Source organism: Apteryx mantelli, chromosome 1 (assembly GCF_036417845.1).
Source record: "Apteryx mantelli isolate bAptMan1 chromosome 1, bAptMan1.hap1, whole genome shotgun sequence".
NCBI classification, from domain to species: Eukaryota; Metazoa; Chordata; class Aves; order Apterygiformes; family Apterygidae; genus Apteryx; species Apteryx mantelli.
The window spans coordinates 210,617,661-210,689,749 of NC_089978.1; the positions used below are offsets into that span (position 1 = coordinate 210,617,661).

Genomic DNA, 72,089 nt, shown 5'->3' on the forward strand with positions numbered 1-72,089 from the left:
GCAGTGAGTTTAGTCCTGATTAATTTCCCTGTGCTCTCAAAGGAAGAAGTTAGGTTCATCTGCAGATGTCCAGAAGGATATGTGGTTCACCTAAATTATGCACCCATTTTTCTTCATTGATGGTGTAGTGAGTCAATACGAAATGTTAGGTGCAATATCCAGTCAGCATTCTTCTGAAAGTAGGCACATAATGAGGGAGAGTTTGCTCTGAAAAATATAGTGCCTGTGTCCTGCTACCATTTGTTTAATTGCCTTTGAGACTTTGCTTTTTGAGGTGGTTTGGACCTACACTTACCCTGTTCAGAGCATTGCCCTAGCAAAGAGTCTGGCATGGAAAAAGTATTCACAGCAGTCACCATCAGTCTCAAGAAGCTGACGGTGGTCAAAACTACAAACAATTACTCAATTTGAGAAATGTAGCTGGAGTCCGAATAGATACCTGGTATTCAACTGTTGTGTATTCAACTTGGATCTACAACTAGGTTCTCTAGGTAACAGGCATCCTCTTAAAACAAGCGATTCTGGTGCAATCTAGGGTAAGTAAGGGAGCATCTAGTAAGATTAACTGCCTACAGACTTAGCTGTTTTGTCAGCCTTCTTTCCAATATCCCTTTTGTAACATATCCAACAAGCCTTGTTTTAAGCTTTCTTATAAACTTTATTATATTTTTGTCTAATTTTTCTCTCTAAGCCAAGTCAAATTTAGTGATTCTAATGACATTTCTCTTTTTTGTTGTTGTTGTTTTTTGGACCCTGAATTTCAAAATGGATGGAAGGGTAAACATTGCTGACCTCTATGAAATGATGCACAAGATATATGAAAAAGATAGTCATGCAACCTTGCAGCTGAGATCTATCCACATTGTATTTCTTTGGAATTTATGAATACCACACTTCTGCTATGAAAGTCCTACTAATATCCTCTATTTTTTACTGTAATAGTAACATTCCAGCTGTGACCAAGTAATCCTCATTCTTCTTGTTCAAATATCCATTAAAATGGAATATTCAACTCTAAGGGAATTGAACTGATTCCCCCAAATACCTTTAGCTTTGAAAATATTTTCCAGACTGCAACAGAGTACTAAAATCTAAATGAACAGTTCCTATGGCAACCACTGTTTACATGTGGAAATCATCTGTCATAAATAATGCATTCAGTGATGCCTGAGTCAAATACTAGTAAGAATTACAGCATTTTCTATTAAATTAATTTAAAATCCTAATTGTTTCTCACTAAAGCTAAGATCACACTAGATGGACTATTACCAGACTGTTGTCTTGCTGAGGTGCATTTAAAAGACCATATCTGTTCGTAGCCAGGGTGCTGACGATTCACTCTAATTGGGTTTGGCAATTTATAATTGCTGTGTTCTGTTTGAAGACCTTCTGTCACATTCATATTATTTCTACCAGAGATTTCCAAACAAAATGAATCATAAAGAGCCATAATTATTTGGAAAGAAGCCAGCAATTTAAAACAAACACTACCATTAGCATCTCCGGCAAGCCCAAAATAGCCTCTACAGATGCCACTGTCACAATGAAAAAGCTTTCAAAATAGTATGAAGATGTATTCTACATGTTAATGGAACGATCCTGTACAGTCCAAGCCCTTGAGAGTTATATTTAGAATACCATTTTGTGAAACTAAGGTGACTACATCATTCCTGCTAGCTGTGTAACAACTGTCTCTAATTTAAGGACCAGGTTTGGATCACATTTTGTTTGTCTAAAGTGCAAAGGGATCCCGAAATGCCACCTTAACTCAGGTGAAAGCTCCAGCTTAGGAGAACAACATGAAAGGAGATTTCACTAGATCACCATTTGTCATCATCTCTATATATGTGGGAAGGTGTGAAGAGTGTGGAAATTCAATTCCCAAGATAGTAGCTAATTTGGGTGTCCAAGCATAGCGTACACTGTACAATCTATAATCAACCTTACTACATTTTCCTTTTTCTATCTGAATTATGGGAGAGGGCATGTACCTCAGATAAACACATGAGTGTGTTATGGGTATTAATTCAGAATGGGTATTAATGACAGAATATGTCATGGAAAAAAGAAACACCAGAAAACAGTACAGATAAACCAGCTGGAGGGTGCTATTAAAGATTTCTTTAATTGAATTAAACATGTTTCATCAGTAACATTTCCAATCAGTCATGATACTGAAAATATACATGATTCATTTCTTAGTATACTGGGCCAAATTTTTACTTTATCAGCAAGATCTGTAGAAAGCAAGTTATGGCTTCCTGGTTCTTTGCCCAACATTGGCTTGTGAGCTGGTTAGGACACTGTAGACACTGCTCTAAAGCACGTCTGCTGACCAGAGTCCCCAGCGAAAAATTTAGAGCTGTGGGTTAGCTAAGTGCATAGTTTTCTAACCACATTTCCTCTCTGCCCCAGCTTGTGCTTGAAATGACCCTTCCATTCAAAGAGATAGAAGGAAAGGATAGAAAATAGCTTATCTAGTTATACGCAAAAGTGAGATGGTCTACTTATATTATCTGCTTACATGTAAGCTTCTTTGGGTAAGAGATTCTTGGTCTTTTTTTGCAGTGTATTTTATTGATTCAGATACATTAATGAATTTGTAATCTAAATAATGAGGAACCTGATTTTGTGGGTCACAAGGAGAGAAAGCTTTATGTGCCTTCCCCTCTTGCAAAGTGGATGCCAACCATACTGTTTAATATCAGCAATCAGCGAACTAGAGCATTCATTTTTATCATCTCCTTAATTTTAAAGGCTAGAAATGCATCTGAGTGACAGCATTCTCACTTACTTTTCCACTTTCTGTTAAATCAAACAGCCCTTCAACTCTGAGCTTTGAAAGGCTGAAGGGCTTCTGTGAGCATGTGCTCTGCTCAAGGTCACATTAGAATCTATGGCTTTTATCAACAACATACTACAAGTGAGTCCTGTAAAGAGGTGCCTTCATGCTATATTTTTTTCCCATTCTGAAAACATTAACAATATTGGCTATATTGAATAAAAAGAGGTGAAAGAAGAAAGAGCTATATTTAGCTTGATGGAGTCTGAATTAACTGGATACTTTCTACTCAGTAAGGTTGAATGAAATTCCTCCCAAACCCTGTATGTGCCTAGCAGAACTTCAGATATATTTAAGATACTGATAGAAAATAGATTGCTCCTGTAAAGCTTTTGTATATGCTGAAAAAAATCAAGTTCTGCAGTAGAACATTTCATTTCATTTAGAACATGTCATTTCATACAGTAGGGCACAGAAAGTACTGCAGATAACTGCTGGGCTAAAGGTAAAACATGAGTGAGTAAAGCAGTGAAGTAAAACATCCTGTTCTTAATGAATTGAAAATCTACAAGTTTGTTAACCTATAGATGTGAACATTTCTCTTTTAATGCAGAGTAGTAGCTCTAGCAGCAATCAAAGGCAATCCTACGAGAGACTGAGAAGGAATGTCTATTATTACCATTGTTAGGAGGTGTAATAAAGCACTATCCCTTTCTCATTAAAATGGGATGCTAGTCAGAAGTGTAAGCATACTCACCATCAAAGAATAAGATTAGCTGGAGGAATGAATTTGCGGATGACTCATGCCGATTAGCAGGCCTATAAGCAAAGGTTCTTTTAAAGGTCTATTTTGTCTCTGTGCTGATGTCAAGTTCTTGCACAGAAATAAAAGCAATGGAGTTAAAATCAAAGGGGATTTTAAAATTTCCAAAATTAGTGTTCCATTTGTTTCCCTGCAGCTTTCAAGATACATTTGTTTGATAATGCAGATAATGAAAGGAACACAACATCTATTTCAATCAACTGCTCCATGGGAAAGACCCACTGATTATGCATCCACATTCTCTGCATGCAGTAATTCACTTTCTCATCATGCTCAGCTTCCTTGTTTTCCCATAGTCACCTGCTCCTAACACAGTTTCCTTGCCTTCACTCTGCATGCAATAACCCTAATCCCTTTCAGAAAATCAGTTGCTTCTCTTCCAGTCAAAACTAGAATATATATGAATAATCCATATGCTGTGTCTCAATCCTTCTCAGTCCAAAAGAAAGAAAGATTTCAGAGTAGTTAGATGGACAAGATTCCTTCAGCTGCTTCAAGAGTATTTGACTAACTAATCTGGAAACAGGTAAACTTGAAGATTTCTATCAAAGTTTTTTAGCTCCATCTGCCCTTATCTCTAACCTCCGAAATGGCACCACAGCCCTCCTCAACTGCTAGCAAGATGAGCCACATGGAGATGACTGATTTTCTCACATTCATTACTAGTTATTGATGTGCTTTCTTCTCGTCAGTAAACTAAAAGTGGGTAAAATCACTGATGGTTTCTATGAGAAGTGGTTAACTTCTACATTTCAAAAATTAGAAGGGAGAAAATTCCATTTACCTGCTGCATTTATCCTGGATGACAACACTGCCTTCAGCAGTCTGTTTTCCTTTGGAAACCACAGAATTAGTGATATTGCCATGTTTAACTCACTAATATGTTGGCATTAGAGCTGCCTTCCAATAATCATTAGACTTGAGAGATGATTCTGTGAAAGGTGTTCAGTAGAAGATGCTCTGGAGGTATCTCTGGAGGTAAGACTCTGATCACATAGATGTCCTGATATGATTAAGAACCTTAATGTCTTTAGTTGGATCAATGAATTTGATGGACCAATGATGGATCTGAGGAGCTATTGCTTTATGGCTAAACAGCAGAACAAGAGCGATATCTTCTATTTTTAGGATGATCAGACAAAAAAGGTGAAGTTTATGGGTCAGGAGATTTGAATTAGCAAAGACAATTTGCTAAAACACATCTTGTTTAGAAAGTTACCTGGTAAAAGATATTAGAAGTCCCTATAGTCATAGAAGATATAGTTTGATAATTGAATGGATGGTCAGCAAGTTCAGCAAAATATGCAGAAAGCTGATAGTTTCTATATCTCTTATTTATTGCTCACTGTAATATGATTCCATGGACAAGTGGTTCCTCAAGGACAAGGCTATTCCATAAAGGTTTGCTGGTGGAGATGTATCTGAATCTGGATGGATGGCTGCTAAAATTAGACCACACTAGAGACCTGGTTAGGAAGTGGGTACCTTTCTCTCCTGCACAGTAATGTCTAAGCATGAATGTTCAAATAACTAGTCACTAGTCATTAAGCAGGGAACTACTTACTAAGTTTATGCTAGAAAGTTGGCAGATGACAGCACAGAACAGCACATGCCTGTGTCTACGCAGGGCAACTGTTAAGCCGATCACTAACTCTTCGATGTGCCGTCGTCTTCTGGTTAGAATCACTACAAGAGCTAAGTGGTCTGTACCCTTTCCTTGTGTTAACAGGGATAGCTGAGCACATGAAGAATGAGAAATGATTAGTTTGCTTGTCTCAAGTTTAATATGCATCTTTCTCTCTTTTCTTAGGCCTAGGAAGGCACAAAGTGTAACTCTTATTTAAAGCTACAACTTCTTCTATTTTTAGCATCTTCAGGAAAGTATCTTTGCCTCTTGACACTGAAAGGGATCCCTATGTGGAAACTGAGAATTAGTATCTCTCAGACCATAAGGTATGTGAAATTGCTAAGAAATATAGTGGAATATGCAGGCTTCTGTGGACTGAGTAATATTTTCCACTAGCACCAAAAATCATTCTTCTGTGATGCTGTCTGCCATCTTTGTTCACTTGCTTTGCTTAGGGACCTTTAGGATAGCCGCCTTGCAACTTTGGCTGCACTGATGCTTCCTGCCATGGTGAAAGACCCTATTGTATCTGAAAAAATTTGCCTTTTTAAATGAGGAATTGTGCTGAAATGGGTTACCTTTCAAACCCAGGAAATGTCACAGGGTATCTGCTGATCTTGTCTTGCTTTGCTCCAGGTGACTTTATTTAGTCAAGGAAAACATTTAGACTGTGACCCTTTCCCTCTCTAGTATTCACTGGTGTTTTTGATTTTATTCTTTTGATAAGAATAAAAGTCCCCATACCTTTGAAGGGAGATGGTAATTAAGATATGGTTCAAACCCTCTTCTCTCACACAGAAATAAGAAAGGGTAAGGTCCTATTCTTCTTGTATCTCTAATGGAAAACTCTGAATCTGGACCGGAGCAAAATGAAATAATCAGAATACCATGACTTTTTATCTCCTAGCTGAAATGGAAGAAGAATGATAAGACAGCTGTACTCCTGCCCAGAAAGAGGCATTTAGATCTTCCAAAGGCATTTCCATATTGCTTTGGTATACTTTCTGCATATACCACATAGTGCATATACTACAGCTTGAAATTGTGGAAGAGACTGAATTCATGAGCCTTTTATATAAATTCTCATACAGGTCCTTCCATAGGTCAGAGAGCCAAAATAACATGTCAGGAACTAGTTAATAGCAGTAGCTTTTCAACAGTTAGGAGAAAATGTTAAATACTTTGGGTAAAAACACATCCAGAAGGGAGACATCAGTAAGTCAGGCTCATGAAAGTCTTTCTTCAATCAAAGAATGCAGTATAGATGTGGAGCCTAAGTGAATGTTACTAGAATTATGATCTCTGTGTCCTGTGGCACCATTCATGCCATTGTAGCTAACCAAGTGAAGTGTGCTTCATTTTTCCTTTCTTTTCATCTACAAAGGGGAAAAAAGCACTATACTAAAAGGCTTGGTTCTGTCAATGAGAAATAAAGGGTGCAAGCCCTTGTACTCTGAGATCCAAATATACCAGTTTGCAAAGTGAATTCACCTTTGGAAATCCAGTGTTTATATTAAAGTCATGTGTTATCATTTTAATATTCAATGGTAGTATTGTTTTCAGTAGGAGTCTACAAATCACTGAGTGAAGAGTTAAAACAGGACTTTCCAAATGAAGCTGGTCATAAAAGAGGGAAAGCTCTTCTGCAGTGGTGTGTATCAAGAGCAGTTGCCAGCAGAAACCATTTTAATACTTAGCTGTATAGTCATATTAGCCATTCTTAGGGTTTTATTTTTGCTTCAGTAGTTTGGAGGTCATGGAAAATATGAATGTGAAAAAATTCCATTATGAGGTAGATACTCTACAATTGAGTCAAAAAGGAGACAATAGCACTGGATTCTGGGAAATATACCACAATAGAAAACCAACCCCCAAGGCTGTTGTTTATCTTTTAAACATATGTAACAAGCAGATACCTGTGTAAGAAAAGACAATTTCTATCTTCTCAGATAAAGTAATTAGCATATAATGTGTGTGTGTATGTTTACATATATATACATTTACACATATAAAAAGTTTAATGGATATATGCATATAAAAGATCATAAAAAGCATTATAGCCATAACCATATGGACAAATATGGTGTGTATCATTTTGCAGTAGACTGTACTTCTAGTGCTTTTCTGACTCACCATTAGAACAATTCCTAGCACAGAAACATTGTGTCTTCCATCAGTAAGCAGGGAATGTGTAGGACTTGAACAGCATCAAAATAAAGTAGCAGAGGTTTCATGGACACAATAGAAGTGCCTCAGGCATAGAATATTTTAGAATTTGAAATTAATAGCTGAAGTCTTATTCATTGATTTTAGGCCTGTAGAAAGGAAAGTGGAACCACTGAACTCTGTGGGGCTGCTTGGTCTGTAAAGTCCTGAACTTAATAAGATTCTTTTCACTGACTTTAGTCTTTAGGTCAGGAAGTAGAACAGCTATTCTGGATCAGACCAGCATCTATCTAAACTACCAGCCTGTCTTCAATACTGTGAATTTAACCTTGAGATAAGCTCAAAAAAGAGCTATAGAAGACAAAAACAGTATTGACATGGCCCAGGGAAAGCTTTCTTCCAGCCTTTCATACCTGGGGGTGGAGTGTTCCCCTAATGAAGGAAGTATCAGATCCTGTCTCAGACTTTGATCGTTTTGGATTTTTTTTTTTAAATCATAGCTAAGGATATTGTTTTTCACAAAACTACCTAAATCTTTCAAGCTGTAAGGTACCTTTTTACATGCAGTTGCAGATGACTGTGCTCCCCTCGTGTCTGTGTTCTGAACACCCAAGCAAAAGCCAATTTGAGATCTGGAGGATGCATGAATACAGCCCATTTGCTGATGAGTGTAAGCTAATGAGCCAAGCTGAAGAAATTTCCTATCATCTGAAATATGATGTATATTATGACAGGCCAGAATACAGATTACCTGCTTCTTCCTTGCACCTGTCTGACCACAGAGGTGTAACTTTAGATCTCTGAAACACCCTATATGTCTTTACTCCTTTTACATTGTTTGAATGTTCCAACTTCTACTTTCAATTAATCCCTTGCTAGTTTTGAGGTTGTTTCTGAGGAGCGATTTTTCCCCCTTCTTCTTATAAAACAGGCTAGGCAGAAGTTTTTACTTTGCTATTTGTAACCTGTACTTTTCTTTCAGGGGAGGAGGATATATTTGTTTGCATGTATACTTTGGAGATCATGGAAATATGAATGTGAAAAAAATCCATTATCATGTACTTTCTCTTACTCATCATGTTCCTTCAGTAGCCAATATCCGGCTTTTTATACACAAGCTATTTTGGAAAGAACACTTTCCCAGCATTCTGACACAGAATTACAACATCTTATGTGTTGAAGGTACCAGCGGTCAGTTAACAGAGAGTTTGTCTTTTTAAGTACACTGAATTAAAGTAAGGCTGGATCACTTTTTTGTTTCCATTGTTATTTTCTTCAGGTTCAGAATCAAATAGATTTAAACAAAGCAAGCAAACAAATAAAAATATCCCTTACCCACATGAAGCTTTCAAATTTCTTGAGAAGAGCAGAAGAATTTATAGAAAGTCCTTGATGCCTACAAAAACACAGAGGTCTTTGGGACTTCAGATGACTGAAATTCTGATAAGTGAAATGGAAAGACAGAGGTCAGACCTTGAGAGCTGCAGAAACTTGGAAGGAATTTGGTTGCTAGGAAGCAGGATATCTTTTATATTTACTTTATAAAAATCTTTTTAAAGGATTTTTAAGAATTTCATATAAAATATGTTCTTAATTTCCATAGTTATTTTGATCATATGCTCTGTTTTTATTCATTTAAAATGATATTGTATGTAGCATTAGCTGCCCTTCTATTTTGCAAATGCAAAGTTGTGTAGTTGAACATCTATGTTACTATGTTATGTAACACATCAGAGACTATCGTGGAAATGCCGACCCATCGCTGCAAGTTTGTTCATGTGGGCCATCCCATGAAAATCAAAGGAAAAGTTCCCAAATGTGAAAAGTTCGCCACATGCTTGAATTTTCTTCAGAAATCTATTTGCTTTGCAGCTTTTTATGTTAGAGGCCAAGGAGAACACCCTGCTATCAGCAAATTCAGTATAAATCCAGAATAACTCTCCTAAATCTTCTGGAATAATCTGGGATTTACACATCAGTGTACAGGAAATTGAACTTCACTAACGGCCATGGCAGGAGGGACCCCATGCTGTGCTACAAAGAGGGGAAGGACTGGAGGAAACCCAGGTAGCTGGCTGGGTAGCAGGCCCCTTGAATCTGGTCTACGTCTGCAACACAACTTGGGGGCCACTCAGGATAAGAAAAGGCAGCAGAGTGTGCACAATATATCTTCTGCTTAAAGAAAATACGGTAATAGCAAAATCCCCACTAAACTGTGTGAAAATAAAAGAAAATCATGAATATACTTGAAATATTTTGATGCAAGTTCGGTTTCACATTCTTCTCCCTATAGTCTTGCTGTAGAATGACATCAGCAATTGAATCAGACTTTACAGCTGCACATTTGTCATCATGCCCAGAATATTACCTTAGGGCAGCTCAGTTTGTGTGATATAACTAAGAGCCTCAAGGTACGACTGATGGTTATCTGTCCAGAACAGATAGGTGCTAGGAACACCTTCCTAGCAATTCAGAGGTTAAGGATATGTTCTTGTGACTGAAAAGAGGGAAAACAGTTTTTCAGCTTAAAAACTTCTGCCCTGAGAAAGAGTCCAGCAGTTCAGTCAGAGGAACTGAGAGAAAAAGTTACAGTGATCTAATATTCCTATTATGTTATGATTATCTGCAGAGCTCTGGCTCTGCAGTCTCTCTCTCTTTCTCTCACTCTAATCTATGTAGGCATTTCTATTATGCCTGTCACCATAACATCTGAATGCCTTCCAGGCAAGAAGAAATACTACCTCTTTTTTTTCCTCCATTAGCAAAATATGGACTTTATCTTAGCTAGGATGGAGTCTCCTAAAAATGTCAGTGTGCAGAAAAGGAGAGCGTGAAGATTTTTCATGGGCATATGCACCTCATTCTCCAGTCTGTTTTCTGTTCTGTTTATGTACTGTGTTGGGTCTCTCTGTGACAATGAGAACAAGCTGATGACTGTGGTATTAATAGGGTGTTTATATAATGAGTAGTTCTTTAAGTATAGAGACAAGGTTAAGTACAATGTAGCAATTCAAAAAGTCCTTTTGATAAACAGTAGTAACTCCTCCCAGAAGAACATTGTCTGCTTTATTTATGCTGCGAAGGGTAGGGAAGCAGAAGATATTGAACTATAATACTTGCAGTACTAGGCCTATCTTCCATATGATTTTATCATACATGGTCTTTGTAGAAAGACAGAAACCTACTACAAGTCACAAAGTAATCACAAGTTATTGTGTAATAGAGGCAGCTGTGATTTGTATATTTTAAAACTCATAAAAAGAGCTTCACATTGTAAGTTACGCTGTCTTGAGAGGAATTTAATTAAAATTTCAAATCAGTCACCCCCGTTCTGCCACTGACCAGGGAAGCAGAGTAGAGCCCTCTCAATCTACCCACAGTACATAAGGAATGAACCTGCTGACAATGCTTTGCTTGCACTTTCACTGAGCAAAGGGGGAGACAAAGAGGTAAAAGCCTTTATAATTCTAAGAACTTTACCTTCATTTTCATACAGTTATTTAAACTGCCATATAGTATACTTCAAGAATGAGACAGGAAGAAGCTTATTCATTTCTTTGTGTTTTTTTTTTTTTTTTTTCCAGAACAGTCCTTTGAAACCTTATTTGCATTGAAAATACTTATAGCAAAGCTGAGTCTCATGTCAGGGTTCCTATTCCACTCAGAGGATGTAATTTTGCTTTGTAAATTGGTCTCTCATCATGAATGAGTGAATAAGCATCCTGGTAGATGCCAATTAGATGAACTTTTGTATCCCAAGTAGAACTGCTGAGAGCAATTTTGATGTACTGATTTTGCATTTGAATATGCTTTCAACTGTATCTAAAACACATTGTAAAATCAGATTGATCTCTCCAGACTTTCTTTAATAAAAAAGATTCCAGTTATGTTTAGACTTTTCCTTTGGACAGTTTCAGAGCAAAACATTTTGATTTTTGTTTTTGAATAGTTTAGTTCCTAAGAGTTTCTTTTTTTTTTAAACTATCCAAATATAATATCTTAAAAAGTCAGCGTGAAAATATTTCAGTTTTGACAAAAGCAAACATTGAGAATGACTTGAGATTTTTGTTTGTCTGCTTTTGAAACTTATCTTCAAGGAAAAATCTGGAACAGTGATTCCTATCAGAATGCAGTCAAACATTAATATGTTGAAATTCTTTTGAAATGTAACCTCCATTCTCACAGCTCATCTGTAGTGGGAAAGGCACTTGTTGCTTAAAATATTTCCAGCTGCAATAGTCTTAATAAGGAATTTGAAAACACTTTTGATAGACATTGCCTTTGGTAATGGCAGCACTGGGTATACTCACAGACGGGAATAGCACTGAGTACTGGCATCAGCTCAGCACTTCCAGCTCAGACTGTCAGTCTGTATAACATTTAGAGCCAGTTCCACACACTTTATGTTATAGGTAGTGCCCCTGAAACTGCTGAGATCTGTGCTAGGGTTTCTGGTTTACTAGAATGCATACTAAACTAGACTTTCATTGCTTCCTCATATCCGAGGTTGATGTTAAGAGAATTCTAAATAGACTTGGGCAATCTAATTTTTAGGAGGAGATGTCAATCTCCTTCTAATAGCATGCAGGATGCACACTTACAAAAACCTGTTCCACTGCACCTTAAACCTCCAAGGCACTAGGGAAAGCAAGTCATCCCTTCACCTTGACTTTGGACTGGATATCCCTCTTTCATCTACTGGACAACTGATATACCAGTCTTATACTTAAAAAATAGGTTTTCCTCAGCTTCCTGGAGTGACAGACTGGTGCTATTGATGCACTGCTGTAATTTTTACTAACTTGCACTCACACATATAATATCTGATCTTTTTGGATGTAATTTTCAGAGAAGATAAAAGGTGCTGCACATCCCATAAAACCACTTACAAATTGTGAATTCTGGTTAGATTTAAAAGAACAGATTAGTTAGTGGTGGTCATTACAGCACAAGGACAGGCACTGGTCCCTGCTTTATGATAAAAGATCATATCAGTTGGCTGCATTGAGGTTACAAGGTTACCCAAGAAATCTCATGTAGTTCCTTAAGTCTAAAATAAAATGCTGTGTCAGTGAGAGGCATTGACTCCAGCATGGTGAATCAAAATGAAATCTCTAAAGGAAAAAGAGCTCAGTGAGTTTATATACAGTCTCTTATTCTTTAAAGTAGCAGTGGTAATAGTTACAGTGCTTCACTGAAACAGAGAGAGAGCAGGAGAGACCTCTTTCCCTCATTTCCTCAGCAGGCTGCGCTACATCAAGGATGTTTTTCTAATGATTTCCCAACATGACTAACCTTCTTATTCCAATGTTAGAACCGAGGAGCCCCGGTGAAGACATTTGGTTAATAGTGTTGTTTTATGCAACCCTGATCAGAATAAATGTAACTGAAAAGTTACTTAAAATTAGCAATCAGAGGCCCAGCTGAAGGAGTCATTCTGAATCCTGCTGTGAATGAGAGTGGCCTTATCCTGTGGCAGTCTGTAATGAGCAGCTAAGGGACTGTTCTGCAACCCAGAATGTCCTGAGAATGATATCCTTCTCAGATGCCCTCTGTGTCCCTCATATCCTTTACCCCTCCTCCAGCATCCTTTCTTGGATGAAGTTTGCAAGAGACACTGCAAGTAACACAGGCCCTGAGGTGTTGTATTGCTTCCACTGCCTCTTACAGCACCTGTGTGTAGTCAGGAGAGTTGGGGAGGAGGGAAGAATGTCTTAGTTTTTTGCCCTTTCTCTTGAAGGGGGTTATTTTTTCAGTCACCACCTTTACAATCCCTTCCATACTTTGCCATGCGCTACTTCTTTGTAGCTGAAAGGAGGCTGAATTTACCAGATGATGTATGTCCAGCCTGTAAGTCTGTACCACGCTTATCCAGCACCCTGAGAATTTGTTACTGAGTTTGTCAGGGAGAAAGCTGGACTCACCAAGTATCAAGGTGCATTGAATTGAAAGACTTACTGCACTGGATAATTTCTCCAGCATGGGAAAACAGCTGTGGAGGAAAACTATCTTAGGTGTTTCTTGTAGGATTTTGATTATGCCACAGCAAAGAGGAATGGGATTTGTTTCTTTGAATTAAACTGTAGACTGCACATCAGACATCATTGTTTCCATGGGATTTCCTTCCCCATTAGGCTACGTGCCCAAACGTGGTGTTTTTGTCCCTGGGCTTGGTTAATAAACCAGAACATTTCTTTGGGATTCCCACTAAATGTACCTCTAAGATGGTGAATGTTTTTGTGGACAGCCAATAAAAGACAGTTAATAATAGGAAACCTTTGAGGGGCCTGAAAGGGAGGAAGATCTGTATAATCATGATGTCTCAAAGGGTCACCAGTTTCCAGCACTAAAGACAGTCCTTACCCCTTCCACACCCTCCCAGCTATCAGATCACATCTCCCCAGATCACATCTCCTATGAACTCCTCACATGTATTAATATGTGAAGGAGACCCCTACATTTTTAGCACTCTTTATATAAAGATCAATGCACAAAAACACAGGCCTGTGGCTGTTTATAAAGGTAGTTAGACAAACTTACAAACAATGTCTCATAATAGCCCAACTTCAAATGAAATCCTAGTCTTGAGGGAGCCAGAGGAGAAACATGAGTCTGTGTTGTTCTTCATAAATGTTAAAGACCAGAGCCTTAATTAGAAAGTTCTAAAGCAAATGAACAGCCTTCTCTTTAAAAGGCTGCCCCACAATTTTTGGAGTGTAAAGTTTAATTATTATAGGTTATGAGAAGCATAAGAAACACTTTAGCTACAGTTAAGAAAAAAACTTCAAACCATTATGAGTTTTAAGTTTTGCATTGCTTATGCTGCTGGGTTAGCAGCTTCTTAACTGTGCTGTAATTTCTGTGATGGCAGAAAATAGGATGTTACAGTTCAGAACTGTGTGGGGGAAAATATCTACTACTATGGAGGGTTTGGGCCTCTTTTCCCCCTGGGAAGGTTCAGTATAAAGGAAAAAATCAAGAGCAATCCATAAACTTTTCGTATTTTCATATAAAGATTCTTGAATGTATGCACACATGTACATTTTTGCACGGTACTTTGTTCTGATTTATGTGAGGTGACTCTCTGCACTTCATCTTGTAGGCTAAGATGTTTTAGCCAGTTCTTTTCCAGACAGAATGGACTAACATATATTCCTCACTTCGGATAGCCCGCTGAGAGGTCAAAGTTAGAAATACAGTCTTCAAATACTCTCTGTGTAACCAATGCTAGGATCCAGGCACATTCAACATGATTATCCAAGTCATGTTACCCCTAGGAGAAGTGGAAAATAGCAAAAGAAAAAAAAATCCTTTCCAGAAGGTTAAAAAACCTTTGGATTTCTTGTCACAAGGTGTGGGGGGAAACCACCAACCTACAGCTTTACTTGAGCTTTTTTTTATGGCTGGTATTGCTGACTTGGACCCCTCCTCATACAGCTGGAAGGGTTACCTGGCAAATATTTCTTTAGCATTTTGAAAACATGAAATGGAAATTTGATGCAGTCCTACTGAAGGCTGCAGGTTTGACTGGGAGAAACTGAGGGCAAGATTTGGCCTCATCACATTGCATGTTTTTTCCTTCATCAAACACAATTGCCTAAGTGTAGAATGTTTCACTGCAAATCACCTTGCTCTGAGGAAGAAAGGGAAGGCAATGAACCTAGGAAAGAAAAACTCTAGCTTGATTCAGTGTTAGCAATACAGAATCTTCTCTATTCATGAGGAACCCTCCGTTTTAGTGGTTAGCTCAGCCTGCCAGATTAAACAGTCATTATTAATCTCATTTCACAGCACTGATTACATTAACATTATTCTTTCGTATTGTACCACACTATACAACACTGAAACCTTGAGGAGGTAGAAACTAAACAGTGAGGCTAACAAGACGAATCCATTAATGCATAAGTGAAAAAATCTGATATGTGCCTGCTGCAATTTGAGCAGGAAAGATCCACTTCTTAATAAACTATTTAGAGAGAGGGAGAAAGAGAAAGAGAACAGGATGAACCTGTCAGAAATCTGATGCTAAGAGCAAACTTCCTGGCTAACATTTTTTCAGTTATGACAGCTCTCAGTCAAATCCAGATGAAAGCAGCTGCTTCCCTAGAATGGGCTGTAGGTCTCCTGACTTCTCTTTGTCTCATGTCTGCCAGAATTTGATATATGAACTTTCACTGAAAGCATATGTAAACCTTTTTTTTCAGTTATGAAAATATTCTTGCAGTCTTCTCTAAAGCTACCACATGTTCCATCTCCTCAGAAATGTGTTCTCTGCAGTACTTTCAACTATTCTCTTCTTTGTAACTATTCAATGTGGAGACTTTGGAGCTACTTTAATTGGATATGTAAATTACATGATACGTTGCTGTTCCCTGTCATTAGGTGGATGTTATGTGATTTTAGCATTCAGTTAACATTAAAGAAAAAAGAAAATATCCAGGCATACTCAAACTTATGGCACTTTTTCCTGTTTTCACAAATCCTATACACTGTTCTTTCTGGAGAACCCATTTACCCGGTGAATATACTTGAAGGCCCAATTCTGGCAGGCGCTGGCTACTTGTAGCAAAGTGTTAGAAGTAGCATTGTTCATCTTCATAAACATACCTAGGAAGTGAGGCCTGTCTTTTCAGTATTACATTCTTTTGCAGAGAGGTGTCTGGGCTATCACTTAAGTGTAGAAAAGTCAATCTGTTTCCTAGCAAAACCTTTTCTACGGCATTTCCTGTCAATTGCACTGAGCTCCTTCTGCAGCATGCTGGCTTTGGCAACCTCACTCTGACTTGCTGAACTCTTCCCTCTCACATTGTAGGGAACTTCACCACTCTACTCAGAGGAGTGTATTTTGCTTCAGGAGCTGCTTGTCTGTGTCTAAATCCCTTTGCCCTGTGTAAACGGTGAGACAGAAGCATTTCCCAACACTCAGGTCTGGATGTCTGCGTGAGCTACCTGATTGCACTGTGATGTGAGCTGTCACCTTATTTTGCATGCTTAAGAACAAGGAGGCAATCTTTTAATATGCTGTACTTTCAAATCAGTAAGTCTGTTTGCATTTTGCTTTCTGCCTCCTACTCCTTCACAATCCATCTGTTGGATCTGTACCAGCCGTCAGAACCACACGACTTGTACTACAGGATGAAATGACTTTAAATGGCAACGTGGCTCTAGCATAGCATTAGCATCTCAGCAGCAGACAGTGTGAGATTAATGTCACAATTAGCAAGTGGATGTTTGATATCTTAACCTCAAGGATTCATTGCTCTTGTAAATCTGTCAGGGTTCAGCTGGGTGTTCTGTTGTTACAGATCACAGAGATAATGTAAACAGGCATTTACTGGGGCCTGGTGGAACCAGAAGGTTTCTGTTTGCATGAACGGGCTTTTCAAGAGGTAGAAATCTTGTTATAATATAAAAACCAAGCTATATATATGTAAAGATTGTTTTATAGATGAAAATCTAATAAACCTAAACTCCGTAAACAGACTATAAAAGCAATTCCATACTAAATATTGAAAGGGGAAAGCAGCAGTTCCTTCATATTTGTGAGCTGAAGGATGGTAATTCTAAGCAAATATTGTGAACAGAATTCCTCACTGTTCCTGTCAACCTAAAGAAACACATAACTGAGGACAGCAAAATACTGAGCACTATCTCCTATGCTGATCCTGATTCAGGAGGACTAGGATAAAGCATGTAGACCTGATCTTGAGAGAGCTGTACGATTCCCAACGGTGAGTTAGTGCCAACAGGCCCCATGGAGCACCTACACTGAACAGAGAATGACTACATCTTGCAGTGTCTAGCCCTTAATGATGGGGGTGCTACTGCTCTCTGCTGGTGCAAAGTCAGAGTTATTAAAACATTTCCGAACATGTCCTGCTGATGTAGATCATTCTGATAGCACACAAAGCGACACAGAAAATGAGTGCTGTTCACTAGAGGTATGCAGAGAATGGACATTTCCCATCAGTGAAGGTTCTGAGATTTTCAACATTTGTCTTTGCATATATTTGTAACAGATGTTGGAAGTTCTTCACACGTGAAAAGGGAAATACTGAGATCCATCAAAATATTTCATCTCAACAAGACCAAGAGGCTTTGTGCCAGTTTTGAAAATTTTAAAGTCATAACATGCACAATTACAAAAATAAAACTGGTTTGCACAGGGGACAAATAGGTATATTTTAGCCTGGGAATGTACCTGTCCTTCCTTTCATTCCCTTTCCTTTGAGTCTTGCTAATTTCACCTTGTCTCTCTAGTTCCTGTTGTCTGAAGCCCCGTATCCGGTATAAAGTATTCCAGGTAATTTTTCTGCTTTCTGTGGATTTTCAGAAGAAGTTTTATTTAGAATTTAAGATTACTTATAATATAAAAAATGGTTATAAATGAGGTGTTAGAAGTAAACAATAATTTGTTTAGTCCAAATAAGTGTATTTTAATTAAAATCTAGCTTTCATGTTATAAAAAGCGAATAGGAAAACACAAGTGTTGCTAGTATCACTACTTACAGTCTCTATTTAACTACTGGTTTATTTTTTCAATGAGAGAAACAAATGGCCCTTGTTTTTCTAACTATTCTCTATTCTAAACACTGACTTGAAGCACCTAGATTAAACAGTTAGGCACATTATTCAACAGGGCTGTTATTGATCCCATGTAAAATAAAAGCAAGGAAATAGGAAAGAGAATAAACTTAGGCATTGACATGCACATATACATAAAAATCCAGTGGAAATTCTCAAAGACACAACATATATACTAACTGCTAATTGCTATTCTATTACTAATACAATATATAGTGAACATCAGTTTTAAGCAGAACTGCTAAATGAGGTTTGCATTGGCTTTCAAATAATAGCCCAATAAGAGAAAAAAAAGTTATTAGATCAACCTAAGCATGAGGAAAAAATACCTCAGAATACATCATGTTATTGATGTTGAGCAGAACAACCCACTCACTTTTAATTCATGGTGAGTTTTGATCAAAACTCAATGGTGTGACATGATCCATCTATAACTACAGCTGATGTCTTGCAGATGACACAAAGCTGGGAAGAGTGGCTGATACACCAGAGGGTTGTGCTGCCATTCAGAAGGACATCTACAGGCTAGAGAAATGGACAGAGAGGAACCTCAGGAAGCTCAGCAAAGGGAAATGCAAAATCCTGCACCTGGGGAAGAATAACCCCTTGCGCTAGTACAGGCTGGGGGCCGACCTGCTGGAGTGCAGTTTTGCAGAGAAGGGCCTGAGTGTGGTCAACAAGTTGACCATGAGCCAGCAATGCACCCTTGCAGCAAAGAAGGCTAATGGCATCCTGGGCTGCATTAGGAAGAGCATTGCCAGCAGGTGAACAGAGGTGATCCTCTCCCTCTACTCAGCACTGGTGAGGCCACACCTGGAGTACTGGGTCCAGTGCTGGGCTCCCAAATACAAGAAAGATATGGAGCGAGTCCAGCAAAAGGCGCTAAAGATGATTACGGAACTTGAGCACCTTTCATATGAAGACAGGCACGAGACAGCTGGTCTGTACAGCTTGGAGAAGGGGGGGGGGATCTGATGGGGGTTGTCAAGAAGATGGAGCCATACTCTTCTCAGTGGTGCCCAGTGACAGGGTGAGAGGCAATGGGCACAAACTGAAACACAGGAAATTCCATCCAAACATAAGAAAACACTTTTTTACTGTGAGGGTGGCTGAACACTGGCACAGGTTGCCCAGAGAGGTTGTGGAGTCTCCATCCCTGGGGATATCCAAAAACCTGACTGGACACAGTCCTGGGCAACCTGATCTAGCTGATCCTGCTTGAGCAGAGGAGTTGGACCAGACAATCTCCAGAGGTTCCTTCCAATCTCAACTATTCTGTGTGGTTCTGCAATGTAGCTCACAAACTGGATAAATGCCTGTTTTAAAGGGAGAAAAATATATTTAAGAAAAGTGAGACATTAAGGTTCCCTTTTTGCAAATCTCTGTTTGTAATAGGAATGAATATGATAGGATGAGCCCTTTTTTCCCTTACCAGAAAGGGTTGCAGGACACATGGAACTAGGAAATGTTTTCCAGGTTATCTGTGCTCTAGAAAAAATAGAAACATTTTTATGTTTCTTACTTCAAAGCCATGTGCTGTGCAGACTAGTGGCTAGTACCTCATACCTCAGAGGGAATATGTAGGTTACAGATAAATACTTACAAGCTAATCTGGCCTCAATTCCTCTGAACCCACAATAGTAAGATATCTTAGTTTTGACTATGTTTGAGTGCATGGACAACTTCTTGTTAGGTGGAATGATCAGAGCAGAGCAGTTTTGTCCCATCCCAAGAAGCCCCATGAGTGTGCCTGTCTTTTTCCTTTTGTCATAGAGGAAGCCTAGATGCTTGGTGTGAGCAAGATGCTTAAATTTAAGATGGTAACTGCTGGGTGCAGCTGCCACTCTAGTGATGAGAACTTAAATTCCTCAGCATTCCACACAAGCTCTTTACTGATTTTACTTTTAGATAATAAAATAACTAATTTTATGTTAGTTAAAATACTATTAAAAAAACCCTCATAGCATTCAAAACTATTTATATGATGCAAAGAACAACAGGTCGCATGGTAGAACCTGAATTACTGGTACATGGAGTTGATAAGCGGGATGAATTGATCTCCCTTTGGAGTGCAGCTTTTCAGTACAGCTACAATAATAGCACATAAGTTGCAGAATTATCCTCACCTCTGCTATGTTTTTCCCCTTATAAAGCAAGTAGGATATCAGTCCATCTCATTCCTCTCTATACATCCACTAACACAGAGACAGCCACTGAATAGTGCTGCTAGATAGCAAACTGTAGTTTTGTATCTCCTGAGCAAGATCCCATACAGATGCATTCCTTGTCTGTATCATTTTATTGTATAGCTTTTTGCTGCTTTGTGGGCAGGATTTGTGCTCCTGGGTAAATATAGTTAGAAATTTTGATCAGTGGGTGTTCAGTATGTAAATGCCCTTGGGCCTTGTGTCTTGGATGATCCTCCCATGTACTTCCTCATAATTTATGTTTTCTTTTTAATGGACTGTGCCAAGCACAAGAAGCTTTCACAATGTTCATCATCTGAGTTTCACTCTCCTGTGATGTATAGGCTATTCCTATGCTTTTAAAATGTTATAGAAAGGGCTGCATTTATGGCTGGTTTTCTGTGTTACAGAAATGGTTTAGGACATGTAATTCCCCTTACAGATATACAATATAAGGAGTGTGTATTATCTTCTCTGAGAGGCTTACAACCTTTATTGACACTAATAAGATTTATATGTCCTAGTGGACTGAAAAATGGTCTGCAGAGTCTTTAATTCAATTTATCAGAATGAGTGCCTGACTCAGAGTTGAGAGGGTGCATGACCTTTTGACATCTGCTGTTTGCTCCTATGATCAATGCAGAAAAACTCTTTGTAATTCTCAAGCAGAAAAATATTCCTTGGGTGTTTCTTGAGTGGCTTCTCTGGCCATTTTGGCCCCTATAGAGCAGCTCTAGTAGAGCAGGCCAAAAAATGCCAGAATAATATCACTTGTTTCAATGGGCCTTTTCACATTCTTAGTGACTGATGATTTTGCTGTATCAGGGCCTTGGGATGGTGTTTCATCTTCCAAAACAAAGCAGTGCAAAAGTAAGTACATCACAGGGTGACTTTTTTTTTTTTTTTCTCTAAGACATTATCTATTGCCAGTTCTCAAGGGCAGAATAGAAGTTTTTTTCTCTGTTATGATAAAAGGAGCCCAGTACTGGTCTCTTCATCTGCTTAGATCCTTGCTAGGATTAAATGCACGAAAATGGAAGAATGATTAGGAAGGCAGGAAAAGCAAAGAAACAGTTAAAGGGGAAAGAAGATAAAGACTGACAGAAAACTATGTAAGGGAAATACAGAATGTTTGTAGATGTATCTTGTTCCTGAAGTGATTCACATCACAGCTGAGTGGTCATGAAACTGTCTTCAAAGACATTTCACTTGTAGCTTTTGAATTTCAGAAAAGGCAAAAGTATTCAAGATTTAGTCTGTTTCTTGAAATTGTAGGGGTAATGATATTAGTAATCAGTCAGACATAAAAAATAAAACCCTAATGTCCTTGCAAATATAGAAGCCCTCTCAGAAACGTTTAAGTTTAAGGCACAGTGCTTCATGTCCTTTATGTAACAGAGGGATACAATGTCAGTACAGTTTGTACACTGATGTAAATATGGTAAAAGCAGTGCAATGCATAAACAGAATGATCTCACACAGCCAGCTGAGTTGGATTTCTAGTTCTACACAGAGAGCTAGTTGACCTGTTCATTTCCTGACACAAAGGACTGTGAGGTTTTGGGTGCCAATTTCACATCAGAATAAAAGTGGATCATTCAAACATTCATAGACTATCAAAATCACATTTACAGTACTGTAACAATAGTACCAACTAAAAATGACAACTTAATGGCAATGCACTGAGAGCCACGAGCACTCCTTAAGCAGGTTAATGCTGCACATTGAAGAGTCCTCAAACTAAGTAAAAGAAATAATATTCTATGCAACAAATTCTTTCTTTTCTATTTTGCTTTCTGGAAGAGTCTGTACCAAAATGAATGCTGAAAAAACTTACGAAACTTAGGAAAAACTTAGGAAATGGAATTATGCAGAATCAGAATTGTAGTTCTTAAAAAGAGAAGCTCCAAAAGAGTTATGAAGTGGTGTGATATAAATGTGGTGAATCTTTTCTGTTATCTTATCCCATTGGAATGCATACATTCTTAGAAGTCACCTAAAGCACAGGGACAGGGGTGAGATTACCGGTCGGATATGCATCAACCCAGAAAATGTGTCTATGCCACACATGCTGTGCTTAAAATCTTGTTATGAGCAAAGAGGGGACCACATCTTGTATTTGAAGCCAAAATTTTATTGTTTGTCTAATTTAAAGATTCAACAGTATAACCAAAGTACAACAAACAGTTAATGTTATTAGTCTGGATAGAGTCTAAATTATCCACTTACTTAATAAAAAATAAATCTCATCAAAGTTGTACTAAAAAACCTTTCCAGTATCTACGGCTTTTCTTCTGGGTTCATTCACCCTTTCACTGCTCCTCTGGGTCCTAATGTCGATGGTTATAGTCTGTGGGAGGACTTGTTACAGGAAGTTGTCAACTTGAGATATTTGCAGGGAGCAGTGTGATGTTTATGGCAGGGGATTTTTCCTCCTCTTTGCAAGCCAGAGCGTGATGTTGATGGTTACTTCCTCCTTCCTCTAGGAGCCACTTGGGCCCATTTTTATGTTGTTAACATACTCTACACTCTGCTTTTTCTTCATTGGCCTGCAGCTCTGTTCCATCTGTCTTTATATGGTGGAGTTTACATATGCAAAGACACTTGTTCCCTGTCCTTTTTGTTATCCGTAAAACTCCAGCTCCTAAGTGTGCAGTACCATCATTGGTGAGTAAGCCCTGGGGCCTCTAGTATCATCCTATGCCCAAACCTTCAAGGCCACTGCTATTGCATCATACGTTTACTTCTTTATGCTGCATCACTGGTCTAGGGTCATAGATAGTTCATTCTATACAACAGAATTACTTGTTATTCCTATTTATATCAAAACTTTTAGCAATAGGCATTACACCAAGCAATTATACAAAGCTAAGCAAAACTAAAACAAATGAGTAACAGCCACCTGGTCATTAGACAACTGCTGTTACAGCTAAACAAGCCAACAAAAAGCTCCAGCAAGCTGAGACAAGTCCAGACAAAACCTGACAAGCCCTGAGACCTGTGTTAACTTAATACAAAGTCTGTGGCCTGTTACCAGCAATGGCAAGGCTGTGTTTACTAGGATATAGTGCTACGAAGGGCACTCTAATAAGAAGCAGAAGTGATGCCAAGGGATCCAGGATTTTTTTTTTCTTTTACAATTTAATGATTAATTTTGCTCCCTTGAAATGTATAGTACTTAGACTGAGAGTTAGAATGACAGCTTCAAACTGTTGAAGGTGGCTTTTCTTTTTCCAATCATTCTCTGCTCATGGAATCAACCTGATTTCTAGCCAAGGGAAGAACTGCAATGTGAACTACAGTTATGGTTTGGGAAAGTACAGGCTCAGGAGCCCAGCTTCCTGCTGCATCCTGGAGCTCCCAGAACATCAGGAATAAGGCTAATAATAGTTGAAGACACTTCCTCATTTTCACACCATTCATGGATTGAGGGCTCAACCTGATTTTTAGCCTAGAGTAGGCTTATGGCTAGGAATAAGGTTACTGCCTGGAACAGTGCATGGTTAGGAGACCAGGTTCTTGCTGCAACTTGGAGGTTTTTATCTCCTCCTTTGCTCATTCCTTGTTGGCTCCTGCTATGGTGCTTACATCTGGCCTTTGTGATCAGGATATAGTCAGGGTCACAGCTAGGATCTGGCAGAGTACAGGCTGAGAAGCCTTCATTCTACTGTGTCTTGCAGGGCTTTTCAATTTGTAAGATATCATGCTTTTTTCTTCAATTTCGCTTTTCATTCTTTTGTTTTGTTTTGTTTCTTGTACCCAACATTGTCAATCATATTATTTGCTTTAGCATTCTGATCAAGAGCACTCTTGTTTACATTTATTTTCTGCTTTCATTTGAGCTCTTTCTCACTATGATGTTCTTTAAATAGTCTCATCAGAAGAGTTTGTGGGTTTCTAAAACCAACCATCTGCTGTAGTCTGTGTATTGGCTTTAAGTCTTGTATGTATTGGCTTTATGTCTTTGATAGAGAATAATTCTTCTGAAATCATCTTTAGTCCTCTAACTCTGAGAGATCTCCAAGCCCCAGAACTGACTACCATTCCTGGGGATATAATTTACTATACTCCACACTAGCCCTGTGGTATGCCCTCTATAATGCACCATGATCTTGGTTTTCTAAGACCATACTTTTCCAGACCCTAATCCTTCTTCAGGCCCTAATCCAAACCAGAGGACACGGCATAACTTCTGGGACAGGAACCAGCAATGAATGAGGAAATAAAAAATACGAGCTGGGTGATATGCACACTTCTCTCCATTCTTATTCTGAGGACCCTCTGACACACAGCAGGAATATGGATTTCTAAAGCTGTGCTTTTCAAACCCTGATCTTTGCCCTGAATCTAATTCTCTTCCTGTCCCTCAGACTACAGATAGTCTCCCACTCCGCTGGGAGCAAAGGGGTACTGAAGATCAGGTCCCCCCCACAGAGCTATTCTTGTTTTCTGTTATTTAATGCCTTTCTTATGCAAAATGCAGACAAATTTCTGGGAGGATTGTCTGGAAACCCCTGGTTATCTTTTCTCTGGAAGTCATGTTTCCTGTTTCCATCTGGTCTCAAAGATTTCTTTCTGCATAATAAGCCTTTTTCAACAAAAATGGGAAGAGTATTTCTCTGTGATAACTTGGTGAGAGCACCACATGTGCACTCATGGGCATTAAATCTTCTTCTAGCTCACAACTTATTTCCAGAAAAATGAAAACAAAGATGCATCCTTTGTCAGTAGGACGGAGGTCTCCCTCCCCACCACCCCCTTCCCACCTCCCAGAGCGCACCCAGCCCTGCGGGCGCAGCAGCTGCCGGCTCCCCGGGGGAGATGCAGGCTTTGAGATGTACAAAAGACTTCCTCAGGGAAAAAAATATATATTTTCTCTTGGGGAGCGGGGGGGGGGGGGGGGGGGTAAGCTCACCCCCCTGTAGCGGAGCTTGCTGAACTCGGGCAAGGGCAGGCACCACAGCCTGCGCCCATTTGTCCCAACGAGGGCTGCTTTTCTCTAAGATCCCAGCGGCGGCTGTCGCCCCCGTTACGCCTCTGCGGGAGGCTCAGGAAGAAATCAGACGAGGCTGCGGCGGGGCGGGACCTCCCGGCCCGCCCGGGCCCGCGGCGACGGCCGTTGGGGGGCGGCGGTGCCGCTGCGCCCCCTGGCGGCTGCGGGCGGCGCGCGCCGCCGCCGCCGTTAACGGCCGCCCGGGCGGGAGCCTGATGCGCGGCCCTGAGAGAGGAGCCGTAACCAGGCCGTGGCGGGAGAGGGTGTGACTGTGGCTCGCAGGGAGCCTGGGACAGCCTGATGGCGATCCCAGCCCCTCGCTTGCTCTGCTTCTGAAATTGCTGTTTTTCACCCTGAACTCTTTGGTGGGGTTCTGTTCGCTTTTTGGTCTTTAAACTGGGGTTTCTAAATGTGCCTCTGAGCAGATGTGAGAATCCTTATGAGCCTGTCTAGACTTTTTGGTAGTTAGCATTCCCTGGGTGTTGATCGCTGCCTGCTGGCCGCTGAGGTGTGAATCAGTATTGCGCAGTCGTTGGCGATGGCATAAATTATGTCCCTTAAACGTAAAAATAAAATGATTATTTGGGATTTAGCCGCCTGTTCGCATTGGTCTGGCCCCAGCAAATCTCCTAAGTGCATCTGCGTACAGAGCTGGGCCCGCGAGCAATCCCCATCTGTGGCAGCAATCTGCTGCTGTGGCGAGCGCTGGTTTCCTGGGAGGGAAAGCTCCTCGGAGCCCCAACTGGTTGGACTCGAAATGAAGCTCATCCTGCGGTAAATATAAACATCCTGATGAGTTTGCACAGAAGGCAAGATGAAGTGGGGCTTGTCTTTGTTTTGTTTGCCAGTGAGGAGCTCTGCTTTGCGGCAAATTGATGTTTGGCAAACATTGCAAAGACCGTGTCTTGATGTTTCTGCTCGAGGGAGAGCCCTGCTCCTGTCACCGGGCGACCTGTTAGTGCAGGCGGTGCATCTCTTGCCATACACACATTTCAGCTTCAAGGGCTCTTTGGCCATGTTTGTTAGCAAACTTTGTGCCTAACAGAGTTGGAGCATCCATGGGTTTTCCCCATACAGCAAAGCACTCAAGTTAGTTACTCACCTTGCACCCTGCCATGCCCTCACAGCTCGCCTCTCCAGCCCCTTTGGCACAGGGACCCAGTGACACCTCCCACAGTTACTCCCCTCGGAGGACCGCAAGGTCTAGAGCTCACTCCTGTCATTGATTTGCCAGGAACTCAGGTTCAGAAGAAAAAAACAAAACAAAACAGGTAGATCAGACCAATAGTCATGTGTCTGGGTATTTTGTTTCTACCAGTGGCCAGCCTAACTTCTTAAAACACAGTAAGAAAAAACATCCTGTACAGTTTTATATTTATTAACTTTCAGGCTACAGTGTAAAGTTCATCCAATTTCTTAGCCTTTTGATTGAAGTGGGTTAAGGGAACAAAAGAAAACAATGAGATGTGTTTGTTCATGGATTGATTATTTTTTTAGATCTTGACTTCTGTTATGCCATCAAGCCATCCAGAAATTAATGTTGATGCCATCACAGTTGAAGTTGTTCATTTTAAATGAGATTTATTGCAGGAAGTGAATCCAGAAACCTTAGCCATGGAAATTTGTTATTTTCAATACAAACAAGGAATCAATCAAGGGAGGCATTACAGATCAGGCAGTAATAGAAATCTAGACAGTAGAAATTGGTTTTGGTCATCTTTCTGGCTCAGGACTGTGCCCTACACAGCTCTAGCTAAGGCTTTGTGCATATGATTTTCAAAATCAAGCAAGGAGAGACTGGCCTTTACTCTGGCAGGTGTCAGTCAAGGTGCTATTCCATGACCCAAGGCCTAACAATGCCTTCTGTTAAGTTTATCTTACCATTACTGTGCTTAAACTCTCACCATTTTTCATGTTTTTTCCCTTTCACATACTATTTAATCTCTACTGCATGCAGTTTGAATACAGCTTAACCAATACCAGTATCAATCTCTTTAGTCTATCCTCAACTGTCAGATATGTTCTTGGTAGGAGGCAGTAGTTTTCCACATTTATTTTGTTAGTTCAGATTCAGCTAAGATTGCCTATTCCAGTCCCTTGTATCCACTTGGGGCCTCCCCTGTCTTCACACCATCAAAGTCACCCTCATTGCTGGAAATCCCATCCACTGGTTTAGACCACTGGATCAAAAATGCTTGTTGTTAAACAGCTGATGGATACCAACAGGAAGACTACTGAAGCACACTAGGGAGCAGTAGTGACAAGTTTTAAGTCTTAAATTCAGTAAAAGGTAGGGCTGCATTTTCCAAAATTGTGGTATTAAAGGGTTTCACAGTGGGGCTTTACCCCAGGATTTGTGCTGTTTACAGTGTTTAGCATCAGCTCCTAGTTTTGCTGAGAGACCAGCACAGGCCAATGCCTTTGCTTATGTGGAGAGCTTGCAGGATTCTGCTAGTCAGTGACAGACTAGGTCCCTTTTTATAGTGTTTTCAATAATTAGCTTAACCAGAGTATATTCAATGCATGGTGAAAATTAGATTGAAATGTCGTAAAAAACCACCTTATTTTATCATTGTTCAGATTTCAAAAGTGAGTCTTGTTTCAAGGCCAAATTTCAAATGTCAGTACAATATTTTTATTAACCCCCATTACACTGAAAATAGTTAAATATTTTCCAGAGTTATAGTCACAGTAAATCAGATGGAGTAAGAGTGGAGCAGTTCTTCATTAGCAAGTTCTTTGCATAGAAAATGGATCCCTGTACCAGAGCCTCAAGAATGTGTTTTTGCCACTGGGACTGGTAGGTTTACATCTGCTCTGCACTGGTGAAAATGACTATTTCAATCACAGAGCACCAGAGAAGCTGTCCAGCAATGAGACTATTAATTATTTAAAAAAGTCAGGTCTTTAAGTATTAAAAAAATGTTTGCACTTGCCCTTATGGCATATGCAGGAATTGATAATTACTGTAATATTTTTTTCTCCCTCAGGAATATTTCCAAAAAATTGTCTGCCATCTGCCTATATCTTACTGTTTTTTTTTTCCAAACAGGATAGCAGCTCTTGTGAATTTTATACATGTGCAGTTTATGTGTATGTGTCCCTCAGTTCTTCTACCAAAACAGTATAATAAAAGATGCAGATTTGCACTGCTCTTCTTCATAAACCAGTTAAGTCTGGGGGTTTGCTTCTGTTGAATTAATGTAATGTCATTTTTAGTTGTGAATGTAGCATGAAAACATAAAAGTAATGAGCTGAAATAATCCAATGATACTGTTTCTTTTTTATTTATGGCTTTCTTAAGGCTTTAAATACAAATAAAAGTCCATTATCTAATCTCTTTTATATGCTTTTTCCCCCCCTCACTGGAAAACGTAGGGTACTGAGTTATCCCCAGCTTCCTGAGAAATGCTGCTTACCTTCAAATTGTATGGATTTCAATGAGAAATTCCCTTTGATTCCAGTAGGAATCATCAGTGGCTAGCATCTCTGTGGAGCAGGAACATGTTTTTTAATCTTCTTATGGCATATAGAAAGTCATTACTTTTCTGCAATGCTCAGGCTTCGATTGACAAAGCTAACTAAAGCCCAAAGCTTCAACTGACAGCTAAATAGAGCCTAATTAATATTGTTTCTTCCCTACCACTTTTTACTTCAGTCAGCACACAGGATGAGAGAGGAAGTGGACAGAGATGAAGTCAGGCTGTGAGCAAGGGAGTGAATGGCTAGAAAAGCCCACAGTCTTTCAGATTTTCTTTGATTATGATGTCTGTGACTGCATCAAAAACAAACTTGACATTCTGCGTATCTGTGGCACATGTCAAATGAGAATATATCTCCTTGTCTTCCTTCCTTATGTTCAAGTCTAGAAACTGTTTCTTGATGTAATTTCCTGCATCTTCAAATGTATTTAGTCCTATTGAAGATAATAGTAAGAGACAGAGAAGAAACTTTTCAACTTGAATTTTCTCACAGTTACTAAGAAACAAGGTTTTTTTAGGAGGTTAACTTTAGGCCTTAGCTTTGTGTGTAAACTGCCCCCCAAATTTAAATTTCAGTGCCTAAACAGAAGGCCTCATCTCTGAAGTGAAATGCTCACAATTGAGTAAAACAGTGTGAAATAGTTAAATCCCTTAGAGAGAGAGCAGAAAGTGAGAGAAACAGAAGAAAAAATACAAATGGAAGTGGGTCAATAGCAGACAGGGTTGGTAGAAGGAAAAAAACAAAGCAATAAAGAAATAAAGAAGGAAAAAGCAAAAAAATTAGAGGCTTATATGCTCAGTCAAAATTTCTTTGCACAGTTTTCCTGCTTTTCAGTAGTTCTTCCTTAGCAACAGAAGCAACAACAGGTCTGAATACTGATACTGATACAGGTCTGAATACTGATTCACTGTAGGTCCAGAGCAGGATGTGAATGAGATGCTTGTTGTTGAGAGCCCTTGGTGACTCCCATTGTGTCTCTGAAGCCTCAGCTAGTGTAAGTTGGCATAGCTGCACTGAGTTTAGCACATAATGTTTGATTATCCCACTGAAACACTGAGCATTTTTGGATTGCTGTGTTGACGTGTCTTAGAGAAGTGAGTGGGGCAGCTGTTTTTTAGGAAGTGGACACAACCCATCTTCTAATAATACCTTTTTTTGTTTTTTTAAGTGTGTTATTCTGGACATTTCCCATCACAAATACATTAGTTTAATACTAAAATACTGATAGCTTTTCTTTTTTCTCTGGCACTTTATGACACACCTTTATATATTCTCTTTCATGAACTTGAAATAGCTGCTGTTTTCTATCTCCAGTGAATACTGTGACATATAAAAAGAGGCAGACTTCCTTTATGGAATGTGTTTACAGATAGGTACAAAAAGACCTAGATTCAGATATGGTGTATGTGAGTGATTGACCATTGACTGATACTGATAATGCTGTCTGCCTTCATCAAATCTGACTTTAGCCATCTAAATGTTCTAGCCTTTCACCTCCCTGTATAAGCTAGTGCAGAGGAAAAAGCATCTACAAAGAGAATTCATCCCACACAAAGGTAAGCATCAAGAGTAGGTGAGATAAACTGGATTCTGGCAATGTCTGTCCCTTTCCATTCTTTTGAGAGAAAGGCTAGATGCTTGGGCAAGATGCTGTATCAGTGACCTGAGTCAAAGTCTCTACCTTTACTGCATGGCCGACACTAATCATTTGAATGTATTTTCTTCTGAAAACCCCAAACTTACCATTGTACTCAGGAAAGCAGATGTTGAGATGAACTTTCGTTATTTTCTCTTGAAAGAGATCTTTTTTGTTTAGAAACAGCACAATGGAAGTGGCTGCAAAGCACTTGTGGTTGCAGATGCTGTTGAACAGCTGAAGGCTTTCATGCATTCTGTTCTGTTGAGATGCAAAAGGTGAGCATGAGAGTCTGACAAATCTCATCCTCATATGTCATTTTTACTGTAATGTTCTTTTCTAGCAAGAACCAATACAGCATAATAGCCTTTAAATTGTTATCAGGGAACAGGAATAGTTCTGATATGCCATCAGAGAGTACATTAAAAGTTAGTAGCAAAAAGGGTTGTTTATCCCTTCTGACTCACCACTTCTTTATCTTCCACCAGAACCATGTCATAGGCACTGAGTGCAGCACAGAATATGATGCAAGTAACTCCCTCAAAGCAGTGAATCCATTTCTTTCTCTCTGATCGCTGTCCACCCACATCAAACATCCTTTGCAGGAAAAATAACGCATGTACAATGTAAAGCAGTAGCTAATAAGGATGTAGTCATGCAGTCAATGTGCAGAGTGCAACTAGAGACAAATGGTGCTCAAGTATTCAACTTTTCCAAATACTGGTCTACTTCCATCCCAACAGGTCAAGGAAAGCTATATATTATTTACAACATTATAGCAGGCACAAAATGTAAAGTAAAGGCTTAAATAAGTGCATATAGGAGATGCTGTCAGGCAGCACTCCCTGTTGAGGGAGTGGGGCTCTGTGCAAAAGCTCAGTGCAGACTGAGCTAGTGCAGACTAGACCTTGTGAGCAGGGATGTTTCAGGACAGAGTTCATACATGAAATATTGACAAAAGACCCTCAAATCCTTACTCATTTGTTTATTAGTATTGTTTGTAGTGAACTGCCATGTTGATCAATATGACATATGATTGGAAGCCAGTTACTGGTTAACCCACTAGTATGTTTAATGGGCTGGCATAGATAAATGTTTAGTTATCTGTTCAATGTCCTTGTGTAATTGCTTAGATAGTTGTATAATCTGCAGCATGTGTTTGTGTGTGAAAGTCTCTGCCCTATCAATCTCATTTAGTTGCATCAGCTGTTCAAACAATGCATGGGGAGCAGGAATCCATTCACCTGTAGAGAAGAAAATGCAGGGCTGCCCTCCTCTTCATTACTTTGTTTGAGCGTTTGCCAGAAGTTACCACCTCTGGGTAAAGTCATATGGATTTCTATATGGGGTCCAAAACAAACTGAGCATGCCTAGTTTAGACCTTCAATACAACATGAAATTTGAGGCCCAGCAGAGCTGGATCTGTTGTCAAAGCTACTATTGTTCTTCTTCCTTTAAAACTCCCACTTATCTTTATGGCTCTTTTGTGATAGGGAATAGGACTTTCTTTTCACTATTCTTCTGACATAAAATTGGCAAAACCTGAATATTTTTCAAGTGCATTAGGAGAAAAAACAAGTAAGAAGCCAAATTTATGTCCTAGTTGGTCTTACGCATTATGCAGCTGATCCTACCCTTACTTTTTGTATTTCCTGCGTGCATAATGATTTTCTATGATGTGCTGTGTGTTGTTGAACTTAAACTCCAAAGCCTCCTAATCCCGTGTTACCTTATCATTTCCTTAAAAAAATACATTAGATCTTACACTTTGGATGTACATCCTACAGGATCTGAGAATTAAACACAGCTCAATTTTTCTAGCAATGCAAATCCTGAGATTCAATATGAGGAAACCAACTCACTAATAAACAGAGCAAGAGTAATTTTTCACTGAAACACCATTTTTGCAGTATCTTGTTCCTCTGTTTTCTTCAGTGTCAGCAACGCAGCTCATTGAAACAAAGGTTATTGTTTATGCTTATTCTTCCTGTTTAGAAGATATAAAGCCCTTCCCAATGGTATTGATGAACTATTTCTGCAGTTGAGGAGATAATTAGAGAAAATGTTTTTTTTCTAGTACATTCATCTCTTTGTCTGATCATTAGGTGTCTATGAATTTGAGTTATTAGGAAATCAGGATGCTGTTGTTGAGTAGGATCTTGATATCAGTAATGGCATTCTTCCAAGCATATCTGCACTGAGTTCAGTAGGCCTACTGAGAACTGAGGACAGAATGAATAATGCATCTTAACTCTTGGCTGAGATTAGTGCCCAAAAGTCACCTGGTATTATGTGTCTTCCTTGGTTTGTAGTATGGAACTCTTTAATCAGGTTTCTAGGGAAAAAAAATTCTTCAAAATTTAGTTTCACAAGCATACATAATCACATGAATCTGTATTCACTTCCTGCAAGCTTTTAGCATATGGCCCTGTGAATATTCATGAGGAGTCAGTTAAAATAGGACAAGATGAAGGCCAGAAGCAATGCTTATGGACATTTTTTATTATGCTAAGCTTAGCTTGCTTAGCTCTTCTCGTGTCAGCCCAGAACTTAACATATGTACATGTAAAACTGAAGTCACTCTGTGAAAATTATAAAGTGTAGTTTTGATATTCTACTTTTCTTTTACCAAGATAGGCAAAGTTTGGCTTGGAAGCTCTGTATTTTCCTGACACTGCTCTTGGAGAATCTAGCCACAGATATGGCACTAATTGTATATGCATTTGTCTTAATGTTACATATCGTGAGACCTGAAGATTAAACTAAAGCTTGCCTGGTATCAGTGAGTATTCCTAGCACATCAATGGAAACTACAGCAAGAGAGGACCCATGAATATCAGACCTCCTTTTTAAAATATTGAATATGTTCTCAGCTCTGAAAGCCATAGTCAAGGTTATTAGTGAAGTAAGTTGAAGAGCACAGTAAAGCTAAATCATGTTAAAACAACAAAGCAACCACTAAGAAGTTAACAAATAACAAGTGATGTTGCCTGTGCGACTGTAATTCAACCCCTGGAGCAATTTAGAGTATTGCAATTTGGATTTTTGGATACAAAATGTTTTTCTGCCTCATTCAGTTTGGAAGACAGGCAAGTGTTTACTGAATGAGGCTTTTTTTTTTTAATCCATTTTTGGTTTTGTGACCCCAAACCTCATTTAAGTACATCAGCCAAAGCTTATTCTGAATATGGAAGTGTTCCTCTCTTTATAGATTCCCTATGGCACTTATCAAAGTAAATGCAGAGTCATCAGGATACTCCAGCTGTTTTGAATTGCTCTGGCAATGCAAAGTAGCAGTGATTTGCTGGTTAAGATGGATTTATACTTGCTGTGCATCCCTGTAGCAGCTCAAAACCCTCAGACTATTTATAGTGATTTTACCTAACATTACTTAAGTGCATAAAGACACAAATGAATTTACTCATATACACCAGTATGATGCATAACAGAGAGGACAAATACAGTGCTTTTTAGTGTTTGTGGTGACATTAGGAACCTTTCTGTTGTCTATAGACACTCAAATAGGTAACTTAATTCTCAGCTGTGCTGCATTTCAGTTGGACCTAGACACTAACTCTAATATTAAGACTGGTAAGATTTAGGTCATAGGGGGTTTGTAGTCTGATAATTTCCTCCTCCAGTCCTATTTAGTATTTTATGGTTGTAACTGTGAAGGTACTCAGACTTCCAATGTATAAAGATACCCGAAATAGGTTAACTGGAGAAGAAGAGCATGGCATCTGTGATGCTGCAATGTAGCATTTGTGGATAAGTGTTGAGTTTTCAGGAGTGATCAATATATTTATAGGTGATAATCATTTATTTGTTGGTCATCTACTTCTGAATCTCATTTTGAAAGTAATCTCAGTTGTTTCAAAGCGTCCGTTTGGTACGATAGATGGTTTATGGGGTGTTTAGTTACCACATGTGGAAAAAAAAAGCCCACTGAAAATAAATGCAAAAGTTTAATTCTGGTGCCTCATATGTCCACCTATCTCTATGGACAGTTTCATGTCTAGACTACTTCCTCAATATGCACTGCAGCCTTTAAATTAAAGATTAAGTGGAAAGTGGAAGTAAAGCAAAGTGAAGTTATAACACACTGAAACTATCATAGTTCACTCAAATATGGTTTAATGTGGAATTAAATGTTTTTAATTGGATCACTAAACATAACAGAATCTTGAGTATTTGAAAGTGTCAGTTATTTCCAATCAAATTTCTCAGAGACATTATTTTCAATAATTTTTTCTTTTTTATATTTTGCTTTTCATCTTAAACAAGGATGAAGGCATGCATGGTAATACTGAAATTTCTCATGGGACAGAAATTACGATTTTTTTGACAGCTGTAATGAGTTCCAGTGTTAAGAGCAGTTCCTTTCTTTCTCAAGAGAGTGAAAGGTTGAGAGTACATGCAAATTAGTAGTCATCAAATGTTTTACATGCTGTTAAGGACATTTAGGTAGGCAAATTTTGTAAATGTCACAAATAATTATACAAATGGCAGGATACAAATAATGCTTTTTAGACACTTACAAATGTAAAAACATCCCTTTAGAGCCTGATATTCTGAGATCTCTTAATAACAGTCCATTATATGCTTAAAGTTGGAATACTAATGAACTATTAAATAAGAGTGGATTCACGGACATCACGATGGGATTAGCAATATTATAATAGGTCAACCCCATTGAAAAGAAAATATTTAAAAAAGCTAAAACCAGAGAAAACACTGATAAATATGGCTTTCATACCTGAAGTTCAAATCCTTGAAGGAAAATTTAGTTTCTATAATCCCAGTTGTCTTCACTCGGGAGTGCAAAACATCTTGCTCACTGGGCACGTAGTCAGGCATTGCTAACCTATCCAAGTCATTAAGATAGCTAAGGAGAGTAATAAGAAATAGTAATTGGTGAATTTAAAAGGTAAATTGATCATTACATGGTCATTGATCCATTTATACTGAGCCACTTTAAATATTTTATGCGAATTACACATTTAAATCAATACTATTGTTTTTTATATGGCCTAGATCCATACTCAAGATCCATTTTTTTCTTGTATACAGAAGTGGTAATTTAGTCCTATATAATAAACATGCTTCAGACAATTTGAGTTCAGGGAAATCCTTATCTCCCTCAGGGATGCTAAGAAAGCATCTCAGCAGGAAAGGGTTTTTCTCCTGACTTGGAAATTACCACCACAAGGGAAGAACTCCAAACATCTTTTAGAAGCAGATTTGCTAGAAATTATCTCAGCATATCAGACAATGCCACCAGTCTGTTATAAAAATATCTTTTTACTAAATGAAAAGAGAGGGCATGATAATTTAGAGGAATTCACAGGCAGGGGCTGTTTTACTTAGACCTACAACTTTACAAGAGAAAGGTACATTATTTTTAACATTATTATTTAATATTTATTATATATTTAAAAAACATTTATTTTGCAATCATAACCAGAAGCTTCAACCAAGCTGAGGACACACTAGGTTAACATTTTTACACCCCCTAGGAAAGCAGTCGATTATCTTGTTTTTCATCCAGTGGGACAGAGCCATACGGAGATAAAATGCCGTGCGTAACCTCAGAATTGAAATCCCTGTGAAATGAGAAACTGAACCAGATCTTTGAATCCTGTTCTTGGCCACCACTAACTCTTCTCCTATCTCTTCTAGAGGCAAGAAATTTTCTTGAAATGACTGAACAATACCTGTGAATCTTACTGGCTGAACTAGGAATCAGTGGAAAATGGTTATGATTTGGCAAAAAGAAAAGATGGAGTAGCTTACAAATATACTGACTCTTAACAACTGATATTCAAATAGTGGGGGAAAAAAGTAAAGAAAGAAACCGCGTACAATAGTTGAGCCATTTTCAAGCCCTTTCAATGCCTCAGTTGGCACCTTTCCATTTGTAATATGTCCTTTGCTTGCTTCTGACAAAAAAAAAACAACCAACCAACCAACCAAAAAAAAAAAAAACCCACTGTAATCTCTCTAATGTTTTCTAGGCTTTATTTTTTTTTTCTTTTCTTCCCTTACACCCAGTCTACACAGCAGGAAGTTTTGCTGTACAGTTTAGCTAGAGAACTATTAAAACAAACCTCACAGCTCATCATCCTTGTCTGCAAAATTTAGTATATCTACAAGTAAAAATAAATAAATAAATAAAAAGAAAGTACCAGAATCTTTCTGCATTAGATTAGTAAGCAATGTTTAGAAATGGGATTTTCGTATTTTAAATTGAATAGTCTGAGTCCACTAAACAAGGACTGCTGAAGTTGATCTCAGTAATTCAATGTTTATCCATCATTTCAGTCCAGTAAACAATCTATTTTTTTTAAAACAGCAATGTAACTCTGGTTTTCTGAGCAGAGCCTGAGGCAGACTCATCTCAGCTTAATTCTGTGGGAGGCAGAAACCAAATAAATTTTGCAACTTATAAAGCATGGAAGCACTAAAGTAAACACTTGTACATAAAATTCATTATAAACATCTGCTAGCTTCAAGTCACAAATACCTGAATTCAGTCAACACGTCCGATCGTAATTGCCTAAGAATTAGTCCACGTTAATTATCTAGTTAATGGAGCAAGAAATGCATCTTCAGATTCTTCCCACAGCTTTAGACAACTACAGTGGCATGCTCTGCAGGCCTGCTCACCGCTGACACAAGAGGGAACACAAACTAGTAGATTAATTTAAATGCCTGATCTTTCCTTTGCTAAAGTTAGGTGACATAAGGCACCCTGAAAGGCAGGGCTGAGCAATCAAGAAGCACCATATACTGGTTTTGCCCCTTTTTTCATTTGCCCCATTGCTTCACCTTAAAACTAGATCAATTGCTAATGAATATAAGGCAGAAATTCCAGCAAAATTTGACCTACAGGATATTTAACATTATTAAGAAGATCTAATTTTTTTGATAAAAACATGCATAGAAAATACAGTGATCAAAATTATTAGCAAGACTTAATAATGAAAAGACTCACAGAAGAATCTATTAACCTCAAAAGGTCAGAAATTACACAGTATACAATACTCTGCGTAGGAGCATGTGGAACTATGATGATTCACAAGAGCTGAGAAGCAAGCTTTTGGTTTTAAAAGAGCAATTCAAATATAATATTAGGTGGTTGATTGACTCTAACGGACTTTGAATGGATCACTAGAAGCCCAATAACAATGGCAAAAATGAAGTTAATTTTAATAATTCAGAGTCAAGGGCTTAGGTTTTCAAAGATCATTTAGATACCTAAAGATGAAGGTAGCTGATTAGTGGGATTTTAAGAAGTAAAGCATATCACTCTGTTGCTCTTAATGGAACTGCTGTAATAAATGATTGTTGGCTCTTCTAGAGTGTGTACTAGCTCCCTTAAATCTACCTCAAGTTTAAAATGACACAGCCCGTGACACTGATAGGAAATTATTTTAGACTACTCTATCTTCTTTTTAGACAACAAAACTTAATCTCCTGGGTATACTGCACATACTAAAATTTTAGCTAATAAACAGGTAATCATTTTAGTTTTTTACATTGGTTTCTTTTTATTTCTTTTTTTCCTATTTTTCCTTCTAATTATAATTACTGACTTGTTATGGGCTTTAGTCCTGGAAACTGCAGTGTGGCCTAACAGACAGTATATGAAAGGAAACAGGGTTGCTCTGCACTTCTGTTAGTTATTTCCCTAGGAATACAATGCTGCCATAAAATACTGCCAAATAAAGCACAAATCAAAGCAGACAACATTTTCTAGTTACTTCTGTTTAGTATCTTGCAGAAAGGTCTTCATTCCTATTTTGAAGATATAAAGAGATGGGGAATTTTATATATTTTTTCATGGTATATTCCCTTTAATAACTAAAATGAGTAACTTATTACTACAGTCAGTTTGCCTGGCTCCTGCCCAGATTCTTATCATGCCTTTCTCTTCTAAATGCAAGTGGCATCTAACGCTTTGTGCAATTTCCCTGTGCAGGTACCCTCTGCCGGTAGGAGACACTGTAGGAGCAGCAAAAACTCATATCGCAGCTACTAGAAGAAAGAGATAAAACGGACCTCAGCTGGAACTACCCTTTTCCCCAGTACCAGAGCCTGACTTTTGCACTCCAGGAAAGTGAAGACCCAGATGACGCCTCTCCTCTAGGTCTTGTATGACCATATGGAAGAAACTGCAGAACAGAACCACCCAGAGGCTCTAGCCTGTAAGAACAGCTGGAGAAGCAACCAAAACAGGGACTGTCTGACTACATTTAAACTGGGAGAGGTATCTCAGTTGAATCCTGACTCTTCACAGAGTCAGAGCTGAGCAGCCCTAGTCCCTGATTTATGTGCCTGTCACATCCTAGTCACAGAAAGGAAAACGAGGTGATGTGTTAGGACAGCAGCTACAGCACTGCTGACCAAGACCCATTGGGACACTGAGATGGTAACTGCCCAGGTTACACTGCAGCATGTAGCCAGATTAGCTTAGAGGAAATTTTTCATAGCTTTGATCAGACTTATTAGAAGCTTGAAATCTACCAGTTAGACTTGAATTCAAAGTACTACTCTAGGTAAAACCTAAGCTGTTTCAACTCACTTTTTTGAATCAGAACTGGCTAGAGGTAGAAGACATTTTTTACAGTTTAAGCTTACTCACAGAATGAAATTTTTGTTTTTGCTGTTAAATTCAGTTAAATGTTTCTTATATATTATAAACCCATCAGCAATAGGCCTAGTTCCTTTTCTGGTTAACATTGAATAATTTTCATACACTATTCTATATTTGAAAAAGCGTTCTAGATATAACACTTTCTGCATTGTCCATCATGATAATACTGAGGTGCTCTACACCTGCAATTTGTGTCACTTACTAAGCTGCTGAGTCGTTGAGCTGATATTCTGCTGCCCTTTCAAAGCAGGCCTGGATCCCTCGGTCATTCCACAGTTGCTTAATGAGTTCAGCTAATTCAGAAGACATGTCACCATCCTCTAGAGTTATTGCCATGGCACAGAGTTGTCTTTCATCTTCCTAAAGATAAATTTCAGTACATATTATGGAAACATACTGTGCCTCTCCACCTCCTTGAAGATGAGCTTGTTTTACGATGAATTGCAGAGGCAGAGAAATTTCTCATTTTCACAATTTTTTTCCATTTAGCTGTACTCACCTGTGCATGTAAACATCCTTTTACAAGCTCACTTCCCTTTAGTGAGTACCAAAGCTAGACTTACATGATACAAAGTTTTCCTTTTTTTTGTGTGTGTTCCTAAAAGGTCTCAGTTTCATTTTACCACAGGTGTTCACAAAAGGACTAACCTGCAAGAAAGGCTTTTAGTGTAAAAGAGAAGAGCTATGTATCATAAAATAAATTAAAAATGATACCTAAATATATTTTAAATATATTAAAGCAGAAATATATTCCTAATTTTTTTGAATATATTTGGAAAAAAAAATTGGATATAGTTGGAATTTTTTTTCTAGCTCTAGAGCACAATGAGAAATGTGGCAAAGTGAATATAGCTAGTGAGTGCATTTCCTATCTGATTTCCTCTTTGGGGAAGAAGAAACCTGTAAGTGAAAAAAATTCCAAATATTTTAAATGAATTATTCTCTAATTTCTTCCTTTTGCAGTCAACCCCAAAAGACTTCAGGCAATTCATTACGTTAAAAATATTTATTTTCAGTAGTTAATGGCTTAGAAATGTATTTTGAATAAAGAGTATGATTAAAAATAGGGTCATTTGGTACACTGTAACAGCAGTGGATAATTATAGAAAATAATTACTTCCTAGTCCTAGCCATAAGTAGACAACTGAAGGGACTTTTAATCAATAGTGTCAGTAGTAGAAATGTATTCTGACAGACACTATTTTGACAGAAGTATGCTTTATTCAAAAATAGAAAACATCTTCTCAATGATTTGTAAAAAATTTATATTAGGAATGTTTTATTTATATTAGGAATGTTATTTTTCTTTATGTTTCATTAGAAACTGCATTTCTGGAAATTTTGTAAAAGTCAGAGACTGAACAAAAATAAAGCACTACAAGTTTTCAAAAAATTGGGGAAATTTTTAAAAGTTAGAATGGAGAAAAAAGGAAAAAAAACTAGGAAAATAATTCAGTTGAAAGCAAAAGGAGGAGGGCAATACATTAAACAAAATGTTCCCTTTTACATTAAACAAAAACAGCTCCATTCTATACATCCTTCCTCTAGTTCAGTGCCCTGACCAACAGAACTGACTTATGCTTTCTTGTGTATGCTCGTGCTTGCTCTCCACAAATACTCTCCGGAGTGCACAGTTGTTCAGCTTCAAGATAAGAGTTGGAATGTGCTGTTGTTCAAGATATCACATATCATCTGATGATTATAATCCTATGATGTTGGATTTGAAAGCGGAGTAGCCTACAAACCTTGAGCTCAGAATGTCCTTGTTAATGACTTAATTGATTATTACGCAAAAGCTGATAATTGTGGATTTTGTTGCTTATGTAAAAAGGAAAGATATTAGATTTAGTTTAACATAACCCTGGTATATATAATGGCATTTAGAGAGAAATTACAATGGATCTTTAGGAAGAAAAAAAAATTCCCCTCTTTCCAGAACAGCTCTCGTTCCAAGTCACATGCTGAGGGACTTTAAGGCTTGCTAAGAAGTACTACAGGCAGCCCTGGAATGTGGAAGAACCCATTGCTTCCTATGCCCAAGAAAGGCCCAGTCAATGCCTAAATTACTTTAGGCAGCTAAATCTGGACCAGAACTGAGCAAGAACAATGTCCAGCAGAAGTCAAGGCTCATATCAAAACCACACAAACTCATAAATGCCTCATGGTTTTACAGAAAATGTAAATTAACTTCATTTTCAGAAGAAGGAGCAATGTTTAGTTGCCAGTTGAGTGTGTGTGATTGAAATTTCCACTTTCTTTAAAACTCAGATCTACGCTGTTCTTATGTGGTTCTGGGGCAAAAGAAGTCAGGCACTGCAAATATTTTATACAGGTGTAGTCAGCTGTATTCCTAGAGGCCTATTGTCAATGTCAATGAGAGTAAGAATAGGCTTGTGCTATAAATTATAAACTTAAAATAGCTGATTTTTTTTGCATTTGGTTATGTATAATGTCTAAAGATAACCTGAACTGTTTAATACACATTTTTCCAGTTCTCAAAGCTGTGAAATCCCTAGAAAATCAGTTCTCTGAATACAACATGGATTTCTGCAAAGAATTTTGTAGCCTGCTTGCAGTGATCATTGCAAATTCAGTTTTGTAAAAGTAAATTCATACAAGGAAGAAAAAAAGTTAATATCTATTTTACATAGTGGTAGACCACACATGGGTATTTGTCAAACTGTCAACACTTTCTTTTTTTCATGGGCTTCCTTTCATATTTTAAATTTCATGTTGAAATTGTAGTCTTCAAATCATATTACTGCTTACAATGTGGGTTAGAGCAGTCACCTTTTAGAAGTGGTTGATACTTGGTTGATGTTTATGTCTGAAAAGCTGCTCCATGGTCAACTCCTGAAACAATGACCACTCTATACAAAAACCTGACGCATGGAATTGCTGGAAGTTCTCAGCTTGGACACCTGGGAAAAAAGTTTTACAGTTTTGATCATCTCTGTAACTATTTGTTCCAAGTGAAAAGAAAGTGCTGGGAAAAAGATGATTAAGTAAGGACTGCCCAACCCTACGGACTCTGATCAAGCACTTATCTCATATTGGACTAAAGAAGTGTGGATTCAGAACTTTCCATTGCTTCCAGAGTCACTTATGTATGCCCTTGACATGGTTTAAGACAAGATGATTTGGAACAGCCAGCATGGATTTACCAAAGGCAAATCATGCCTGGCTAACCTGGTTGCCTTCTACAATGAGATGACTGGCTTTGTGAACAAGGAGAGAGATGTTGCATATCTTGGCTTCAGCAAGGCCTTTGACACGTTCTTCTGCAATATCTGTATAGCCAGTCTGGTGAGATATGCACTGAATAAGTGGATAATAAGGTTGGTGAAAAATTGATTTGATCTTTGGGCTCAAAGAGTTGTGGTGATCACCAGTACAGAGTCCAACTGGCAGACAGTTACCAGTGGCATCCCTCAGGAAGTGATACTAGGGCCAGTACTGTTTAATGTCTGTTTAATGACTTGGATGGAGGGATAGAATACACTTTCAGCAAGTTTGTAGAAGACATAAAATTGGAGGGAGTGGTTACACTGGAGGGCAGGGCTGCTATTCAGAGAGACCTAAGCAGGCTGCAAACATGAGCTGGCAGGAACCTTGTGAAATTCAGCAAAGGTGGTCAAAATTTGGAGCAGGGGCCCAGATAGGCTGTGATGTGAAATCTCCATACTTGTCCAGATCAACTGAACAAGACCCTGAGCAATCTGGTCTAATTGGTTCAGCTCAAAGCAGGTTAGACCAGAGGACCTCAAAATTTCCCTTCCAACCTGAATTTTTCTATGGTTTTATGATATCTGTGGCTAAAGAAATAAGTTTGATAAGTTGGTATACCCTAAGTTTGTATTTGCTAATGATATCCCAAGGGAAAAATAATGAGTGAACAGATATAAACTTCTCAGAAAATTTGATAGGGCTGAGAAAGTAGGCTGAAGTACCCGAGCATAGATAGAACATATCTCAAGTACAGAGGGCAAATGCAAAGTCTGGACCTAGTAGTGAATATTGGAGACTCTGAGCTAGGACCTGTGGCTTGGTTCTGCTAGGTTCAGCTGTCTTAGGCCATGTCTAGCAGATGGGTCCCTAGGCTTTTAGGTCCAAATACCATATATCATTGTAATGAAATGTAAACTGCTGGAACTGACAGCTCATTTCATATAAGTGGATGCAATTCACCTAAAAGCAAACCTCTACGGAACAGGCAGAATTTGCCAAAACTAGAACCAGTTGATATTCTGGGAGGCCTTTGAAAAATTTTCAGGAAGATCTGTATTACAAGCAATAGACTGATCAGCGCACTGAACAGAAAGATATGTGTTTTCCCTTTACTTCTGTCCCTGCCATTCCAGCTGATCACCCTGACAGTCCTGCATGACGGCCAGAGGGTAGCAGGTCTTCTTACTAGGAAGGAGCAGGCACTGTCAGTTTACTTGTCAAAAGAAGCCAAAAGTTTTCTGTTCTGATGTGGACCATTCATATCTAATACAACTGTGTGATAGCTGACGTTTGCTCAGGGAAACAAAAGATAGAATTAAAGAGCTTCCTCAAACTTCTAGTCTCCCTGATTGAACTTCTGATTAAAACTGTTCCCTGACCACTGCATGGATCATCATATTTGAAGCCTCTTAGTAAAAGCTGCAAAGTGCTAGAATCAGTGTTACTAACCACTTTAAAGAGGCTGGAGATAAAGGAAAGTGTGGCTTTTTTGCTGTGCACTAGTGCATAGAATTGCTAATGACATAAGGAAGGATAAACTATCCTTCTCTGCAGTGTCAGTGAAGGTGCCACTTCCATACAGTAGGGAAGGTCTCTGCCCCAGGAGCAATGCAAAACTTAACTGTTCCCAACATGTCTAAATGACCCTTCCTTTCATGGCTCAGCCCCAATATTTATTCATAAAATGGAAATATCCATTACATTTCCCAATAGCAATAAATAAATGGCCAAGAATCCATGAAAAGGCTTTTTTCTTTTGTATGGCTTTGCAGGTTGAACATTTCTTTTGTAACAGAAATGGCAATTTATGCATTAAATGCTTTAAATTATTGCAGAAATGCAAGTTTATACAAAGGTTACATCTCACACATCAGTCTCGAAAAAATGAAAATAAAGAAGGATATCTTGTCACAGGTATAACTCAAATAGTACTTAGTTTCCACTATAATCAAGTAAACACTGAACTCTCTTACTCTGTTCTACTAGTCCCTAGTATTATATTACAAAAAAAAAAAAAAAAAAAAAAAAAAAAAAAAAGCCTATTTCAAGAGAAAAGACATCATACTTACAATTCTAGCTGGGTTTTCGTAACTGATCCCTAACACGGTCATTGCTTTCACAATAGACAGAATAGAGTGCAACGCATTACTGTAAATCACAGGTCTGAACTCCATGCGTTCCTGGTATGTGAAACCATCTTTATGGATGATCCTGTTGTGAAAACAGAAAAAAAGAAGGTTTATGGTATGCAGTAAAGGAGAAAGAAAGTCAAGAAAAATTGGATCAGATGCTTTTGAGGTCTGTGTAAAAACCACAAATTGAATCTGTCTGGCCCTTGGAAAAGTGTTCATCAAAGGTAAGAGTAGATCTGCCTATTCTGCTGTCACAGTTAATGAACAACAGTTTCTGTAGCCTTATGCAGTTAGACTTATGAGGCTAGATTTTAACTCTCCAGTCTGAGTGAATAGGTACTGTTTTACCTGTAGGCCAATAGAAGATAACCTATGGTATGTATCTAGAACAAGTCTGGGACTTTCCACATTCCTGTAGATGGGATGGCAGTGCAAGATGTCTAGTTGCACTTAGGCACCTACTCCTTTTGTTACTGGGAATTTATTATGTTAGTCCTGGATTCTCACTTTATTTATTTAGTCACTCTCATTTTTAACCTGAATCTTATCTAGACTAGAAAAATTACTGCAATGATATTTATACATGAGGTACTTCCTCAAGAAATTATTTCATTTTTCATGTTTTTTTGTAAGTCAGCTTCACTGTGTAAAAAAAAATTCCAGTTACTGAAAGGTGTCCAGAGGGTTTGTCCCATATTCCAAATCATGGATGAAAGAACTAAATAGTTAAATTCAATTAATCTAATTCTGAGAGATAGATTATAATTTCATAGTCTTCTCTGGCTGGAGAATGACATATGGTTGAAATGCTCCAAGATCAGTATACAGATTTTACCATGACTCAGAGAGATGTCTTTTTTCATTTGTTGTGAAAAGGAAGAAAGATTAATCTGTTTTGGCATAGTTTACTTTCAATGAGCAGTGTACAAACTGCTTTGGCTGGGAAATACCTACCAGAACCAGGGCTCTATTCTTCCTCACTTCAGTTATTCAATGATGAAGGCCATGTAATTAAGCAAATAATTCCTGGTTTTTGTTTTTTCTCTCTTGCCAGAGATAGTCTGAACAGAGTAATACAAGCAGAAAGGGGAGATGTGAAAGGATCTGACTGTTTAGCCCAGAACGAGTACAGGTGTCTGTCATGGGGAGACTTTCCCTACAAGGGGAAAAGTCAACCCTGTCAGAAAACAGTTCACATGCACCCCCCAAAAATCTCCAAGAAAGTCGCAATAGAATATGCATGAATCTTAACACCTCTGCGACCCACATATGTCAGAAAAGTCAAAAGATACATTCTCCTATCTCAAGGAATAGCATCTGTAGCACTGTAGGAAAAAAAAGAGAAAGTTCTCTAAGTGTTTCCACAACCACTTTTAGAACAGGCAAATGTATAAATTCCATTTTGAAACTCAGTTTTTTGAATGCTGTTTTCAGCATGAATTCAAATGAATCTGTGAGACTCAAATGAATCCTTTTGAACTTGAGAGAAAGATTCAGAGGAGTTGTCTCTGTTTTGCAGTGTGGTATACTACTGGACTTTTTTTTTTTTTTTTTTTGCCATCATCTGAAACATCCGCATATCCCTGTGTCAACGGTGGTTTGAATGAAATAAAAAGACTTGCTGAGTGGAGAGGCTTATTCTCTTGGGAGAAACTAATGTATCTACATAATAATGCACTGGCTACTTTTAGGTTATCACTTGGGGTTAGTCTGTGGCCTGTGTATCTAGTGCCATGTAGTCCAGAGCTTCCCACTGATGCAGGTGGTCTCCTTTAATGGGTCAGATTGCCTTTCACAGAAATCAATTTCAGCTGTCATCAAGAAATGTTGAACCTTACACTGGTACTTAAGTTTAAGTGTATATACTGATACTTAAGTGTATTCTCCTCACTCTTACCCTTCCTACCTGTAAAAGCAGGTGTTTTTCTATAAACAGTGGAGAGAAATGCACAGAAACTCAACACCTCAGAACATGCAAACCTGAGCTTGGCTTAAGTATTTTGTGTGCAGTGATGCAAGTAACAGGATCTATGTGGAAGATGGTTGTGTTTCGGGTGTGGTTGCAAAAATCTGGGATGAGAGTGAAGGAAAGGCCTCAACACTTACGACCCCCAAATGACTATTCTGTATGTTTTTTTTTATACTTTCCCTTTGAAGAACAAAGAGAGGAAGAAAATAAAAATCCTGAAATAAAACTAGATTTTGTAATTACAGAATGAAATCTTGTTTTTGCTTGAGGCTTTTCTTTTTTTTTTTTATGTCCTCTGGCAGAATGCATGTTAACCAGCCTGTTAAATCAGTAGTGAATTTTGCTGATCTTTTTAAAGATACAACATTCTTAAGAAAAGATTTTGAAACAGTGATGCCATTTTGATATGGCCAGATGCCACCCTGATATGGCTTTTTATCAACTGGGAATTTAGTTACCTGATTGTCCTTGCAAAAATAAAAACCCACTAAAAATACATGCAGGTTGGTGAAGGAACGAGATGTTAGGTTACCAGTCATAATATCTAAATTTTGTTGTATTGGAGGAAAAAAATTAGTCTTCTGGTTTTTTTTCTGTTTTTCATGCAAATGGGGCTTTTCACCAGATAGGTGAAGTTGATTCAGTCTCAACAGGCATCACGAGTTAAAAAATATTTCAGTGTTTCATGCTTTTCATTTGTTGAGCTATTATAATTCTGATTTCTATAAAGTAGATTTGTACTGCTAATTTATGGCATAGCACAGAAATACTCAACTTGGCTTTAAACAAGTTAACTCAATTTGGAAATGATCCACCCAGAAGCAGAGCTCTCTATAGAAGCTTATTTTTTACTTTTCAGTTTTCCTTCACAACCAACCTAGCTTTCCTAAAGCGCTGCAACATATCTATATTTCAAGCATCATAAGATATTGTGTAAAGCTTAGTGGAAGGATTTAACTTTGATTAAAATCTTGAGTCTGGAAAGAATGACGTTTATGAATTAGAAAAATATATGAATAGTAGTAAAATAAACCTGATTAACTGATTTTGGTGGAAAATTGTATTTTTAGCAGAATCACCTTTTTGTAAACAGTTTGGAGCCTTCTCCAGAAAATGTTATACTTTGCCTAAAAAAAAAAAACAAAAAAACCCCCCTAAAATAGTATTCTTTACTGAAAAGTTCCCCTTTTTAGAAAAAAAGGCCAAAAAGTGATAATTTCCATCAACAATTTTCTTGGAAAATAATTCGTATTTACAGTTAGATTGACAGGTCGTATATGCACAGAGCTTTAATGGTAACTCAGCTTTGCAGTTTTCTTCTCCTTCCTCCATGCTGTTAAGGGTTATCAGCCTTCTTAAAATCCCCAGTTTAGAGGAACATCTTTAATCTATTCCTACTTGGTGAGGTGTTCAATATAATTTGAATGGGACTAAATATATATTTCATTGGTTTGCTGAATAGGGAGTCTCTCTTGATTTACGCTCACAACAGAAATAAAATCATCCACCATTTAACCAGAAGAAAAAAGTTGGCAAAGTATTTGATAGAATCTACTTTGCCATTACTGAATCTGTCTTATTAGAAAATGAGCTGCTTAAATGGTAGAAAATTGCTCTTATGACATAATATTTTTTACTTCACTCTTTAAAATTTGTTGGTGAAGATATGAAATAACCAGGAGAATTTAAATTAGGAATCATATGACCTATTTAGTAAAATACCCTGCTTAATTTAATGTTCGCGTGGGATTAGATTGGTGCTTACAAAGTGGTGTCATGTTTAAACAGTTACAGTGACTGTGACTCTGCAGTTTTGTTATTTCTTTCTGCATTTGTCCAGGTCTGTTTCCCAGACCTGGACACTGTCTATGAAAATAAGACTAGATAAAACAGTGGTATTTTAGCTGCTTACATAGTAAAGGATGATTTTTTGTTGCCTGTCTAAGTATGATCTCTGGAATTCAGGTGGATTACCTATTTAAACCAGATATGCAATCAATATTTTGGCTACCCTTAAAAGAATAACATGAATTAATTTATTTTTAGCCTGTTTTACTATACATGAAAAAGACTTTGATGTTAAATTGTAAATATGGGGGGTGGGGGTGGAGGAATGAGTTTGGCATCTATTTGAAGCCAAGGGAAATACAGGTACTGACTTCAATCTGTGTGCACCTAGTCCATGCTGAGCAAACATCTACCACAAGTATTCTTGCACTAGATTTATGGTACAGTCACAACATCTTCCTAACCAGATGCTCAGTCGGAATTTGAACAGGGATTCCTGCATTTGAGATGGTCCAGCCTGCTTTTACCCAGCTTGATTGTTGTATGAATGCTTTTTGGGGCGATTCTTTCCTTTGTAAATAAGTTCTCATGACTGCCCCTACACCAGCTAGATGGTGGGTAGCAGGTGCTCACTGTATAGGCCTGCGGCTAAATACACTGTCATCTGGTCTGTGGGAAGTGTAAGAATAATCTTACTGGCCACAGGCAGGAGCTCGAATAGTACTGTGAAGACCAAGATGATCTACAGAGCCCAGTTTGAAAAAAAAAAAAAAAAAAAGGCTTGGCACTATTGTTATAGAATGTGAATATTCAATATTTTATCTTGAAATAAAGTGAGATCAGATGAAACCAGTAGGGACCACATTAACATTGAACAAAGGGAGATAATTCACATAATGTGTAATTAAACTGTGGAACTGCTTGCCATGTAATACTGTGGTTGTTATTAGTTTATATGGGTTCAAAAAGAGATTCAGCAGAAATGTAGGAGCAAATTATCTGAAGGCTATTAAGCCCAATGATACTGTGTCTGGTTCAGGATGATGGTGAGTCACAGATCACCAGATACCAGCAGAGTACATGGGTGGAGTGTTACTGTGTGCTTGCTTGTCTATTCTCATAATCTTCCAGAAACATCCTCTATTAGCTACTGCTGGAGACTGAATGCTAGGCGAGGGGGATCTGAAATGGCTGCTTGTCTTTTGCACTTACCTTCTCACTACAATACTGTAACTTCTACTGAAGTCAGTAAAAGTGGAATTGGACCAGTGCATGATTTGATCAGACAGATTTGACTACCAGACCAGCTGTGTGTCTTCAGTCACTTTGTATTTCTCTTTATATGGTTGAATGAAAACTTGATTTTAATGTTTCTTTGCATTTTATTCAAATAAATATAAATATTGTACATTAGCTACATAACTTATATTACAAATATCCAAATCCAACAACTGATATGAATATTCATATACTTACTTCATTTGCTTTACAATAGTGCTCTTTCCTGACTCTCCAGCACCTGCAAAAGGGGAATGTTAAGGAAATGTAATACATGAATAACTAGGAAGTATTAAAAATAACTCTGTGGCATATATATAAGTGTGCATTTATGAAGAGACATACAGGTGTCTTAGACCCCCCTTTTTACAACTATAATCCTCCCTTGTTTTAATTCAAAGACTTAAAATGAATGAAATCTTGGTACAAAAATATTATTTCTGAAAGGAAAGAAAGATTTGCAAAGTACATTTAGTCAATTAAAAGAAAAAAATATATGCTCTTTTTAATTATTAAAAAAGTAAAATATGGGTCACATTTTGATTTCATCCCTGTCAGCTAGGCAGTTTGGTCAGAAATACATGAAAGAGTTTGATTCAGTGAACAAAATATAGCTTCTGATAATGCGTGTGAATGGGAAGTGCTTCATTCATTACAGGATTTATAGCTGCTCATTTCAGGTGTATCATACACCTTTTGTAAGCCAAAATAGCCAGTTCTGTACTCCTTAGTTAGTCTCTTTAAACAGCTAGAAAATGGAGTACAAAGATTTGTATGTGCTCTAGCTCATGGTGCAGAAGCAGCACATGAGCAAATGACACTGGTATTTTTCCACTTCCTCTCCCTCATGGTCATCTGCTTTGAAGTAGTGTGGACAGAGTTGGGAAACCCACATAGTCTTGCAATAGACTCAGCTTGGGAATGATTCTGCAGCCAACCTCTATACTTGTCAGAGGTACAGGCATTTAATTGAACAGTCAGTTGCAGAACTAGGGTTTCGATTTGGTTAGATATGGAATTAAGTAGGGTGAGTTTGGCCTCCCTACCTGTTACAAAGTAATAAGTATAACCACACTACAAGCCTTTTCCTTTGAAAATCAATGTGAGTGGCTATCAGTGAGCCACAGTGAGAGTGGTGAGGAACAGGGCTTGTCTGACAAACCTACCCAGGTTTTGAAAGCACCTCAAGAGAAGATTTAATTTTGGATATGGATCCATGAGACAGGATTCTTCATTGTTCTACTCTTTGCAGACTATCATTTAGCTCACTGGAAAAAGTGTCAGATACTTTTGATAAAAGACAAAATCTGGGACATACTATTCTATCTGGAGGCTTCTCAATGAGTGGAATGAACTCATTACCAACTTCCTAAACAGATTTTGTAAAGTTAATAATATTTAAATGACAGGGATTAATTTATGCAGATGCATCACAACAATCAGCAAAACATATGCAAATCATTTTCTAAATCCTATGATGTGAAAGTAGAAAGTGCTAGAGAAAAACACCAAGCCTATGCAAAATGGGCTGATGCTGCCATCTGCCACAGTTTGGAAAAAATGACCACTCTGTCAACAGTGGTTTTGTATTTGCAACTTGTAAATTTGCTGTATCATTCATTATCCTCCCAATACCCTTCTGAAGAACTTGGTAAAGCCCATCAGCAAGGCAGTATTTGCTACATTTCTTTCTAAGGAAGAGAGAGACTGCAGACATTCACCTCATGGGAAGAGGCCAGAAAGCGTAATATCCAAGTGAACCTCTCTTCCAGATCAGAAAGACAAAGTTGAAATAGAATAGGAGAAAACTTGCATCTTATGGGTGCATTTTTCTACCTCTGTTCATCTGTAATTTATGATCCAAAAACACCTTAATCAAAATAACAAACCACACACAGATTTTGGCTTTGCTCTAGAGTATCGTGTCAGCTGTAGCTATATTTGCACCCCAGGAAACTGGTCAGAAACAATTTACTTTGCACCTGCTTCCTTTCTTCCTCCCCCATCATGTGCAGTGCCCTTTTTTGGCCAGAACATCAGGCTAAGAGCAATGCTAACCGCAATGGTGTTTCAGAGTCTCCTGGTAAATGATAAACTCTACTTGAGTCCAAACCAGTAAGATATAGATATTACCATAATCGCCTGTCTGTGCTGTTAGAGGTGTGGGGGTATTGCGGGAGGAGATGTGGAAAGATTCACAGTGTAGATACCTAATGTGAATATGCTCTGGAGTCAACAGAGAGAAACAGGCAACGCCAGAGAGTGATTCATCCACCTATGATCTGAACCATCATCTGAAAGTGCCCTTTTTTCTCCACTGACTACAGAGGGAGGTGAGGGCTACTGTACTCTTAACTTTACCTCAGTGAGATGGTTAAAACTGTATGGTATGAAACCACCACCAGCTCTTATAGTAATATTTACAAGTGAACACTATTCTAATGCAACTTATGTAAATGACACTAATAGACTTGTTTATAAACTTACATATATCTTTACAAATTTAGCTTGTAAAAATCAGCACTTGAATTCACATAGCTGCTGAAAATTGCCTTCTCTCAAAGTTACTGTGTTACCATCTCAAATGCAAGTAATGCTAATTGTGGTTCATTTCACCTAACTTCAGTTGATTAAAATTAGTTACCTACAGAGTCAAAGGGTTACAGATACCTAAAAGACTTGTCAAGGCAGGCCTTTTGAGGGTGCTTGACTGCCACCATCAGCTATGCAGAAAGCTTTGATGACTACTATAGTTTCACATCTGACATTGAGAGAGATAAATTTAAGTGAGATTAATTCAATTTTTAGAGTGCAATCTTTGGATGAGCTAACAGGATACTGAAAGTGTTATGTGCTAATGGAGTTGTAACTCAAGCTAATTTTCTTGTAAAAGCAAGCCAAGGATGATCCAAACAATTGTGCTAAATCTGCATAGGTAGCCAAAATGCAATGTGTAACCATCTTTTCTGCCAAGAAGTAGTAAGGCACCAGAAGTGTTGTTCCTGTGTATGCCCTGAGGTGTTTAAAGCTAAACTCAACAACCCTATCTCTTAAGTAAACTCATGTAGGATTCACAAATGAAACATTTAGTGAGTGAATTTTCCTAAAGTTATCTAGGATATACAGCTCTTTTCTTTAACAAAGCAGCATGGGGGAAAGCAGTGATAGTAGCACTGACCACCTTTTTCTCTAAGCTTACATGAGCTGGAAAATATATAAACAGTCAGTGTGTTTACACTCCCAGTTTGGCTCGCTTCTCATTTTTCTTCATAGCTTTATTGCCTTGCCCACACCCTAGTTAGCTCCCACATTTCTTCCTGGAGATCACTAAATAATTTCCATCAGGAAGAAAACAGCTGACATAATGTTTGCTGCCACATCCTCTCCAGAGAGAGACTGCAAAGCAACACGAAGTTTGCTGTGGGACAGGCATCCTGCGCATAACAACAGGCAGTTTGCCTCCGCACATATTTCTGTGCGCTTGTGCCATGTTCCCGGGCATGCTGCAGCTGCCTTCAGCCCTGTGCTGTGAAAACAGCAATCTAGCAAAGTGTAACCTGGCTCTCTCATGGATATTTTGAACTGGAAAAAAAAAAAAAAAAAAAAGCCCTCCAAATCCCAAGCCCATTATGTTTCAGGGCACACAGAAATTGCAGAGAAGGCTCAAGAAAAAGTCCTATGCAGTAGGGATGCAGGCAACTGGCTGCAAAGATCCATCCCTGCGCAGGGCACATGTGAATGACCCTGCTGCTCTGGGATAGACTAGCCTCTATAGTGCAGGCCACAAAAACACATAGACAGAGCAGAAATAGGGATAAGACTGGAGAAGGCCTCGAAAGTTAGTGAAAAATCTCTTGAATTTGAAGGAGAACAACCCCCCAAACATCAGTTATAACTTGACTCTTCTATTTTTCTAAGCAGAATTTATTTGAATAGTTGTGGAAAAGAGAGTGCAAGCCCCTTTCAAGATTAGCATCTGTTGAGCTTTGAAGAAGGGGTTTTATTTAATAAACTGCTTTTCTGTCACAGAGAAAGAGCTATTACTTCTTCATAATTATTAGTTATGTGGAAATTTATGTGATTTAGGAAAGTTCTCAGAAGTAAAGGTAGGTAAACAATAAAAAAACCCTATTGCCTGAATATTTTGTTTGAAATCTGTCACAAAATCCACTGACACTAACACAGCAACAGGCAGGAAAAGAAAATCTTCAAATTAAAAGTCAGAAAAGGTTTCACATGTCTTCCCGAGCCTTGCCTACACCATTCAGGCTCTAGAAATGTGAACTAGACTGGAAATTATAAGAGAGCAATCCTTCTGGCCACGTTACCAAGCTGAACAAACTTTCTCCATGGGAGAAAGAAACTAGAGAAGATGTAAGTGCTTTATTAACTCTCTGCCCTCTTGAGGGGATTTCATCTGTAAGTGTCCTCCACAAAAAATTTTCAGTGTATTCCAGCCAATAGGATTATTGGACAAATTGTGGACTCTGAGTCCACTCTTTGCTTCCAGTGCAGGTGTTAATAACAGGAACTTAAACCTGACTTCAGTACTATGCTAGGTGAGCAGGGTTTGACTCATCTAACTGTTTTTAAATGCCTACACTGTAAATACCTGTATTCAGACTAGTCATGAGAGCCCCTTATAGTCAGTGGAGAAAAATACTTGCTTCTAAGACACAATTTTTGTCACCCTGAAGTAGATGTTTAAATGAAGTTGGGTGAGTTGTGCTCTGAAAGTGGGCGTTTCTCAGTAAAGTGAGCCGAGGGTGACCAGCTCAGATGAAGGTGTATGATGCCATACACTCCCAGAGTGGAAAGAATCTCACCCCTGGAAATTGTAGGCAATGAGGCCGTGGAATAATACTTTGAAAAGAAGAAAGTTCAAAGTCTTAATGATTATCTAAACTGAAGCTAAGTTCTTATTACTGTGAAATGGCACTGTTCTTAGAGTACTGTCAGTATCAGCTGTTTTTGCAGTATTTCAGATATGTATTGTACTTTACAGACAAACAGATTGCAGGCTGGCTTCCTACAACACATACATGCAATATGACACAGTGAGATATGACTCTGAACTGGGCTTTTTGATACAAATGAAATAAAACTTTCACCTTGGAATTTGCTCCAGAGTCATAAAGGCAATCAGATTTTTTTGGAAGCACAGATATGCAGAGAATAGATTTGTGGACAAGGCAGGGAACTGGGCAGTCTTTATAGCATAGGCACACCTAGCACAGAGGACTTAAACCTTCTGGCGCCTGGACAATTTGTGAAGAACATCAGAAAATTACATTTTCCTGTTGTCCCTTCTCCCTGAGCTTGTTCTATAAATAGCAAACTATCAACTCATCGGGGATAATGTGTTTGTCCAGATCATGGAACTTGAACGATGTGGTGTCTTTAGTTTCTGTGTGTAGTTTCATTTTTGTAAAGTAACCTATTGAAGAACACAGAGAGACCAGGCTAGATATTAAATTGTCCTCTCAGAAAATGGATAAAATAGATTTTTTTTACATTTTAATCATACGAACATTATGATCAAACTGAAAAACTTATAATATGCATATACAGTTTTTTTGTGAGTACTTTCTACCAATTTGCCTACTGCAAAAGAAACAATGGTGACATCTGGTCCATAAGATAGAGGCAACATATGGTCGGAATGAATAGAAATCTGTTTGTCTGTAAATCTTTTCCTGTGAATCTCAGCATAATCACAATTAGAATACATCATAATAAATTAGCTTCCTTTTAATTTGTAGGAGATAAATTAAACTTTCTTTAAAAGCTTGTTCATAGCATGGCTATGTGTACATTTCCTAGTGCTGAAACTCAGTCTCATTCAGTGCTTAAACTGTGGTATTTTTTGTTGTTTTTTTTTTTCTTTTCTTCCATGATGGGACTGCTCTGATTGACTTGCATAGAGCTGCCCTTGATTTACACACTGTAAAAGTGGAATTATTTCTAAGATCACCGCATAGGTATGGAAAGATAACAGGCTCAGATCAGAATGATCTAAAATTTGGAAAATTTCCAACCTTGAACCTAGACCTGAATGCAGTGGATTTAATCCTCTCCTATCTGGCCATTTCATTGGTTGACTGTGGAAAGGGATATATGGTGCCCCTTAGGAACATTGGCTCAACAGCTGTGATTCCAGGTGTTCAAACAGACACACTCACTCTCAGGGGCAGAATAGCTTTGCACTAGGCTCAAAACAGACTTATGTTTTACTCAGCTTTTTTTCTAAGACCAATCAAATGCAAGCTCTTAAGTCTATATTCTTTTTTTTTCCTCTCTAATATGCTTTTTTATCAGATATTTGGTTCCTTGTGATCTATGTCAAAACAGTTGTCCAAGAAGAAAAAAACTTCTAAAATATTGACACTTGAATTTTTATAATGTATGACATAAATAAAAAATGATATTGTAGAAATATATAACATAAAGAAACCTTTAAAGTATTTCAAATTCTGCTGTTTGCCTTGTCTCATGAAAGAGTGCTTGTATATTTGATGAAACTGAAATATGTCAAATTCGAAATGAATGAAATAGAATTCTATTTCATATAGCTTGCAATTAATCTCAAAGCATATTACTAAAGGTACCGTGAGACTAAAATATTAATAGGGTCAATAAAAGATTAATTGCATACATTGAGAAACATATTCAAAGTTCTTACTACTAAATACACACATGTTTTCTGGGAGGGGTACTTTAGTTTGTGTCCTGCTGCAAGACAACCTCCAGGACAACCACCAAGACATGACAGTCTGAGGAACAAAACTTATTCTTGAACTGCTTCTCCTATAAATTCCTCTTACAGAGTTTTTTGCATCTGATTAATGGATCAGTATTGGGTGAGGTCAGAGACAGGATATTGGAATAGATGGGCCCCGGTTCTAACTCCATATGCTGATTCTTTTTCCTAAGAACATATAGAAAGTATATAATATTATACTTTTACTGTATTCGACCAACTTAAGCCTGTCTCAGTAAGGGAAATAGCTTGTATCAAAGTGGCACATAAGATTTTCATGCTCTCCACAAGATTGAACAACTCTGTAAACTGCAATCTGAATATTGATGGTAGATAAAGTATATGAAATTGTTATTTTCCTGTTATTATTTAAGAAACCTACATGGCTGTGTTTATCTCTTTGTTCTTTTTTACCAATAATAGTTAGAATCTTAGTAGGTGTAAATAGACACTTTGCATAAAATACAAGACAACAGAGTTAAGCTGATTCACTCTAGCTAAGGGATCTAGCTCTGTCTCAGCAAGAAAAGTGAAGAAAAAATAAAACACTTCAATCAACAGCAGTTTTCCTATTCATTTGGTGAAACAAATGTAAATTCCAATAGCAGACATCATGCTGTTAGAAGAAAGATATAGAAAGTAGCAGTATTATTATGCTCTTGGATAGTTCTCATAGTCTAAGCGGTATCACAGAAAGGAAAAAAATATAATTTTTATTTTTCTATTACACAAGCTGGCTGTTAATAAGTAGTTCATAATATGAATCAGAAATAGTAGTCTGTGAGAATATTCATCTACATTCAGTTCATTTCATCACCTTTCATTCCCCTATCCACAATATCATTTTTATTCATTGAGAAAAGCCCTCCTAAGTAACTTCCTGCTTCTGTAAAAAATGAAGTGAAAGAGTTGGAAAATAAACATTTTCAACAGGTGGTGACACCTACATATTTTCTATTTAACCAGTTCCTTCACTTAATCCTCCTGCAAATGAACGCATATAGCCCCAAAGAAGAAGAAAAGAAGAGAAGAAAAGAAAGAAGAGAAGAAAAGAAAGAAGAGAAGAAAAGAAAGAAGAGAAGAAAAGAAAGAAGAGAAGAAAAGAAAGAAGAGAAGAAAAGAAAGAAGAGAAGAAAAGAAAGAAGAGAAGAAAAGAAAGAAGAGAAGAAAAGAAAGAAGAGAAGAAAAGAAAGAAGAGAAGAAAAGAAAGAAGAGAAGAACACAATCATTTTCAACCTGATTCTTGTGTCTTAATTGGTTGTCTGCAACTTCATGATTTAAAGCAGAGTGACCAAAACCAGAAAACATTCTGTGTATGTATAACAGGACTATCTTTTTCAAATAAAATAGTAAAAGATAGGAAATTCTCTGTACTGAAATGTAATTTCAGTGCAAAATAACCTCTCAATGGAAAAAGTAATATCAATGATTTCTATTCTTTTTACCCAGCAATAGTAGTTTGACTGTCCTGGCTTCCCTCTCTGCATCTTCCTGGAGTTTCTTCTCCAGTTCTCTGGATCTCCTGGCCAACTCCTTGCTCTCAGAACTGGCTCCACTGCCCATCTTGAGGTGTTAAATAATAGCCCTTCTTTGTCCCAGCTGGGTTATTTCTGATTAGGCTAGTTGCTTTAATTCAGAAGGAGGACAACATGTGTGCTGAGAAAATCTAAAAATCCCATTCGACCTCTGCATTCACTCTTCAGACCAAATGGTCCCTTTACATCTGTCACATGACCTGGAGATGCTACAGTCTAGGATTTATATAGGGACAAAAAATTGCACTGTTATGATGTCATGGAATTAAAATGATCCATTCTACAAAACCAAGATCCAGACAGTCCTATGTCCTTGTTCAGGCAGGTTCCAGTCTCATGTGCTTCAGAGAAATATGCAGAAAGTCTTGAAACAATAAAGTTGGGAATAACTCAGCTCAAGAAAAAAATTTTCACCTTGTGAATCATTGTGTTTACCCTGAAACAACAAAAAAAGATTTATATGCCTTCAAAGTATTTGCATATTTTTTTTCTTTTTCAGTGGTCATAGCTCTGAATATATGTATTCTCTATTTAAAAATGATCAGATTTGGATTTATATAACTGAGACATCAGTTTTTATTTTGAATAATTTACATGCAAACATTTTGCATGTTCTGCATTTTCATGATATTATGGCAAGTTCATTTATTTTCTTATAATGGTTATAGGTACTTCATTGCTATTGTATCATCTATGGGATACCTTTGTGTGGCTATTCCTTGGCTGTAACATTTTTCCATTTTTCTATAATTTTATTAGCAGCAATCGGCTTTGACTGAGAGCACCATACTCCTTTTTGTGTAGAAAGGATACAGGTCAGAGTCCTCCCACTGATGTAATTATTTTCTCTTAGTATATTCATAATGCAGTAGTAATATAGAAGTATTTTATGGTGGACATATTACTTGGCATGCATTGTCAGCAGTGTATTGAGAAATTATGCTCTGTTATAATTCACACCTGGTTATAGTGGGTAAGAGAAGAATTATTATCAGGACTGAAAGGTCCAAAACACTTTTTTTTTGGTCCCTTTTCTTCAGGTTAGGTATTTAAATAAAATAAATCTTAATGGTGTGCAATATTATAATTAATGAATATTGACTAGTAACAGTTAATGCTCAGACTTTAGAATATGTAAGCTTTATAAGCTTTAGCCTGGGAATAATGGTTAAGGGAAACATAAGCATACAGGTTAGTTTGAGTGACCTTAGATGCATTTCTAGGCCAGAAGAGAAATGAGGAAGAGGGCCAGAAGCAAAGGGATTACTTCATTCCATCCTATAAAAAAAGAAATTTTCTTATAGTAGAAGTAGCCGGACCCCGGCTGTAATAGGAAGGCAACTAGCACTGCATAAGTAGAAAATGGGAGAGAGTGGAATAAAGATCAGCTGCATTACTATGAGCTATGCTCCATTTGATCAGTAGTGAGGTCTTCTGAGGAAAGAAGAGGTCGTTTCCTGTGCTAGTCCCATTCAATAGTGAGTATCTACTCATAAAGAACGACATACTGCAATAAAGATCAGCAATTGTACTTCTTCAGTGTATGCTTTTCGATCAATGGAGCAAGAACCCATGTTTTCAGCCTCCTTGCTTTGCTTTGCCAGGGATGAATAACTGGCACTTATTAACAGCTGAATTTTTACATATATATTTACATAGCAAGAAAATTTTCTGTTTTGTTAAGCCTATATTATTATTTCGCTTATTCTTTAAAACAGCAGGTAATAAGATCTTTAGGCAGCCATACTAACAACTTGTTCCATTTGTATAAAGGATGAAAATAAGCAGCATCAGAAGTGTGGTATCAGTGCCAGGTGTCTGTTTATCAAAACTGCATATATGTACAATGCACCTGTGTGGTTCAGTAGGTTTGAAAAGTAATTCTGTTTGAGCATTTCTGGACACTAACAGAATTTACAGATTAACTGATACAGCCACAAACCGCAGAGAAGAGCATTGTCTCCAGATACAGGGCCTGATTCACCACTGAGTTACTCCAGGCATGCACAAGTCCATAGGCTGTTATGGGATGTACCCATGAGTGCTGAGGGAGCTGGCTGATGTCACTGCGAGGCCACTCTTCATTAGCTTTGAAATGTTGTGGTGATCAGGAGAGCTTCCTGAGGAGTGGAAGAAAGCAAATGTCCTATCTTCAAGAGGTAAAGAAGGAGAATGTGGGAAACTACAGGCTGGTCAGCCTTACCTTGACCCCTGGGAACATGATGGAGCAACTAATCCTGAATACCATGTCTAGATATGTGAAGGATAAGAAGGTGACTGGGAGTAGCCAGCATGGATTTACAAAGGGGAAACCATGCTTAACCAACCTGATAGCCTTCTATGATGAGATCACTGGATTGGGGGATAACGGGAGAGCAGTGAATGTTTTTTCTCTCGGCTGTAGTAAGGTTTTGAACACTGTCCCCCATAATATCCTTGTAGACAAGCTGATGAAGTGCAGGTTAGATAAGTGGTCACTGAGTTGGACTGAAAACTGGCTGAACTGCTGGGCCCAAAAGGTTCTGATCAGTGGCATGAAGTCCAGCTGGAGACCAGTGGTGTCCTGCAGGGGTCAATACTGGTGCCTATACTGTTTAACCTCTTCATTAATGACCTGGATAATGCGACTAAATGCACCCTCAGCAAGTTTGTTGATGATACAAAACTAGGAGGTGAGGCTGATACACCAGATGGTTGCACTGTCATTCAAAGAGAACTCAACAGGCTGGAAAAATGGGCAGAAAGGAACCTCATAAAGCTCAACAGAGGGAAGCACAAAGTCCTGTGCCTAGGGAGGAATAACTCCAGGCACCAGAGGCTGGGAGACAACTAGCTGGAGAACATCTTTGCAGAGAGGGATCTGGAGTTCCTGATAGACAACAAGTTGACCATGAGCTAGCAATGCACCCTCATGGCAAAGAAGGCCAATGGTATCCTGTGCTGCAGTAGGAAGAGCATTGGCAGCAGGTGAAGAGAGGTGATCCCCTCTACTCAGCCTTGGTGAGGCCACATTTAGAGTACTCTGTCCAGTTCTGGGCTCCCCAGTACAAAAAACACATGGACTTTTTGGAGCAAGTCCAGCAAAGAGCCCCAAAGATGATTAAGGGACTGGAGCATCTCTCATATGAGGAGAGGCTGAGAGAGCTGGGACTGCTTAGCCTGGAGAAGAGAAAGCTCAAGGGGGATCTTGGCAATGTTTATGAATATCTGAAGGGAGGGTGTAAAGAGGAGGGGCCCAGACCCTTCTCAGTGGTATCCAGAGACAGGACGAGAGGCAAAGGGCACAACTGAAACACAGGAAATTTCGCTTGAACACAAGAAAGCACTTCTTCACTGTGAGGGTGAGCATTGGAACAGGCCAGAGAGGCTTTGGAGTCTCCTTCCTTGGAGATATTCAAAACCAAACTTGACACAGTCTTGGGAAACCTGCTGTAGCTGACCCTGCTTGAGCAGGGGGGGTTGGACCAGATGATCTCTAGAGGTCCCTTCCAACCCCAGCTATTTTGTGATTCTGTGTTTCTTTAATTCTATTTATTTTGATTTTAATTTTTGCAGTGTCAGACTAAAGCAATGGTAAATTATTTCCTATTCAGTTATACTGGAAGAAAATGAGTGTAAATAAACCAAGATGAAAACTCTGCATCATTTTTCATTCACTTTCCCTAGGTGGAAAGCAATGGAAGAGCAAGTGTGTTTTCTATAGCATCAATTTCCTACCAGCCTCTGTTGCTTTTATAACTACACCCAGAAGTTGGCTTCATAAAATTAGATGTCTGGTACAAGCAAGCTGTAATTAAAATGTAGAAAGAAATAAACAACTAATAATAAGCAACTAATTAATAAATCTGCAATATCTTTAACAACTTCCCTTTTTGATTTGCTTACTTCTACCATCTAAATCCTAACTAAATAGTTTATTGGAAAACATAACAATCTGTTTCCGTTTTCATGGAAAGCCAAAGCAGGTTTTGAAGGATGAATAGGATTCCGTTCTGCTTTGGACATCATCAGCAGCATCATTAACTATATTCTGATCAAGGAAGATTCTTACTACTGATGGTCAAGCCAGAAACAATAGACATTGACTTACAGGGCTCAGTGAAAGCTAACATGTTTTGTGATGTCTTTTTTACCATCTCCTTTAGGTGTTTGAATAAAAATATTGTCACTGAGAGGGAGTAAGACTGGAAATGTTCCTTTGAAATACAATCTCGCTTTGAAAAGAAAATTAGCTTCATGTTACTGGAGTTGTTTCTGGTGATGCACTCTAGGTGGCGCTGATATATAGCGTGTACACGAAAGGCATTTTGTAGCTGGCATAAGAAATGGTAAGTAAGAGAATTTCTAAAGGCTTTTTCAAAAGATCAGAAGTCATGATGTGGAATTCTTGATTCCAATTCCAAATTTTGATTTTGGACAGGTTAACGATGTACTGGTCTTGGATTTTGGTTTGGCAAATAATATAGTAGTTCTGTTTGTAGAATCTTTCAGTGAATTTTGATTCTTATTTTCTGTTTCTTCTGAAAACATTGTACTCTACTGCACTGAAAAAGGAGAGATATCTTAGGAAATATACACCTACTAGCTTTTTCTCTCTTGATTACTTACATTACAATCTGTTTGTCTTTTCCATATTTCCCTGATAATGAGTGTTTTCCCTTTTCCCTAGTAACATTTGGAGGAATAACACTGATGAAGGAGGAGGAAGTTTTAGTAAGAATAGAATTCTCTAAATATAGGAACTTTCAACACATTTCCTTCAGTATACTCCTAAATGAAGGAAGCCTCAAAAACATTCAGTACAATACCTGTTGCAATCAAAGGAAGCCCTTCGACTCCTTCAGTTGGTTGCTGAATTGCTTCTGATGCACAAAGAAAAAAAAAAAAAGACAGCTCCAAAGTTGTCTATTGGCCATTGGCAATATTTTAGTGAAAAAAGCATTCACCTTACACCCAGAACATTGACAAGTCTATATAGACTTTCATAACTACTCATGTGCAAAGATCATCTTACTGAATGATAGAAATTCTAGAGATACCAAGAAACAGGTACGGAGACTCCCTATATGCTCCCAGCTGGCACTGATACTAGCTTAGATCTGTGTTAACAGCAAGCTGTATTAACATGGCACAAAACCAGAACTCTTGAATCCTGTTAAGAGTCAAGGTTTATTATCTCTGGCACTTGGCCACAGTCATGTGGCTACAATGTTTGTGGATTTAAGTTACTTTCTCCCCATATGGCTGCATTTCACTATATGAAGAAGACAGCAGTGTTGACTGCAGAACTGGTAATCTGGCATAGCAATAATTGATAACAGGTGGAGAATCTTTAAGTAGTAGATTTATCATGGAGGGCTCCTAAAGTTATCTTCTCTTGTGACTCTGATCCTCTTTCAAAATATTGTGACTCAGTCATAAAACCAAAACTGTTGAAGCTTGAGTGTGACATGATGTCAGCAACAAAATGTCCAGATAAGTATCTAGCTCCTCTTGAGAATCATCTCCATACTTCTCAAGCCAAGTGGAAGGATGTATCAATCTCAATAATAGGTGTACTAGGACACTGAGATATCTGACATAGACCAAGAAAATGACACATTCATCTAGCTGGTCATACCAGCCAGATTCATATTACTAGAAATGTTTATAGAAATGACACTAGGAGACTGAATTATTCCTGTTATTCATCACTGTCTCAATGAGAGAACCAGATCTTTCAAAGTCTTTGGCAGCAGGTTCTTGGATTTTTCCCTTTAGCACTGCTGCCGTCAGTTCTACCAGTGCATGTATGTGAAGTACTTGATCTTGTTAACTCAGGGGTGCTCAGAGCTCAAACTTCCTCAGTTTCTTGCTGGGGAATCCAACCACACTCTTTTGAGCACACTATCTTAAGGCACTTGTCTATCAATGTCAGCAATGCAGTGTTGACCATAAAATCTGATGGAGAGATGAGTGTTTAGATCTTACCATGCTACTGCCCTCTATTAAATTATCTTATATGTGCAAGATAAAATGACTTAATCAGAAAATCCTCTCTGATTGTCTGTCCTTTCAGTAGGGGAATATATTCAAATTCATGGTGGCAGATCAAGTTGATTCTCTTGTTCTACTCTGGATGAGTGATAGTTCCATTTATGGATGTGTCCATTGTAAAGTGGGATCCTTTGAGTTCACTGACAAAGAAAGTTGAAATGTTATGGAATGAAGGTCTGTTCAGATACCTGTGCTGGAGGAGTCACAGCAGAACATCCTGCAGTGGAAGTCAGGATATACCTGAGAGATGTATCAGCTTATTACTCACCATCAAGGAGAGTGGACTCTTTTCCTAATCCACCTTATCCCAGTCACACAAATAAGTAGTCTTCTAATGAAATGATTTTAAATTAAAAAAATAAGGTTTCCATAAGAAAGAAGCACTCCAGAGAAGCACTCCATAATTTATAGTTAAGGTAAAACTAGTTGCAATTTCTATAATAAGATAACAGAAAAAAATAGGTTGGAAAGGACCTCTGTAGGTCCCTAGTCCAATCCTCAGCTCAAAGCAGAGGTAACTTCAAAGTTAGATCAAGTTTCTCAGGGCTTTGCCCTGTTAAATTATGAAATATCCAAAGATGAAAATTACATAGCATCTCTAGGTAACCTGTTCCACTGCTTAAGCACTCTCACTGGGAAGAATTTTTTCCATATACCCAGTTGGAATTTCCTTTGCTGGATCACATGACTGTTGCCTCTTGTCCTTTCTCTGTGCACTTCTCAGGAGAGTCTGGCTCCATCATCTCTGTAACCCTCTTTTGGTAATAGAAGACTACAATTAGATCCCGTCCGTAGCCTTCTTTTCTCTAGGCTGAACAAACTGAGCATCCTCATCCCAAGTGCTTCAGCCTCTGATCTTCATGGGTCTCCACTTTGATAATGTCTCTTTTTTATTGGTGGGCCAAAAACCAGAAACATTTCTCTAGATATGTCATCATGAGAACTCAGTAAAGGGATTCCCTTGACCTGATAACTATATTCTTAATGCAATTCACTATGGTGCTGTCCTCGGCTGAGTGCACACTGCTATTCATATTCAGCTTGCTGCCCACCATGACCTGCCTGGGTCCTTTTCAGCAAGGCCACTAATCAGCCCTCATACCGTAGTGATGCATGGGGTTATTCTGTTCTAGATTGAGGTATTTGCATTTGCCCTTGAATTTCATGAGGTTCATGTTGGCCTGTTCCTCTAGTCTATTGAGGACTCTGTGAATGGCAGCCCTGCACTATAGCATTCCAACCACTAACAAGCACTGTCCCATGCTCATGTTAGGTAAGATAACCCAGAGCAGTATGCAAGCACACTTGCAGTTCAGTATTTGGATAATAGCACTATTTTCTAGTAGGAAAAGCTAACGAGTTACTTGAGTCTTTTCAAGCACAATTGAAATCATGTTCTTGTAGAAATGGACCAGCATTTAAGTCAGGGCAACTCAAGTATCGAGGACCTTCTAGATTCTGTTAAGGAATCTAGAAATTCCTTAATATTATTCTGATTATGTATGCGTTGTGAAGCCTTTTCTGTATGCACCCCATGATTCTGCAGCAACTTAAGTATTCTGGTATATAAAAGGTAGGCTTCTTGTAGACCGAGTGTCTGTAATCATCTGCATTTACTTAAGTTTCCATTTATTGATTAATTCTGCTGTTTATCCTCTTACTTCAATAAGAAAAAAAATCCTATTTACATAACTCTCCTCATGGTTTTTCAGTGATTAGAATAACTGAAACATAGCTATTTCCGTAGAGCTGTGCATATCAAAGTGCATAACAGACTGTAGTGTTTTAGACACTGTTTTGGACGTTTGTGTGATGAACTACCATGTGTTTTCCATGCTATGAAATAGCAAAGTAGAGATGACTAATAACATGATAATTGATAAGCAAAAATGGATGGGCTTAGTATAAGTTGAAACACTTTAAATCTTTGTGCTTGCTTTTTTTCTTACCGCCTCAACACTTTCACAGGTCAAGAGCATTCTGGAGATTCAAAATCCTTGTTAACTGTAGTATGTGGAAAAAAAATATGTTTGTTGGGTCTTCAGCTCTGTGGCTTCCTTTATAAGCAGTATTATTCTTAAATTGCACATTCTTGAAACTTTCCAAGTGGAAAAAAAAAAAAAGACAAAGGTTCTCATGGGGAAAATGGTATTGTTTCTACAAAAACACTGAAATGCAAAGAATGCATAAATACTTTAAATTCTCATTTGAAAATATTTCCTTTTTCTCAAAAAATTAAAATACACAACATTTGGATTCTTGCTTTTTATTTGTTATGCTCCTTCCTGATCATTCTTTTTTTCTTTTTTTCTGCACTGGATATAAATAAGTGAATGGAATTTAGGTTTTCCTTTCCATTATTTTTCTAATCTGTCTTCTCACCTCTAGGAAACATCACCGAATGGCAGAAGAAAAAAGGAAATTCTGTTCCTTTGCTCTATAATAATATTACAGTAGTGATACTGTAACATTTTCAAAGTTGAATACTTTTGTTGCATTAATAAGAAAAAAAGGAATAAATAGGAAAGAAATGAAGTCATTCATTTTTATTGCATTCAGAGGTGAAAGAAAAGGAAGTAGAAGAGAGAAAAAAATATTCAAAATATCAAGAGAATTTTTTTTGAAATAATGAAAAACTGTTACATTTTCAATCCTGTCAAACAGTTTTTTTTTCAAATTATCGATACATCTAATAATTCTTTTCCCTTTTTTTCCAAAACCTCAGAATCACTATGAGATGCATAAACCATATACACTAGGTTCAGTACACTCATTATTCTCAGTTCTATATTTACAACACGTGCTGATGCAATGGAATAAATGACATTGTGTGTGCAGATTATTGAGAGCTGGGTGGAGGTTAGCTGGCTGAGTATCAGTCCAGATAAAATTCACATAATTTTGGCATGTTTTCCAATATTTTGAATGAACATAGACTGCATTCGCTGTGAACCTGTGTCAGTTTTGTGGCAGCAGATGTAGGGCTAAGCTACTAGCTCCAGATAAAGAACTGGTCATTCCAGAAGTTTGTCGCTTGATGTATAGGTCTGGCTCACCAGTAGAAAAGGAATATCCAATGCAAAGCCTTAAAAGAACAAAGCCTTCAGTTTCTCCTGGACCAATACTCTGATTGCCGACTGTGCCTACAGGATGTCTGTGATGTATCTAAGAGCTATGAACTGCACTGAATGCTGATGTTTTCCCCTGATTTCTCACACAAAGTCAGCAAATAACTCAGGGTCTGACCTTTCTACTAAGACTAACAAATGACCTCTCTGCTATGGTGACTGTAAATTTTCTCCTGACTTATCGTCAGTTCAACTAAGAAGATTAAAAAGAACAGCCAAAGTGTGATACGTTGTAATGAATAAATTCAATTAGGTCTTTGAACTGATTCATATGTATTTCTCACTGGAGTGTCTGACACTCTCTCCAACTGGCTGATGCAAGAGTTGCATCTCATTTTTGGAAATAATTTAGGGAATCTTAGCAAAAAAATGAGGGATGCTTGATATTTCTGCTAAAAGGATGTATTTTCTAGTACAGGGTGAACAGTCAACACAATACATTAAAAAAAAAGGTCTTAAAACAATGGGATAATATTTTGTCAACATCTCACTCTGAACATTTCCAATTCCCAGTACAGCTATATAGTAAGGTCTGCCAACTCAGTGCCTTGCACAGCCAGAAGAGAAGAAAGAGTAAAAGCACACACAATTATAATTTGAGTTGTAAAACTCCTTAAATAACACACATTTTAACCTTTCCTTCTGGTGTCAAAAAAACATGAGGGAAAAAATATGGAAAAGACTAAAGCACACTTTTCCTACCATCCTAGCATTCCTCCTCTTTCAGGCATGTTCCATCTAAACTAATAGACTTGCCTTTATGCAGCTGCAGTCCCTTTGGCAGACATGGGCAGCTCATGGAGTAAGAGCAGCTCTGTACTGTAATACAGCTGTGTAGTGTCTGGATAACAGTTGACTTATGAATAGTGAAAAAAACATTAGGCATCTTCAGAGCCTGGAGAGGGAAATTTTTGTGGAAAATTCTTATGGAAATTATGGAAATTTCTTTTCCATAAGAGCTGTTGCCATATTGTAATAATTCCTCTGGAAAAGATTGTAGAAAGAGGTTCTTCTGCTACTGAGATATTGCACTGCATCTAAAGAGATCTGTTTTATTCTATGTGGATTCTTATATTATATATTTATGGAAGCAGAGTAATATCTGTTGCATGATATTTGTTTGTTCATTCATACCCAAGGTCATAATCACATCTAGAGAAGATCCTCATTTGGAAAGTTTTAGAAATGGCAACAAAATGTGGTATGGCAAAAGAGAGAGAGATTTTCTAGGGAAATCAGTCTATAATATTGAAATTATTCCAGGAAAGCTATGTCTGTATATCTTCTGTAAGAAATATTGCTGTTCCAGAGTAGCAAAGCTGTTTCTCATTATCTTTGTGGCTTGTAACCAGTTTAGCCTCTGAGTGAGCCCAGTACCTTCTCATCTTGTTTTGTGGTCAGTTCTGCTTGACTTTCAAATGTCTTCAACCAAGATGCCTAAAGTAATTTCAGTTTTGATGGTATCCTGAACTAATCTTAGCAGCATGATGTGCCTGATCCTGACACACGCCTCATATGGAGGAAGTTTTAGGACTTTTCACTCTTTTGGGATTGTAAGAATTATAAAGTAAGAATTATAGTGCAAGAATTATAATTCGTGTTTTTCCGTGTTGCTTATAAAGCACTGTTATAATTAATGCAACTCTACCTGACACTTCCCCCAGAAAAATATGTATTGTCCTGCAAAGAATTCAAGGGAAAATGGAAATTATCTCACCCTTCCCAGCTCCCACTCCCCTTAAAGAGGAACTTAAAAGCTGATCATTTCTTCCTGAGCTGAGCCTCCACCCCAAAAATGTTTTGTTCTTAGAGAGGGAAGGAAAAACAAAAACAAAATGTTTTTACTACTCTTCTGAATGGAATGAGCACAGCTCTCAGACTTCCTAGGTATTTGGGAAAGGAGATCCTGAGCAGATATATTAAGAACTCCACCCACATACAATAAAAGTAGATGGGGAAAAAAGTAAGCCCCTGAATCCTCAGGTCTCACAAGAAATGAGGTCAGGACCTAGATGCAAAGGAAATGAAAGAGCCTGCAGGACCAACATTTTATGAATGCCAATAGTCTCTAAGTGTTGTTCACAAGCACTGTTGCACTGTTGCACTCAAGCACTGGGCGTGGGTCTCTGTCTTTGATGGTGTCCAGCTTCAAATGCCTAAAAGGAAGTGCAAAACCTCATTTAATAATTATGGAGTAACTTGTTGAGATGGGGAACACCTTCATACCTTCAGGCAGCACATAGTTTATGCCTTAAAGAATGATGTTTTTGTTACTCAAAGCCACATGTTCACCTCCAGAATTAAATATTATCCTTTCAGCTTTATCCTCAAAGTTGCAACTTTAAGCAAAATTCCTAGTCTCCTTAGGGCTTGTTTTCTTGGCATCTACAGATGCTTTGTACAAATGTCTCTATCTCTATTTTTCCTCTTTCCAGCATTTATCATGTCTCAAAGCTGAGTCTGTCTGTAACTGAACAGTGAATCTGCATTTTTTCAGGACAATGACTCTGTTTTCCCATTTGTTCATTTGAGCAGTTTTCTCATTAAAGACTTTGTCAAGGTAAGGCTGTAGCTCTTTAAGATATTGCGTGGGATAACTTGAGTTATTTCAAGCTATCATGTCCCATATTCCAAACTTTTTCTTTATTTTGGCAATTCATTTTGTGTTTTCATGATTATTAAATCTGTTGTGGAAGTAGTTTCATGGAATGTGGGGTGAGATTTCCTCCAGGAGTCATTGTCACTCCACTCCCCTATTTTAAAGTTAGTGTTGTGCAGCTGGTAAGCTGTGTTACTGATATTTCGCACAGATTTGTCAGGCTATTTATTTATCTGCATGTCCTCTGCTGCTCCAGAGTCACCCTGACAGAAAGTCATCGCTGGGTTGAAGTGCTAGCCTGAAGCCACGTGTTGTCCTTTGTGATTGCAGCTCCGAGGAGGGGGGCTCACATACCTGTCACGGTCCTGCTAGCTGAGTAGTCACACCTCGTGCTTCAGTGCTGGGCTTTGCTGAGGTCTTAGATTTCATTTGCGCCTGCTCAGTTTTTAAGTCCCTCTAAACTGCAGATACTGCATGGATGGATTCCAACGGTTGTGATCAAACCCCTCATAAATATTCAACCCCATATTCTGTTCAGATTTCCACTTCATACTTAAGCCATTCCTTACATATCTGATATATCTTAGCAGTGCCACTTGACTTTCCAGATGACCCAGCTCTCCTGGAATATCTTGTGGCATGTAACAGAGAAATATATCTTCTTACTTAATATTTATCCCCTATAGTCAGTTAGCTGTTGAATTTATAGGCAGCCGCTATACTATTAAATTCAAGAATGACTGCAATTATTCTGGAATGGGATCATATATGCTAGTAAACTGTTGGAACATTCCCAGTCAAGAATTTGATGTGTTTCTGACTTTCTCTGGACAATTCTTGGATCCCGAACCTTTAATTCTTAGCAATTAAAACTGAAACAACAAAAGGTAGATGACTTACAACCTCCTTGGTCTGGAGGCTTTGGCAGTTTATTAACATGGACCTGAGGTTTATTTCATAATATCCTTCTCTGGTTTGTGGGGAAGGCTTGAGGTTACCACCTTGAAAAGTAAATGCTGCCTTCAGATGTGAACAAGCAATGATGAGCTTTCCGGTCCCTCTTTGCCCCTTGCCATTCTTTTGAAACTATTAGTCTGTCTCTGGCCTTTCACAGCTATAGTACCCACAACTTGCTTTTTTTGCTCAAGCTGCTGATCAGCCACCTGCTTAGCATCCTTCCTGTATCTTCCTCCTGGAACATTTGGCCTTACATAGTAAAGGCAAATCCTGAAAATGTCTTGCCACTTCCAAGATCCAAGGCTGAAAGGAGTTTTGGGGAAAAGAACACCAAATAAAAAGGGAAAAGAGATGGTCCATCACTGTGAACATGGACCTGTAGTTCAGGCAATATTGGCCTTTTACTTTCTTTTTGTGTATCACAGATGGCCCAGTGACCAAAGGTAGAGAGATGTTATTAGTGACTATCTAGTTGTGTGAAAACCATAGGAATGGGAGGAAGAAATATAACTTTTAAAAGATTCCTGAGAGACATATGTAAAGACAGAAGAGAACATTTCTATGACATATATGTACTTTGGAAAATGCTCATGACATTCCCCAGGGACATTTCTAAATATCTGACACTATGCAAGAAAGAACTGAAAGATCCTTTTACTTTATCACCATTTGATAGCCCAAGAGGTCATTTTAAGCATCCTATTTGCACAATTTTGTATCTATGAAAACAGAAAAATGTTTGTAGATTATATAATATTGTTCTAAAAGTGCACATAATTATGTAGAGGCATTTAATAATAATTTATTGATAACTTTAATGTTATATGTTCTTTATCAACAATTTATTTAAAATATTTTCATTTGTAATGCAGAATCATGAATGCTGGATCATAAAACTACATTCTGTCACTGCACCAATAAGTGGCTAAAATACCTTCAAGCACTGTTACGATGTCAAAACATATTTGTTGATATTAGCTGCACCTATCTTCAGACACCCTCAGTGTAGAAGCCTACATGTGAACTAGTCACCTTTTGTCCTCTTTACAGGCAATGAAAAAGAATAGGCACTTCTGGAGTTCAATTTCCTCTCACACTTGCAGCACAGAGGCCTCATCTTTTGCTGCTAAAAGTCTTCAGCAGGAGTGATAATTTTTTTTTCTCTCCATCTGTAGTACTCTCACTCATATTCTCACAAAAGTTGTGCTGAGCGTGGTTCTCATCAGAAGCACATATTTTGCATCAGAACACTCTTAACTTTTTTTCACTGCTGCAAATTTAGTAATTCTCCAGAGAGAACTTGGATAGTGCCCTTCTCCCATGCAAGTATCCGGTGAAAGATTTCATTAGCACAGAAACTAAGGATGAACTGTTTTTCTCAGAGTCTTTGGACAAATTACAATATGTCATCAATGTCCAGAGGGATTCCGAGAGCCAAAGTTCAATTTTCCATTTTAGGAAAACACTGTGTAAAGATCTTGATGTTAGGAGTCTTTCCAGACTTTGGTGCATGAATACTGTTGACCGGTTATTGCAGACTGGCTGCAGAGGCCACTGGCAATCACCCTGGAGACATCCTGATAAACTCAAAGCCTGCTGGGCAAAAAGTATTCTTGAATCTCATGAGTGGCTCCAAAAAATTTTTGAAAACTGACAAAAATTCAGAAAATGGCAGGACCTAGCAATAATTTCCAGTCCACTAGAATGGGAATGACAAGATGAAATAATTTTATTGATAGAAGT

The 72,089-nt window shown here is 38.1% G+C and overlaps 1 protein-coding gene across 1 annotated transcript; it reads right to left on the reverse strand.

The window, feature by feature from the left end:
- Positions 1 to 28,886: 28,886 nt before the first annotated feature.
- On the reverse strand, positions 28,887 to 57,654 carry GNAT3 (G protein subunit alpha transducin 3). The gene is made up of 8 exons (XM_013943678.2): positions 57,537 to 57,654; positions 49,530 to 49,572; positions 44,234 to 44,375; positions 39,139 to 39,296; positions 35,037 to 35,165; positions 30,748 to 30,877; positions 30,388 to 30,541; positions 28,887 to 29,077 (listed from the first exon to the last, which is right to left on the reverse strand). Exons 1-8 carry the CDS (start codon positions 57,652 to 57,654, stop codon positions 28,887 to 28,889), a joined length of 1,065 nt encoding a protein of 354 aa, XP_013799132.1.
- Between the last annotated feature and the right edge of the window lie 14,435 nt (positions 57,655 to 72,089).

What these genes read in the sequence shown, in the direction of transcription:
- GNAT3 (XM_013943678.2), bottom strand. Translation starts at nt 57,654, where the DNA reads ATGGGCAGTGGAGCCAGTTCTGAGAGCAAGGAGTTGGCCAGGAGATCC. An exon ending in ACTATTGTAAAGCAAATGAA is followed by an intron (nt 44,376 to 49,529) that starts GTAAGTATATGA and finishes TTTTCACAACAG; the next exon opens with GATCATCCATAAAGATGGTT. An exon ending in TGGTGGAAGATAAAGAAGTG is followed by an intron (nt 30,542 to 30,747) that starts GTGAGTCAGAAG and finishes GCATCTCAACAG; the next exon opens with AACAGAATGCATGAAAGCCT.